The sequence below is a fragment of the Musca domestica genome, unplaced genomic scaffold (assembly GCF_030504385.1).
Source record: "Musca domestica strain aabys unplaced genomic scaffold, Musca_domestica.polishedcontigs.V.1.1 59, whole genome shotgun sequence".
NCBI lineage: Eukaryota > Metazoa > Arthropoda > Insecta > Diptera > Muscidae > Musca > Musca domestica.
The window spans coordinates 4,029,028-4,101,116 of record NW_026712362.1 but is presented as its reverse complement, the minus strand read 5'-3'; the positions used below and the strand labels follow the sequence as shown (position 1 = coordinate 4,101,116).

The 72,089-nt window shown below is 34.7% G+C and overlaps 1 protein-coding gene across 1 annotated transcript; it reads right to left on the bottom strand.

Annotated features, from left to right (window-relative positions):
- Positions 1-13,911: 13,911 nt before the first annotated feature.
- Positions 13,912-62,422, bottom strand: LOC101898016 (mucin-2). Its single transcript, XM_020036214.2, has 6 exons — positions 61,036-62,422; positions 36,480-37,462; positions 25,009-25,246; positions 24,539-24,750; positions 24,276-24,381; positions 13,912-14,074 (listed from the first exon to the last, which is right to left on the bottom strand). The coding sequence occupies exons 1-6, from the start codon at positions 62,096-62,098 to the stop codon at positions 13,971-13,973; spliced, it is 2,706 nt and encodes a 901-aa protein (XP_019891773.1). The 5' UTR covers positions 62,099-62,422; the 3' UTR covers positions 13,912-13,970.
- Positions 62,423-72,089: the final 9,667 nt, after the last annotated feature.

The window sequence follows — 72,089 nt, the reverse complement described above, 5'->3', positions numbered from 1 at the left end:
TTAAGGGTCTGAATATCCTTGAAAAATATTTATTTAAGAATCTTTGAAAAAATATATTTAAAAAACCACGTTTTAGAGTCAGAATATCCTTGGCAAAAATATATTTAAAAATCCACATGTAAGGCAGTGAATATCCTTGAAAATATATTAAAAACGCACATTTTAGAATCAGAATATACTTGAAAGAAATATATTAAGAAGTCTTCGTTTAAGGATCTAAATATCCTTAGTCCTTGAAAAAAAATATATTTAAAAATCCAGGTTTATGGCTCTCTTAGTCCTCAAAAAAAAAAATACATAATTAAAAATCCAGGTTTATGGCTCTCTTAGTCCTCAAAAAAAAAAAATACATATTTAAAAATCCACGTTTATGGCTGTGAATATCCTTTAAAAAAATATATTTAAAAATCCACGTTTAAGGCTGTGAATATCGTTTAAAAAATATATTTAAAAATCCACGGTTAAGGCTGTGAATATCCTTTAAAAAATATATTTAGAAATCCACGGTTAAGGCTGTGAATATCCTTTAAAAAATATATTTAGAAATCCACGTTTAAGGCTGTGAATATCCTTTAAAAATATATATTTAGAAATCCACGTTTGAGGCTGTGAATATCCTTTAAAAAAATATATTTAAAAATCCACGTTTAAGGGTGTGAATATCCTTTAAAAAAATATATTTAAAAATCCACGTTTAAGGCTGTGAATATCCTTTAAAAAAATATATATTTAAAAATCCACGTTTGAGGCTGTGAATATCCTTTAAAAAAATATATTTAAAAATCCACGTTTAAGGGTGTGAATATCCTTTAAAAAAATATATTTAAAAATCCACGTTTAAGGCTGTGAATATCCTTTAAAAATATATATTTAAAAATCCACGTTTGAGGCTGTGAATATCCTTTAAAAAAATATATTTAAAAATCCACGTTTGAGGCTGTGAATATCCTTTAAAAAAATATATTTAGAAATCCACGTTTGTGGCTCCCTTAGTCCTCGGAAAAATATTTTTAAAAATCCATGTTTGAGGTTCTGAATATCCTTGAAAAAATAAATTTAAAAATCCAAGTCTAAGGCTCTGAATATCTTTTAAAAAAATATATTTAAAAATCCACGTTTATGGCTCCCTTAGTCCTTAATAAATATCTTTAAAAATCCACGTTTAAGACTGCGAATATCCTTTAAAAAATATATTTAAAAATCCACGTTTAAGGCTGTGAATATCCTTTAAATAGTATATTTAAAAATCCACTTTCAAGGCTGTGAATATCCTTGAAAAAAATATATTTAAAAATCCACGTTTAAAGCTGTGAATATCCTTTAAAAAATATATTTAAAAATCCACGTTTAAGGCTGTGAATATCCTTTTTAAAAATATGTATTTAAAAATCCACGTTTAAGGCTGTGAATATCCTTTTTAAAAATATGTATTTAAAAATCCACGTTTAAGGCTGTGAATATCCTTTTTAAAAATATGTATTTAAAAATCCACGCTTAAGGCTGTGAATATCCTTTTTAAAAATATATATTTAAAAATCCACGCTTAAGGCTGTGAATATCCTTTTTAAAAATATGTATTTAAAAATCCACGTTTAAGGCTGTGAATATCCTTTTTAAAAATATGTATTTAAAAATCCACGTTTAAGGCTGTGAATATCCTTTTTAAAAATATGTATTTAAAAATCCACGTTTAAGGCTGTGAATATCCTTTTTAAAAATATGTATTTAAAAATCCACGTTTAAGGCTGTGAATATCCTTTTTAAAAATATGTATTTAAAAATCCACGTTTAAGGCTGTGAATATCCTTTAAAAAAATATGTTTAAAAATCCACGTTTGAGGCTGTGAATATCCTTTAAAAAATATATTTAAAAATCCACGTTTAAGGCTGTGAATATCCTTTAAAAAATATATTTAAAAATCCACGTTTAAGGCTGTGAATATCCTTTAAAAAAATATATTTAAAAATCCACGTTTAAGGCTGTGAATATCCTTTAAAAAATATATTTAAAAATCCACGTTTAAGGCTGTGAATATCCTTTAAAAAAATATATTCAAAAATCCACGTTTAAGGCTGTGAATATCCTTTAAAAAAAAATATTTAAAAATCCACGTTTAAGGCTGTGAATATCCCTTAAAAAACTAAAAATAAATTTAAAAATCCGCGTGTAAAGCTAAGTATCCTTGGTAGAATATATTTAAAAATCCACGTTTAAGGATCAGAAAATCCTTGGAAAAATAGATTTAAAAATCCACATTTAAGGATCTGAATATCCATGAAAAAATATACTTAAAAATCCACGTTTAAGGCTGCGAATATCCTTGAAGCTTACTAATTTTTTACTTTTTGGTTTTCCCAATGTGGCTGGGTTGGGTACAGTTCTAGTCCAATAAAGTTAGAATACGATTAAGGTATAGTTTCTGCCATCCTTAAAGACAATAATCCTACTTTCATAGCAAAGAAAAAAATCCTACTCAGACAATATTTTTCGAGAAATAGGTAGTTCTGTCTCTAGAAGAAAAAAAAAAAACAAAATATTTGTCTTTAGGGTCACGTCTATATTTTCTGCTTTCAAACTAGCAAAATTGATTTACATTTATTCAATATATCCGCAAAAAATAACAGTGAAAATCAGCATTTCCTTATAGCCACCTTAATCTTATTTCTGGTTTTTAAGTGGTCCTCCCTTTAATCAAAAGCTAGCACTTTTATTTTTCTATCACTTTCCCTCATATTTACAACTTTCCGAATTACCTTTAAGCATAAACCGAAAAAAATCCAATTCCCCATAAAATTGCTTCGGCCCACTCACAATCGACCTCTTTTTAATTTCAATCTTTATTTTATTTTCATTAGATTGTCCTTTTGTACAGTTTGGTCATAATTTATATTTTATTTGTTGGTTTTATTGCCACAATGCCAACAATAAAAGTACAGAAGTAGGTTTTACTCAAGACCGTTCACTCTTCACCTCCTCATCGGACTATTAGGCATTAAATAACGTTCTGGTCGGTGTCGGTGTAAAAAGTTAAACCAATATTCATGCAAAACAACAACAGCAAAAACAAACATTTGAAGTAAGTCTAAGACAACGTCAGCAGTCGTGGTAGCAACAACAACCAAACACTTTGAAGCATAATAAACCCGCAGAAGACGAACCTTACCCCGAGCATTCCTTTTAACAAAAAATTTGTTTATTACAATTCAAGCTTAAATGGGTCTATTTATTTCATTCAGCCCTTCGTAAAAAAGTGGTCTTTTCTTTATTACCACTTTCTTTATTACATCTATGCGAAATAGGTGTGCTCAGCATTAAGAGACTTTGCGTAACGCCCAATGAGGAATCTAATTTTGCCAAAGGTTTACACTTGAGTGATGAAATTATTTTATCTTGGTTTGAATTCAGGTGATTCGGTGCGGTGCTTTAACTAAATGTTATATAACTTTGCAACCTTGATTAAATATTTATTTCATATTAAAATGAATGGATGGACAGGATTCAAAAATAAAATATTCCACGGAAGCAGCTGTAATGAATTTGGGGTATAGTAGAAAGAAAGTGCGTAAAAGCAACAAATGGAGTTTGGAAATTAATAAGTTTTTCCGATTTAGTTTTCAAATCAATTACAAAAAGGATATCAATATTAATATACTCGTATAGGACGACTTTTTAAGAGTTACAGGATATATAGGGATATGCAGATAAATGCATAAAATATTTGTTTGAATTTATAGTACGGTTCACATAATTGAATATTTGAAGACTATTTCATAAAATTATTGACTGTGACTACTACTACGACTCAAATGGTTCATCCCGTCCAGTATCTCACGCATAAGTACTTCAATGCTGTCTTCCAATGCATCAATTGAAGCGGATTTGCCTATATAGAATTGAGCTTTACCATAGCCACAAAAAAAAAGCAGTAAGGAAAACTCAAAAGTCGGACGGTCCCGACTATAGTATACTCAAAAGACTTTAATTGAAATAGATCATAGCACCCATCAACATTTGGCTTTAGAGCAGCGATAATTTGGTTTCATAGGGAACAAATATATGGAATGCCTATCCAAATCTGAATCGATTTTCACTAAATTTGACGGAAATATTTTTTTTATCACTTCCAGAGTTGTTATACTAAAAAGTATATATCGGAGCCAAGTTCCACCAAATGACAACGTACGTTCCGAAATTCACTCCACTTGGACTGATATGCACAATAAAACTAAAAATCGGATTAAGGTTATACAGGGTTGCCCATATTCGACGGACCCATTTGGCAATGCCATAACTTTTGACAGATATGTCACATCGCTTAATGACATACCGCGTTTGAAGCGTCAGTCCAAGCAGATTTTTACCATGAACCAATACACGCCACGCGAGCGCATCAATTGTGAAAACTCAACGTGCTGCCTTCTAAGAACACCATTAAGCGTTTATACGAAAAATTTTCGACTGGTAAGACTCTTTCTAATCCGAAGAGGCCATATAAAAGTCGACCAAGGTGATCGGCCGAGAATATCGCTGCCGTACGAGCCAGTGTTGAGAGGTCCCCAAGAACATCCCAAAAACGCCGTTCTCAGCAGTTGGGCATGGCTCGGTCCACTTTACAACCGATTATTCGCATTGATTTGCATTTGTTCCCGTACAAAATTCAATTAACGCAAAGAATGTTGCCTGCGGACAAGCCTCGTCGATTGGAATGGGCCCAAAGAGTCATCGAAATGGCCGAAGATGACGAGCAATTTTGGAACAAAATTATCATGTCCGATGAAGCCCATTTCACATTGAATGGGACCGAAAATAAGCAAAATTGCCGTTTTTACGCCACTGAAAATCCTCAGGAGATTCAAGAAGTGCCTCTTCATGACGAAAAAGTCACAGTTTGGTGCGGCGTTAGTGCGAAAACTGTCATTAGGCCGTTTTTCTTCCAAAATGAAAATGGCCATGCTGTTACCATCAATCAGGAGCGTTATCGCGACATGATGACCAATTTTGTGATGCCAATTATTCGTCGAAAGCGTATTAGGCAGTTCTGGTTTCGACAAGACGGCGCTCCACCTCACACAAGTCGCATAACAATCGATTTTCTGAAGAATTTGTTTCCGTGGTGATTTGGACTGGCCACTGCGTTCGCCCGATTTGACGCCGCCTAACTTCTTCTTGTGGGGATATTTGAAGTCAAAGATTTACGTTAACAAGCCAAGGACCGTAGAAGAGCTCAAGGACAACATTCGTGAAGAAATAGTCGCTATTCCGGCCGAAATGTTGGCAAAAACGATGGAAAATGCAGCAAAAAGGCACAATACGTCATCAACGCCAGAGGCGGCCATTTGAGAGATATCATATTCAAAAATTGATGTAAACAAATCTACTTGGAACAAATTAAATGATTAACATTGCCAACCGCCAAATTTTTATTTTTTTTCTTTGATTTAAAAAAAAGCATGGGTCCGTCGAATATGGGTAACCCTGTATATGAGAGCTATATGCAAATCTTAGGCCGATAAAGTTTGACAAAGGAGCTCTATAAGATATCTGGTATCAAATATTATTCTTTTGCATATTACGAATGTGAGGAACTTAAAACCGCAAATCGGATGAAGCATATATAAGGTAGCTAATGCTATATCTGAACCGATCATGACAAAATTTTAGGCACTTATTTATTAGCTATATCTGATATCTGTGCAAAAATTATTGTTGTGGAGCACATATTACGCATGCAGGGAACATTTAACCCCAAATCGGATGAAATATATATAGGTCCACGAAGTCGTATAGCCCCCATGTAACGGTACCTCTCGATATTCGATCTTTTGATGATTTTAGCCACATTTTTCAACAGAATTGTCTGAAATTCTGCACAAGGAGTTCTTTTCGAGTACTTTACCCCCGGAAATAGATTTGTCTGTACAGGTCCACAATATCGTATATCCCCCATATATCGGCACCGTCCGATATTTGGTATTTTTAAGATTTTAACAGAATTTTTAATTGATTTTATTTTTTCTCGAAAATGCCCTAATTCGTTCCAAATGGTGAAGGATATTCACAGTGCGGCCCGGCCGAACTTACTGCTTTTTTACTTGTTATACCCTCTACCATTCTATGGAGGGTACATTAACCTTGTTATTCCGTTTGTAACTCATCGAAATATTTATAATAGACCCAACAAAGTATATATATTCTGGATCAGCGTAAAATTCTAAGACGATTTAAAGATGTCCGTCTGTCTGACTATCCGTCTGTCTGTCTGTCTGTCTGTCTGTCCGTCTGTTCATTGTAATCATTTTATCTTTCGAACGAATTGAGATAGAAGGCTAAAATTTTGGATACATAGTTTACCAGCAGGCAGGTTAAGTTCGTAAATGGGATATGTCGGACCAAGTTTTCGTATAGCCCTCATATAACGGTACCTCCCGATATTCGGTATTTTGATGACTTTAGCGATATTATTCACAGAAAATGTTTCAAATTTCGTACTTGAAGTTCAAAATGGATACTACCGCCTAAGAGGGAAAATTGTCAGTGCAGTTCCACATCTTCATATAGCCCCCATATAACAGTTCCTCCCAATATTCGGTATTTTGATGATTTTAGCGACATTATTGAACGGAATTGTTTCAAATTTGGCACTTGAAGTTCGTAATGGATACTACAGCCTATGACAGAAAATTGTCTGTGCAGTTTCACGTCTTCATATAGCCCCCATATACCGGTACCTCCCAATGTTCGGTATTTTGATGATTTTAGCGTCATTATTCACCAGAGTAGTTTAAAATTACGAATTTAGAGTTCGTAATGGATACTATAGCCTGTAACAGAAAATTGTAGATGCAGGTCCAGGTCTGCATTTAGCCCCCCTATAACGCTGTCTCCCAATATTCCGTATTTTGATGATTTTAGCGACATTATTTACCGGAATCGTTTCGAATTTCGTATTGGAAGATCTTAATGGGCACTACAAACAATGACAAATTCGTGTGGAGTTCCACGTCTTCGTATAGCTCACATATAACGGTACCTCCCGATACTCGGTATTTCACGATTTTAGCGACATTATTTACCGGACTTATTTCAATTTTCGTATTTGAAATTCGTAATGAAATTTTTGTATCCAGGTACACGTCTTCGTATAGCCCCCATATGACGGTACCTCCTGATACTCGGTATTTTGATGACTTCAGCAACATTATTCACCGGAATTGTGAAGTTCGTAATGGGTACTACAGGCTATGACAGAAAATTTCGTAAGCAGGTATTAAAATTTCGGTCCGGCCGAGCTTATCTACTTTTTTACTTGTTCATATTATAAAAGCAATTTAGGCAGTCTTTATCAATTGGGGTAATCACCAAAAGTAAAAGCCTCTATATTGATTTGTAAAAATCTGATATATTTAGCCGGGTAACATGTGATATACATACTACTATTACTACCATTTTCTTAAATACACACATTTCCAATATAAATTGAATAACCAATTTTGCAATATTCAGCTCCTCCCAGTGTGATTATTTCTTTATTAAATTATTTATAACATTGTTATATATAGCTTTTTGTGCTTAAATAAACACAATTTTTTTGCCTAGTACAAAAGAGACAATAAAACAAGTAAGCAAAGGCTACAGTCGAGCGGGGCCGACCGTTGAATACCCTACAACACTATAATAAACGATACAGTTTATGTAGGCGAGATACTCGAAAGAATTCTACAAGATATTGTGACAAATAATAAAAGAAAACCATCAGGTTTCGTTCTCTAATTTTCGAATAATAGCAACTTAAACTAATTTGCTCATTTCCAATTTATTGGTAGATGTTGCACTTAAATGGTCTTCCTAGATCTGGAACCAATATTTCCCAAAGACCTATAATCTCTCAGAAGTGGCAAAAGATTAAAATTTATTATTGGGTTTTGACTGAAACGCATCTATATGAGATACAGACATTTGACTATATTCTTCAACGAAATAGTCAGAAGTGCGTCTTTCCTGTATTTGTGAATTCTCCAAAAAGTCACTGGAATGGACATTTTCGTATTTTGTCTACAAAAGTTGGCAAACTCCTTTACACATTGAATATTTTTGGATGGCCATCCAAAACTGCTTGGCTTTTGCAATGTCCGGTAACCACCATTCAAATGTGCGTGAGGATCGGGCAATAATTACGACCTGCTGACAATTTTGCAGTTTTTTTGGTCCATTTCAACCCCTAAATATATTGGCGATCATCTCCAAAAAGAGTAGGCATCTATTCTGACCCTCATCTTATCCCCATGCAAAATTTCGTAAGGATCGGGCCATAAATGCGATCTGTATATGATATCCTGAAATCCTAACCACTTAGTTTTGTTAGCTGTAGAAATATTACCAAATGTTTAATTCAAAATGAAAATATGCCAAAAATATGACAAAATTGAAAAAATATGAGAAAATTTTATAAAATCAATATTTTCATCTTTAGAGAGATATTTTAGAGGTTTTTTCTTTCCTGCCAAGAGGCCATTCTGAATTAATGAGAACTTTCGAAATCAGTTCAGCCGTTCTCGACATATAAGAGATCTTTCAAGCATATCTTCTTTGATAGACATATATATCGCACATATTTTGCTATATATCCGATTTGTTGGATGTTAACATCAATGTAAAGATCAGAAGTAACCTTGCCATGGCTTCGTGATTTCGCCAGGATTTAAAATATTCGCGGTTTAATGAAAATTTTTGAATTTTTTCAACACAAAATATATGGTCTATTTTACCCGCTAAATATTATTCGATGACCCCCCAAATTGGTAGGCTTCTTCCCCGCCCTAAACTCTAGCTACATGCGAAATTCCGCGTCGATTGGTCTATAATTGCGACCTGTATAGCTACTGTAAAATCCGAATTTTTTTCAGTATTTGGTCCATTTCAACCCCTAAACATTTGGCGATCATCTCCAAAAGAAATAGGGTTCTATTCTGACCTTAACCCCACCTCCATTTTCAATTTCGTGAGGATCGGGCCATAATTGCGACCTGTAGCGTGATTACAAATTAACATGGACAGACGGACAGACGGACGGACGGACGGACGGACATACATAGCTAGATCGACTCAGCTCGGCGAGCTAGGAAGATCCATATATACTTTCCTATGTGGGAAACCAATATTTCGAGGTGTTACATAAATTCTGGCCCAATCAAACTTATAATACCCCCAACACATAGTGTTGTAGGGTATAAAGAAAGAAATTCATTCATTTTTATTTAATTTCTACACTTAATCCCCTACAATTACATTTTTAATAACTTCATAAAAAATCACATTTTCATAGGTTTGAAAACAGGGATTATAAACCATGTTTTTTTATTGCGGCTGGAATTAAAATCCCCCAACTTACCGTCACAGACCCAACCACAGGAAGCAGAAAATAAAACGAACATCCAACATTGTTTTTATTTCCATATTTTATATTTCTTTTGAATTTATTTTTCATTTTGTTGTTTTTTCTTTATTTACTTTTTTTGGTTTTATTTTATTTTTATGAGAAAGAGAATTACATTCATTTCATATTTCGGTTTACTTAAAAGTAAAATGTTAACATTGGATTTTTTTCTGTTTTTTTGTTTTCCTTTATAGATTACATTACGTATGAAATTATTTACACAAAGTTACTTATGGTCTAGATTTTTAAATTTAATTTTTAATAGTAGATTTTCGATTTTTATTGTGGTTTTCAAAATTTATTACATTAAACTTTTTGATAGAAGGAAATATATTTAGTATTCTTAGTTCAATATAAATGTTCTTGGTTTATTTGCTGTACTTTAATTGATTATGTTTTAAGAGAGAGTGAGAGCGAGAGAGTTAGAAGAGTGGAAGGAGATTGGACTAGGATTTCTGTATTGGAGAGAGTGTGTAAATGAAGAATTATATTTGTCTGAGAATATATATTACAATATGTTGGTTTGTTTGTATGTTTGATTGGCTATTTAAAATGCATTGTTGTGTGTATGTCTGTTGGCTTTTGGCAAATCGTCCTATGCCAGGCATAGAATAATCAAAGCCAACCACAACATAAATAGTATTTTTCAATTTTCATTAAATTGAAAAATAACAAAATATTTTCCTTGACATGAACAATTTCTGTTTTCATTTCCGTTTTTATTTAATTAACTATGAAATTGTTTTTTTTTTGTGGACTTTTTGTATAAAATTCCTTTACGCTAAATGTTTTGTTTTTTTTTTTTTTTTTTTTTTTTTTTTGAGATTAGAATTTTATTTATTTTAATTTAAATATTTTAGGTTTACTTTTGATTAATTTTGACGGGTTTTTGCAATTATATCATTTAAGTTGGAAGGAAAAACTATTTAGTGGTTGGAATTTTTAATTGTTTTGGAGTAAGAACAAACAAGAAAAAGCTGCAATTTATCGGCCTTCTAAAGGAAGGAAGGAGAGAAAATTGTTGAAAGGAGCTATAGATATTCTATGAGCAGAACTTCTACTTTACATGAGAGGGCCTATTGGAAAACCTTGCGGCCTACTGTGTTAGTAACCTCCTTGAGATGGGCTTTTGTTGTTCTAATGGAATAACAGTTGGCCTTCTATTAGAAACATATTCTTTTCCAATAATGTAACCTGCCCACCTTTTATGACAACAAATTTTTGCATTTAATAAAAACTCCTTTCGGCCTTCTACGAGAAAAACTCTTTTATATAATAAGCCTGTTTTTATACCCACCAACATAGTTGGATGTTCGTAATGGATGCTACAGATAGGAGATTGTCTGTGCAGGTCCTCGTCTTCGTATAGCCCCCATTTAACGGTACCTCCCGATATTCGGTATTTTGATTATTTTAGCGACATTATTCACTGAAATTGATTCAAATTTTGTATTTGAAGTTCGTAATGTATACTACAGCCTAAGACAGAAAATTGTCTGTGCAGGTCCACGTTTTGGTATAGCTTTTGATGATTTTAGCTACATCATTAACCGATTTTTAAGTTTTGCATTTGAATATTGTAATGGCTTATGACAAAAGTTACCTATGTAGGTCCATATCGTCGTAACACCCGAATATGCTTTTGAGATTTGGCAAATTCCTTTCAAACGGGCCCGGCCGAACTTACGGCTTTTTAAATGATTTTTTATGAGAAATTCTGTCCTATAATGACGATATATTTTGGTCTTTTAGGTGAAGGTCTGATGGTCTTCTTTGAGAACAGTTATTGTCCTCTTATGAAAAACCCGTTGACGTGCTCCGAGGGAGTTGTTCATCTTCTCTCAAAACTCAAAGGTTTTCTTGAAAAGAACCTTTGGTCTTCTAAGAAGAGCCATGTAAGAGACGACTCGTGGGCGTTGTATGAAGGGACTTTCACAACTCATATAAGAAGAACGATAGATTTTCTAAGGCAACAACTGTTGCTCTTCTTTAATTATATATCTTTGCATACTATTTAACGAACTAGTGTTCATCTATGGTAGAACTATGAGTATCCTCAGGAAAGACTTGCTGCCCTTGTATGAGAAAACCATCTGATTTTCTTCTAAGATAAAAATGGCTACTAAAAAGAACACCTGGTCTTCCATGAGGAGGTCTGTTGGTATTCCTCTTGAACTTTTTAGATTCTTCAAGGGAAAACGTTGGCCATTATAGGAAAGTGTCCAAAAGTCCTGCTCTAATTTTGCTCGCACTCAAAAACGTGCTCACTCCTATTCGAGTAACATCGCAAAAATGAGTTTTCTTAATTTATTTTTTCTGCTCCCAGGAGAGCACTCGCTCGGATTAGAGTGAGCAAAAGCGAGCGAGTTCTTCGGAGGTCTGTTTATGATACAACAATTTTGACCCATTGCCAGAAAGGTACAGGAGTCTGGGGACAAATATTATGCATTTCCGATCCTGATTTATGTTTTTTGAGATATTTGTATTTTTTCTCAAATTTTAAGACTTTTGTGGCGAAAGTACAGGAAGACGTGAATCAATATTGCCCATCTTCGAACTCGATCTAAGTTTAGTAAAAATGTTGTAATATACCAAATTTGGACGAAACTCGATACACTTTTCGTTAGTTATGGTGTTAACAGAGATATAGATGGACATGTCGTACAATACGTAGTATCTTAAACCGTTATTTCGATTAGACACGTTTTGGTTGTACCAAATGCTATATCTCCTCTGTAGCTGTGAAACTGAGAGTATAAAAATTATCTGTGAACATAGCCTTGTCACCTTTAAGACAAGATATAAGAACTCCGGCCATGGACTATATTTCTCTCTTAGATCCATCTAAATGGACACCCCTGCTGCAACAATCCCTCGAAGTGTTTGTAACTTCTAGGCGTCTTTGCAATCAATCAGTAAGGAACCCTCTGGAGCTGACCGCATGTCTTAAGAATCGATAGCAAGCAAAACTTTTTGAAACTACCCCAATGAAAACGCTTTTAAAGAATCAGTCCCAAAAAGGAAAGAGAGTAAAAACGTCAGTAAATCTAACGTGTCTCGGTGACTTCAGCTCATCTGAGCTATCTTTATAGAAAATTGTATTTTCATTGAAGTTGATGATGATTCGCCACATATCTACTTTTGATTATTTCGAAGCGATTTCCAGAAAAATAAATGCATTACCAAGTAATGACTTTAGGTTTGGCACCAGTAACTACTTACCAAACAGCATTCTAGCCCCATACTTTAATATGAACACCATAGATGAATTCATATTTAACCGCACCACATTGCTGGTGCGAAGATTGTAACCAGCGAGTTTAAGTTTAGCTGCCGCTTCTAACCACTCTTTGCGCCGTTACCCATTACAATGTATGATAAAAGTGAGCTACTTTGCCTTGTACATTTTATAACAATTATAATTCATTACTTTTTAGCTCACTGGTAACTCAGATCAAATTTCTAATTTAGGAGTCTATTTAATACTACTGAAGTCCATTCTTTTGTTTCGCCGTCGTGGTTTAAGTCGCTAATTGTTATGATTTTCAGTTGAAATTACAGTTTCATATTTCTTTCAAATATATTTTTAAAACTTGATATTAAATATTTTAGAAAATAAATGAAAATAATTGCAAACATTTCCTGTCGATTTTTGTTCTCTTTAAATGCTAAATATACCACCTACACATATTTATATAGTACAGAATTGATGCTAACCATTTTGAGTTTTGTTAACATGTGCCACCTTCTTCATCATCGTCCTTTAGTCTTAATTTCATGTTTGTTTTTGTTTGTATTATTTATTATTGTAATTATTATTTTTTTAATGAAAATCATCAGAATTCTGATCAACATTTATTGATAGTTCACAACTTTAAGTTTATCCTCATGTCTGTAGATGTTTATTTGTTTTAGTTTTGTTGTTGCTTTCATTGTTTTTTGTCTCTATGCATATATAAATTTAAAGTTAATTTTACAATAATATTAACTATGTATTTGTATGTATGAGAGCTGCAGTCAGACAACTAATGTTTAATATTAATATTATTATTTTTTGTTACTTTTACTTGAAATAAATTTTTGGTTTTTTGCTCGTTTAGTTTTTATTTACAAATATAAATGTTGATGAAGATAAGACAAGATACCTTGGCTACTGCTTATAATGTTGATTTTTGTTGTTGATGTTGTTGTTGTTATCCTAAACGTGTCTGGGATTTCGATTACAATTAATCTGTTATTTGTTGTCCTTCATCTTAATTTGTTTACCACAACCGCAGACAATAAACACACGCACATACACACACATTCACAGCACATTACAGTTGTAGTTGTTGCTGTCGTTAGACTCGTGTATGCATGGATGGATGGATGGATCAATCGATGGTTGTAAGGATGTGCATTACATGGTTATTTTGTTGTCCCCTCCCCGCCCCCGGGCCAATTCCACTACCCCAATTCACCCCGCCCACACCTTCTTCTGTGTAGTCTATAAATTTAAATTAATTGTTGCACTTAATTCGTGTTTTCGCTCAACAATCACGTATTGTGTAATAACATCAATAACAGTAAAATCAACAGATACGCATCATTAAGAGCATAAGTTCGTGCTGCTGACATAATGGCCGATGCTGAGTATTCACCTGTAATGAGAGGGAGATGGAGAGAGGAAGAGAGAGTGGGAGAAGATGTTGAAAAACATTGTATAAAGGTTATAATAACAATGCAAATACTGTGGAATTTGTGGGAATTGTGAACGAAATATGAATAAATTATATTTCAAAAACTGAAGGAAATTTAAGAAAAAATTATTTCGTGAAAATAAATACACTTTATTGTAGTTGTAAAAAATAACGATTTTACTTTCAATAAAAATCTCTATTTTTATGCAATACAACACTATGTGTTGGGGGTATTTTAAGTTTGATTGGGCCAAAAATTATGTAACACCTCCAAATATTGGTCACCGACAAAGGAAACGATGTTTGCATCTTCATATATAGCCGAGCTGAGTCTATCTAGCTTTGTATGCCCGTCTATCCATTTTAATTTCTAATCACGCCACATAGAGTTAGAATAGAAGCCTATTGTTTTCCTGATTAAAGTGTTGCTCTACCGGCCACAACTAGAAGCCAACCGACGAAATTTTGCATGGAGTTAGAGTTTAGGGCTGTGCAGAAGCCTACAAATTCGTACGGACGGATCGGACATTATTTAGCGGGTAAAATAAACCATAAGTTTTGTGTAAAAAAATACGAAAATTTTTTCTACCCTGCGAATATTTTTAATTCAGTTCAGACCCTTACCGTGATATGGGACTTAAAGCAAAATATGTACAATATATATGTAAAAGATATATCTCTTAATTATTTTGCTCATAAGTCAAGAACCGCTAGACTGATTTTCACAATTATCATCGGAATGGTATCTTGCCAGAAAAATATAAAATCTAAGAAAATCGTGTAGAAATATGGCCATAAAGAAGTGAATACTTTTATACCCTACAACACTATGTGTTGGGGGTATTATAAGTATGATTGGGCCAGAATTTATGTAACACGTCGAAATATTGGTTTCCCATATAGGAAAGTATATATGGATCTTCCTAGCTCGCCGAGCTGAGTCGATCTAGCTATGTATGTCCGTCCGTCCGTCTGTCCATGTTAATTTGTAATCACGCTACAGGTCGCAATTATGGCCCGATCATAACGAAATTTTGCACGAAGGTGGGGTTAGGGTCAGAATAGAAGCCTATTTATTTTGGTGATGATCGTCAAATGTTTAGGGGTTGAAATGGACCAAATACTGAAAAAATGTCGGATTTTGCAGTAGCTATATAGGTCGCAATTATAGACCAATCAACGCGGAACTTCGCATGTAGCTAGAGTTTAGGGCGGGGAAAAAGCCTACCAATTTGGGTGGTCATCGGATAATATTTAGGGGGTAAAATAGACCATATCTCTTGTGTTGAATAAATTCAAAATTTTTCATTAAACCGCGAATATTTTAAATCCCGGTGAAATCACAAAGCCATGACAAGGTTACTTCTGACCTTTACATTGATGTTAACATCCATCAAATCGGATATGTAGCAAAATATGTGCGATATATATGTCTATCAAAGAAGATATGCTTGAAAGATCTCTTATATGTCGAGAACGGCTGAACTGATTTCGACAGTTCTCATTAATTCAAAATGGCCTCTTGGCAGGAAAGAAAACATTTCTAAAAAAATTGCACAAAAATATCTCTCTAAAGATGAAAATATTGATTTTGTAATATTTTCTCATATTTTTTCAATTTTGTCATATTTTTGGCATATTTTTTCATTTTGAATGAAACATTTGGTAATATTTCTACAGCTAACAAAACTAAGTAGTTAGAATATAAGGATATCATATACAGATCGCATTTATGGTCCGATCCTTATGAAATTTTGCATGGGGATAAGATGAGGGTCAGAATAGAAGCCTACTCTTTTTGGAGATAATCGCCATATATTTAGGGGTTGAAATGGACAAAAAAAACTGCAAAATTGTCAGCAAGTCGTAATTATTGCTCGATCCTCACGCGCATTTGAATGGAGGTTACCGAACATTGCAAAAGCCAAATAGTTCTGGATGGCCATCCAAAAATATTCAATGTATGAAATAGTTTGCCAACTTTTGTAGACAAAATACGAAAATATCAATTCCAGTGACTTTTTGGAGAATTCACAAATACAGGAAAGACGCACTTCTGACTATTTCGTTGAAGAATATAGTCAAATGTCTGTATCTCATATAGATGCGTTTTAGTCAAAAACCAATAATAAATGTTAATCTTTTGCCACTTCTGAGAGATTATAGGTCCTTGGAAAATATTGGTTCCAGATCTAGGAAGACCATTTACGTGCAACATCTACCAATAAATGGGAAACGAGAAAATTAGTTTGAGTTGCTATTATTCGAAAATTAGAGAACGAAACCTGATGGTCTTCTTTTATTATTTGTCACAATATCTTGTGGAATTCTTTCGAGTATCTCGCCTATATAAACTGTATCATTTATTATAGTGATGTAGGCTATTCAACGGTCGGCCCCGCTCGACTGTAGCCTTTGCTTACTTGTTTTTTTTTTTTTTTTTTTTGGTTATTGAAAACCTTGACCCTTTATGGGGGAGGTACCAGAAGGAATGGTCTGATCTCTACCATCTTAATAACAGATCTTGTGCTGATGGAAATATTGAGATGTGCCAAGTCTGAATAGAGTCTGATGAGCTCAATGAATATTCAAAATGTTGTTCCTAAGGAGTGCAGCGGTATATTCCATCTTTACACCTGATCTTGGGTTATACAAATATTGTGATATGTGTGGTTTAAAGACAATCGCACTCTTATATCACATTTTATACAAATTATAATTATTCAAAATTTTGACCCTTTGTGGGATGGAAAATATTAAGATTTGCAAAGTTGGAACAAAATCGGATTATGGGTTCTCTTACAGTGCAGTGAAAGGTTTTTTTTTTTTTTTTGAAAATTTCACCCTTTGGTGGGGGAGGTACCAGAAAGAGCGGACCGATTTTGTCCATATCCGAACTCCGAACGATCTCTAAAAAATATTCAAAGTAAAGCATCGGTATTTGATGTAGCTAAATCACCGCAGTTGTTTCCAGTGGAAATATAGCAATTTTCTCATTCATAAATATTCAATGTGTCCGTTATCAGTTTTATCCTTGAAATACATGTCACATACAATACAAACGAATTACGGTTTTCACTAGAGCTGTGCATTCGCCCTACATTTACGCCCTCCTGGTAAAATGGGTATTCAAAACAATTTTTGAAAATCTAGATTAATTCTACATTTTTCTATATCTCCGATATCTGAATATAGACGACAAGAAAATCGCTCTGAAGGATTTCGCAGAGAAGTAACATTCAGCATTAAAAATATTCACAGTTGAAGTATTGTCCATTTCACCCTGTATATACTATCCTATGCTCTAGTCCCTAGTTAAGTTTCATTTTCTTGTGACCTGACTACAAAATCAGGAAAATTTTATGTTTTTTATTAATTTAAACCCCTAAAAATTTTGCGAATGTCTCCGAAAACGATAGGCCTCTATTCTGACTCTAACCCCAATTTGAGGGGTTCGTGAATAGCATGAACAGAACTACGGACGCACACTCATATTTAGATCTACTCAGATGAGCAGAACAATACGTAACATAAGGTTTTTAGGACCAATATATAGAGGTGTTACAAACTTTTAATACCCTCAATTCATAGTTTTATGGGCCAAATAATTCAATACTTATTTTTTTCTTATTTATTATTTTTGTGCAAATGTTTGGAAATTTACAAAGTTTATCATCAGTTCAAAAATAAAACGGCTACTTGAGATGCGACCTCTGGAAGTCTACTCACCCCATTTGTCAAATTTTAAATCATGATTTCATTATTCAGATCCTTGAGAATTTTTTAGCTACATCGAGAGTATTATTATTATTATTATTATTATTATTATTATTATTATTATTATTATTATTATTATTATTATTATTATTATTATTATTATTATTATTATTATTATTATTATTATTATTATTATTAGTATTATTATACTTTTTATACCCTACACCACAAGGAGGTCAGGGTATTATGTCTTTGTGCATGTGTTTGTAACAGGCAAAAGGAAACGAGATAGACCCATAGTTTCTTTTGATAATCTGCATGGAATCACATTCTTAGTCGATTTATGCATGTCCGTCCGTCTGTCCATGTATTTTTGTAAACAAAGTACAGTTCGCATTTATTGTCCTATCCAGATGAAATTTTGCACAAATCATTTGTTTGGCCCAAGAATGAACCCTATTGAAATTGAAGATAATCGGTCAACATTTAGTTATAGCTCCCATATATATCTTCGTCCGAATTGTATGGAATTTTGCATATACACCCAAATTCGGCCTGAAAATATGTATGCCAAATTTGATCGAAATCGGTTCAGATATAGCTATAGCTCCCATATATATTGTTCATCCGATTTGTTATTTTTGTCCTCCGCAGCCGTAATATGCACGCTGTAACAGCAATATTTGGGGAAATATAGCAAATACAGCTCAGAAATACATTTGCTAAATTTTATCGAGATTGGTTCAGATTTGGATATAGTTCCCATATATAACTTCGTCCGATTTACCTTTCATTGTGCACCAAACGTCTAGTATGTCAAATTTGGTGAAGATCGGTTCAGATATAGCTATAGCTCCCATATATATTGTTCATCCCATTTGTTATATTTGTTACACACAGCCGTAATATGCACTCCGTAACAACGATATTCGGGGAAATATATCAAATACATCTCAGATAATTCTGCATAATTTTGAGCCAAACCTAAATTAATATACTCACCCCGCACAGAGGCGCAAAATAAAAATATTTTAGTCCCGATGTCTTACTTTCCAAAGCTAAATTCTCAAAATTTCTAGAATAATTCAATCGATTTTCTCCCAACCTCCAGGGTACACAATTCTACACACATACATATGTAGGCACAAATTAATAATTAAATCATTTCACTTCGAATTTCACATGCTACACAATATATATGAGTGAAATATTTCTCAAGAATTCCAAATATAATTTCATATAATTATGCATGGAACACAATTACAATTGAAGGCAAGTGGCGAACAACACGTGCTGATGGTATTTGATTGCATACACATGCCCATTGTTGAACAGACAGACGGGACGGGCAGGCGGATTGGCAGGAAGGCAGCAAGGCACTTTATTTCATTTTTAATCACTTTTGAATTCAATATAATTGATATTGAAAAGTAAGTGGTCGTTTACGTATTTACTTATGTAAAATGTTATGAATTTGGGAATTCTTTGAATTCGGTTATGAATCAACAAACATAAATCCACACATGTACATACAAACATATGAAAGAATTTGTGAAATGAAAAGAATTTGTGAAATGAATGTAAATGTGGGATGCTTGTGAATGGATTATTGGCATACATTGAAATGTATGGGTAATGGGGAATGGGTTTGACGTTTCCAGGGAAGTAAAATGTGGCATTTCGTTTAAAATCGAAAGGGGCAGAAACAATCTTTAAACCGATGTTATTATGCCTTAAACAAGATTTAAATGATAGAGATAAAAGAAAAATGATTTAAAAAAGTATCGTATAAAGCCAACCTAAACCAATGTCTTTGATTAAAATGTTTATGGTGCCAAAGGAGTGGGTCAATATTTTCCACTTCACATCTGAACTACGTCTGATATTAATACTGTGATGTGCCAGGTTTAGACATTATCGACTACTTCCTTCGCTTTATAGGAGATATGCGATAATTTTTGGAAAATGTTGAAATCTGCGTGGAGTTCCGGATATAGTGAACCGTGGTCTGAAGAAAATCGATAATTAATTTCCAACTATATGCGAATAGTTTTTAATCAAAAATGTAACCTTTTTGTGTGGAATGAACCAGAATGAGTGGTCGCTGTATTCCATATTAACTTCATATTTTTGGTTGAGATAATTTTTTTGATATTTCAATAATCTCTGACTTGTTTCGCATCTTATGAGAAAGAGAATTATTGAAAATTGTGAACCTTTGAGTCGGAGGTACCAAAAAGGGATGGGCCGATTTGTATTATTCAATTTATGATCGTTTTAGTTATTTAGATAAACCATTTTGAGGGGGGCGACCAGAAGGAGTCGACGGATATATCCAATCTAAACACAAGATCTTGTGTTGATAGAAATATTGGGATGCGCCGAATATAATAATCATCGGATGCTCATTTCGGGTTTTATGAGCTACATGGTTACTCAAAACATTGACCTATTTGTGGTAGAGGTACCAGAAGAGTTGGTCCGATATATTCTATCTTCAAACCAGATCTTGCGTTAGTAAAAATATCGGTTTATATGAAATTCGAAGAAAATCGAATGCTTATTTCCATTTAATGACTACCCCACGAAGAGGTAGGCCGATATCTATTTATAGATCAGATCACGCGTTAGTAAAAATCTTGGGATATGAGAAATTTAAAGAGAACCTGATGTTTATTTCACATGTTATGAGAGACATAAATATTTAAAAATTTGTCCCGTTGTGGGGGAGGTACCATAAGGAGTGGTCCGACACATTTCATATTCATACCTGGTTTTGTTTTGATAGAAATATTGTCGAGTTCAATAATAATCGAATGATCATTTCACGTTTTGTGAGACGCATGGTTGCTCCAAATGTTGACCCCTATGCGGAGGAGGTACCAGAAAGGGTTGGGGCGATACATTCCATCTTCAAACCGAATCTTTCGTTAGTAAAAATATTGAGATATACGAAATATGAAGAGAATTGGATGGTTATTTCCCGTTTTATGAGAGATAAAATTATAGAAAATTTTGACCCGTAGTGTGGGGGGTACCATGGGGAGTGCTCCGATATATCCCATCTTTGCACTAGATCTTATGTTATTACAAATTTTAGTATCGGTGAGAAGAGAATTTGATAATTATTTCACATTTTATAAGAGTAAATAATTATTCAAAATGTTGGCCCGTTGTGGGGGGGTGGGGTTACCAGAAGGAGTGGACAGATATTGCCCATATCCATACTAGATCTTGTGTAGGCGGAAATATTTAGAAGTACCACGTTTGAAAAGAATCGGATGATCATTTCGACTTTTATAAGTGTCGTGGTTATTCAAAATTTTGACCCCTTGTGTGGGGAGATACCAGGAGGAGTGATTCATTTTATCCACTCTTGCTACCAGACCTTGCGTTGGTTAAAGAATTGAGATGTCTGAAATTTGAAAACTATGGGAATCTTATTTAACAATTTAAAAGAGAGTCGAATACTCAAAATGTTTAGCCTTTGTGGGGGAGGTACCAGACATATTCCATCTTCACACTTAGACTTGTGTTTATAAAAATGTTGGGATATGTGCAATTTGAAGACAGGGTTACAGGTTTCCAGGAGGTGGAGACCAATGTTGTCCATCTCCGAACTCGATTTAAGTTTTACAGTAATATTATGATGTACCAAGTTTGGACCAAATCGGTTACTCCTTTCTAGAGTTATCGTACGTACCACCCAGGCAGACAGCCCATTGGACATCGGACTGGGTCGACTCCAAATGCCCAGAAACGGATTTGGTCCAAAGAGACCTAGAGAGACCGTTATTTCGGTGTGGTAGGTTTTGACCGTATCAAATGATATATACCCTCTTCGCCATATGTCTGAGGTTATAAAAATGTTGACTCTATTTTGGGGGAGGTACCTTAAGGTCTTGTCTAATATATCCCAACTTCCCATATGACATTGAGGGTGTAGATATATTTGACCGTTAAAAGTTTGAAAAGAACCTGATGGCAGTTTTATGAACGTTACGTTTATTCAAAATTTGACCCCATTGTGGAGGAGGTACTTGATGGATTGGGTCGATATTGTCCATATTCGCTCCTGACATGATAGTATTAGCATTTGCAAATTTTGAACAAAAATGAATCCTCCTCTCTTGGTCTGTTAGGTAAATTATTTTCTATGAAAATTTAAACTTTTGGTGGGAAAGGTACTAGACGGCGTCGACCGATATTGCCCATCTCCGAATTCGATTTAAGTTTGACAATAATATTACAATGTACTAAGTTTGGACCAAATCGGTTACTCCTTTCGTGAGTTATTGTGCGTACCAGCCAGGCAGACAGTCGGACGGACATCGAACTGGATCGACTCCAAATGTCCTGAAACGGATTTGGTCCAGGGAGACCTAGGGTCTAAAACCGTTATTTAGATGTGGTACGTTTTGGTCGTATCATATGATATATACCCTCTTCGTCATATGGCTGAGGATATAAAAATGTTGACCCTTTGTAAGGGAGGTACCCTAAGATCTGGTCCACTACATCCCAACTTCTTATCAGATCTTGAGTGTATATATATATTTGACTGTGCAAAGTTTGAAAAGAATCGGATGCTTATTTCGCATTTTATGAACGTTATTTTTATTCAAAATTTTGACCCCATTGTGGTGAGGTGCTTGATGAAGTGGGCCGATATTGTCCATATTCGGTCCTCATATGATAGCACTAATTTCAATATTAGGATTTGCAAAGTTTGAACAAAATTGAATCTTCCTTTCTTGGTCTATTGGGTAAATTATTTTCTATAAAAATTTTAACTTTTGGTGGGGGATGTACTAGGCGGAGTGGACCGACATTTCCCATCTCCGAACTCGTTCTATCTTTGATAATAATATTACAATACGTACCAAGTTTGGACCAAATCGGATACAACATTCGAGAATTATAGTGCACACCAGCCAGACAGGCAGACAGATCGATTCCAAAATGTCCTAAAGAGCTCCACATAACAATTAAAAGTTTTTATGGGAGAATTCAATCATACATGCTATGATTATAAGTACAATTTAAAGTTCAAAGGACTAAATATGCCGAAGCATTAGTATCTTCGGGCTTGTATTGCACAATTAATTTGAAATCGGATAAAGATTTATATGGGAGCTATATCCAAATCGGAACCGATTTCGATAAAATTCTGAGATGTATTTGATATATCTCCCTAAATATCGTTGTTACGAAGTGCATATTACGGCTGTGGGTAACAAATATAACAAATCGGATGAACAATATATATGGGAGCTATAGCTATATCTGAACCGATCTTCACCAAATTTGACACACTAGCTTCTAGACTCAATTCGGTGGTAAGTGTCAAATTCCATTCCATTAGGACAATTATTAGACGTTTGGTGCACAATAAAAGCTAAATCGGACGAAGTTATATATGAAAGCTATATCCAAATCTGAACCGATCACGATAAAATTTGCCAAAGATATTTCTGAGCTGTATTTGATATATTTCCCCAAATATTGTTGTTACAGAGTGCATATTACGGCTGCGGAGGACAAAAATAACAAATCGGATAAAAATATATATGGTAGCTATAGCTATATCTGAACCGATTTCGATCAAATTTGGCACACTTATTTCCAGGCCTTTTATGTTTGTATGTGCAAAATTACATACTATTCGAGCTGATATTACACGTTTGGTGCACAATAAAACGCAATGCGGACGAAGATATATATGGGAGCTATATTTAAATTTTGACCGATTATCTCCAATTTCAATAGGGTTCGTCCTTGGGCCAAACAAATGATCTGTGCAAAATTTCATCTGGATAGGGCAATAAATGCGAGCTGTACTTTGTTTACACAAATACATGGACAGACGGACAGACGGACAGACGGACGGACAGACCGACGGACGGACATGCATAAATCGACTCATAATGTGATTATATGCAGATCATCAAAAGGAACTATGGGTCCATTTCGTTTCTTTTTGCCTGTTACAAACAAATGCACAAAGACATAATACCCTGACCACCTTGTGGTGTAGGTTATAAAAATGGAGCACTGGAGAATGTTTACCCCCCCACTCCATTTGCCCGAAACAATTATTTGCACTGTTTTCGAAGTTACGGAAGCATTAGAAAACCGTTCTAATTAACATGTCCCCCCAAAGGCAAATTCACTTTATTTGTTATTCTTTTATTCACAAAAAAGAAAAGAGAGAAAAATAAAAACACAACAACAATAGTTGCGAGTTAATTTCTCAGTCATTTAACGGGTTTTGTTAAACGTAGAGAAACTGTGTCTGTGTTAACCACACAATTGCATGCGAACGCTCTCGCATGTGTACAAGTATGTGTGTGTGTGTGTGTAGATAATGAAAGTGAAAGCGAATGTAACGAGAAAAAAGGTTGAATGAAGAAAAAAAACTACAAAATATTTATAGAATACTTACCGCTAAGCACATGTAGGTCAACGGATACAGATGCACTATTCGATGGCTGGCAGGTATAATTTCCGGAATCCACTTTACGTACAGATGGTATAATGAGTGACCCAATCTAAATGGTGGAGAGAGGGAAAGAGCAAAAAAAAAAAAAAAAAACACACACACACGAATAAGTGAAAGTAAAACACATTCTTTTTTGTTCTGACAATTGAGTTTTTATTCCAGCAACATTAGGTTGCATGAGAGAAGAGATCATTGCATGCACTTACCGTATTTTCATTATCGCCATTATTTCCAAATATATTTCGATCCAGTTGTGTGTACCAGCCGAGTTTATTGTCATCGCTGATTTGTGTTTTATCTCGATACCAGATAATGTACTGCGGCGGATCCAGGGTGCCACGCACAATGCAATGCAATGCCACTTTGCTGCCGGCCTTAACAAAACGTGATTGGTCTCCAATCAGTTCGGTTAATGGCACTAAATGAGAGAGAAAGGACAAATAGATGGGAGAAACAAACGAAAAAAAAAAAAAACAGACAAACATTTAAATTACAATGCCACTCACACATCAACAATGAATGAGTGAATTCAGTCATTCATTCATTCAGTCATTCACTCATTGGTCATTTTCTTTGAACAATGTTTGCATTTGATTTTTTTGTGTTGTTGTTTTTGTTTTTTTTTTTTTTCTGGTTATCATCAAATTAACAATGTTTGCTCTAGCCAAACACTTACCAATCACTTTCAGATAGACTTTGGCACTCATTTTTGGCTCCGAACTAGCCTGACACTCAAACCAACCCTCATCGGATGGCTGGACATATTTGATTTGCAGTGACCAGGTGTACTCTTTGTCATCTTGGAAAATTGCCTGAAATCGTTGATCGGCAATGAATGTGGTCTGATCCACAGATATGATATGGCCATCACGTAAACGCACCCAGGAGACGGGTTTATTTTGTAAACGATGAATCTGCAAGAGACAACACAAAGAACAAATGTTAATGAGTAAAATGGCATAGGTGGTTTTCTGTGAAATGGAGAGACTCTCTATTCTCTTTGAGGGAAAAGCTAACACAAAGAGGCTAAGAGATACCATATAAAGGCTTGGATAATGTATTTACATTCCATGAGGACGAATTCGCTATTGATGAGATTTTCGAAAATGGGGTAAGGTATTATAGAATTTTGGGTTTGTTTGCCAATGATATTAAAAAGGTACTACAAAGTACTATATAGCGATGTTGGGAGAGCAAATTCAGCGCTACGATAGAACTAGGATTTATGACCTTGGAACTAAAGGGATTCAAAGAGTACAGAAATGTGATATTCAATGGCATCATACCAAATATATTAGTGTAAATTTTTTAAGGAAATAATGTTCGGAAAATTGTTGATTTAAAACAGAATTTTTAACCCACAAGCTTAGTACGGAAGGTTTGTCATTCCATTTGTAACTCCTCGAAATATGGACTTTAGACTCCAGAAAATCTATGTATATTCTTGAGCAGCATAAAATTCGATGTCAATTAACGATGTTATTAATATTTACTTAATAACATCGGAAATCAGGCAGAGTGGGCCAGGTCTTCTCAGTAAGAGTTTTTCCTCTTTCTTCTCTTTTTCTCATCGGGTCCTCCGTCATGGCTTTAAAATGCATTTCAGGATACATTGATGGTCTGAAATTAATTATATCCTCAGCCATTTGAAGAAAGATATCATTCGATACGCCCAAAACGTGCCTCATCCAAATAACAGTTTAAGACCCCAGGTCCCTTTTGGACAAAACCGTTTCAGGACATTTGGAGTCCGTCCGTCCATCTGACTGGTTTGTTCGCACGATAATTCCCGAAGGGAGTACGCGATTTGGTTCAAAGTTGGAACATCGTAATTTTATTATCAAACTTAGATCGAGTTCAAAGATGGGCAATATCAGTCCACACCTTCTGGTACCTCCGCTACAAAAGTCGAAATTTATCCAAACAAAATATTTTACTGTACAGAAAGAGAAAGGATAATCCAATTTTGTGCCAACTTCGCTAATCCTAATATTTGCATCAGTGCTAATTCAGGTGCGAAATCGGACAATATCGGTCCACTCTATCAAGTAAATGCCCCAAAAAAGGTCAAAAGTTTAAATATTTTTAACTCCTATAAAATGTGATAGGAAAGCCCGACTGTCTTCAAATTACACACATCACAATATTTTTTAACCCAAGGTCTGGCGTGAAGATGGAATAAATCGGTCCAATCCTTCTGGTACCTCCCCCAATATATTGAATAACCATGAAATTCATAAAACGCGAAATTAACTTCCGATTCCATTCAAACTTGGTACATCCCAATATTTTCATCGATACAAGATCTGTTATAAAGATGGTAGAGATCGGACCATTTCTTATGGTACCTTCCCCACAAAGAGTCAAAATTTTCGAATAACCCAAACGATCATTAAATCCGAAATAAACATCCGGTTCTCTTCATATTTCACACATCCCATTATTTATATTAACACAAGATCTGCTGTGCAAATGGGATATATTTCCCACGGCTTCTGGTAACTCCCACACAAAGGGTCAAAAGCTCATAAATTGCGAAATTAACATCCGACTGCATTAAGACTTGGTATAGCTCAATATTTCTATCAACACAAGATCTGTTGTAAAGATTGAAGAGATTGGACAATTTCTTCTGATGGGAGAGGCCCCATATAGCGTTCAAGATTTTGTCAAACAAAACGCTCAAAGAAAGCGAAACGAGCATCCAACTCTATTCACATTTCACACATACAAACATTTTTGCTAACACAAGATCTATTGTGAAGATAATAGACATATACCAACCACTTCTGGTACATCACCCACCAAGGGTTACAATTTTCAATACTAACACCAAAATGCTGCCATTTCTAAGCCACTCGTCTGACAGCTGCTAAAATTATTCCAGTGACAGCTCATTATGTTGTCTACAAGCCTACAAAAGCATTTTGGTGAGAATTTTCCAGAAAAAAACTTATTCGAGATGGAATTCAAGCGTGATAGTGTGATTTCTTTTTATTTGCCTGGCAAAAAAGTGCAAGAACTTACACCGCAACACAAAAATAAACATCAGATAGAAAAAAAGACTCTAAAAAGCTAAAGAGTTGCTTCGCATGGCCGAAAGTGGCGAACTACCGAATTTGGTTTTCTCCGTTGAGAAAATATTCGTTGTCCAGAAGTTTGTAAACAAACAAAAGTGATCGTGTTTACTTGCCAAAGAGGTCAGCTGAAAATGTGCACCTTCGGTTGGCCACCACAACTCAAGTGCCGAACATGGTGATGGTGTGGGCCGCCATAACAGTCGATGGTCGCTCTCCGCTCGTATTAATCGACCGTGGCATAAAAATAAGTTTCGAATATTATAGCGAAAATATTCTGGAGGGTGTATTAAAGCCTTGGGCACGCAAATATTTTGGCCGCAGACCTTGGACACTCCAACGGGACTCAGCACGCGCCACCCAAGAATGGTTAAAAAATAAGGTTCTTCGCCTTATTTCCAGAGCACAATGGCCACCTAAATCTCCGGATACCAATTCGTTGGACCATTGTGTCTGGAGTATTTTGGAAAGCAAGGTTGGCACTAAAAAATACCAAAATGTCGATCACTTCAAGCAAGCGCTTCGCCGGGAATGGGCCAAAATACCTCAGATAAACATTCGGGCAGCGTGTGACGGTTTCATTGGCCGTTTGAAGGCCATGAATCGTACCAAAGGTGATCAATTCGAACAAATCTAAACTTATTCTAAAATTTAATGATATTTTCGACATTTCTTTGCTTTCATGCAATGAAACTTAAAAAGAAATATGTAAAAATTATGGTGTTGACTTTGTTGAAGTTTTTGTATCTCACGCTGTATATTTATTTAAAATTTTGACCCTTTGTGGGGTCATTATTGTCCACTTTCGCACATAAAAAAGGACTGACAAATATATTGGGATTTGCAAAGTATGAAGGAAAGTGGATGATCTTTTGCGGTTCTATCAGGTAAATTATTTTCTGGGGAAGGAACTAGAAGGAGTGGGCAGATATTGCCCATCTTCGAACACGATCTAAGCTTGACAATAATATTACGATGTACCAAGTTTGGACCCAATTGGATACTTCCTTCGTGACAAGCAGAAGCACGGACGGACAGACGGACATCTCTAGATTGACTCCAAAAATCCTGAAAAGGATTTGGTCCAAAGAGACACAGGCTCTTGTACCGTTATTTCGATGAGACACTGATTTGGCCCTATCAAATTATATATACCCTCTGTAACCATGTGGCATGCTCGAGTTTCATTCCGACCCCCAAAGCATATTAATTTAATATTATTTCATAAAAAAAATATTTTTATCGAATGTCATAAAATTTGTGCATATGTATAACGTATGTATGAAGTGTGGCTCGTAGCGATTGCTTGGTCGGATAAAAATTATGTTTTTTGGTCATTATATTCCCCAAATATTTTGCAATCATCTCCAAAACCTATAAGATTCTCTCTTCTCTTCTACCCTCATCCCAAAGTGTTGTGGTGTATAAAAATAATTTTTTTTTTTTATTTTTTTCAATAAAACATTTCTTTTTTCAATTTTTTTCAATTATAAAAAATAATTAAAATATTGTCACTCTGTGTCTGAACTATAATTCAGGATTTCCATATAATAATCCTTCTCTAAAACTATTTTCAACTTTTTTTTGCCACACATCAAAAACTTTACATATGTATTAGATTGTGTATACCATTACACACAAATCACAAACTCTTCTAATATCACAAATTGATGGATTTATATACAACAAAATGACATTTTATGATTTTATAACAAGTAAATCATCGTTGTATGTGTGTGGGTGTGTTTTTTTGCAAGAACAAATGTTTGGCAATTGTGTAGGACATTTATCCCAAAACTAAATTATCATCTATCATTGTCAATGGTTTTTGAAAATTATGTTTCATAGATTGTGTGAATATGAATTTTTGCTATGAATAGCTTTTGGATGGATGGATGAATGATATCAGAATTATTAGATTTTATAACAAAGAGTGCGAGACACCTCATATGATCCGTCAATGTCAATCAGACATAATTTCATAAACTAACCACATTGAGGCCAACAAAAACGAAAAAAAAAAATGGTATGATAATATACAATAATCGATCACTGCCAATGGAAACCTTTGTTTTAACACCATAGGTAATGTAAAGATTGTGTGATATTAGGTTAATTACATTTTGGTAGCTGTGTATAGAACAGTTTTCGCTTACTTGCTGATGGTCAGATCTGAGCTGGGGGACAGGGAAAACATTATGCAAATAAAATTGTAAAAGGTGAGAAAAAGAAGTAAAAAACCTTAAGTTCGGCCGGGGCAAACTTTAAATACCCTCCACATTAGCGTAAAGTAAACATTAGAAGAAATGTGGCAAAAACCATTAAACTGTCGAATATCGGCAGGTACCGTTATATTGGGGCTATACCAAATCATGGACCTACACATACAATGTTTCGCCCAAGGAGCTAGAACCCATTATGACCTACAAATGCCAATTTTCAGACAAATATGTGAAAAAATGTGGAAAAGACCATCAAAATACCGAATATCGGGAGGTACCGTTATATGGGGGCTATACCAAATCATGGACCCATACATGCAATGTTTCGCCATTGGAGCTGGAACCCATTATGACCAACGAATACCAATTTGTAGACAAATCCGTGAAAAAATGTGGCTAAAAAAATTACAATACCGAATATCGGGAGGTACCTTTATACGGGGGCTATACCAAAACGTGAACCCATACATGCAATGTTTTGCCATACGCACAGGGACCCGTTATGACCTACAAATACCAATTTTCAGACAAATTCGTGAAAAATTTGGCAAAATTAATCAAAATACCGAATATCGGGAGGTATATATATCAAAACGTGGTCCTATATATGCCATGTTTTGCCACACGTACAGGGACCCGTTATAACCTACAAATACCAATTTTCAAACAAATCAGTGAAAAAATGTGGCATAAATCATCATAATACCGAATATCGGGAGGTACCGTTATATTTGGACTGTACCAGAACGTGGGCCGATATATCCGATTTTCAATACCAACCATCCTAGACACAATACAAATTGCTCTGCTAAATTTTGGCGCTCTACGTCAAATAATGTGGGCTGTATCGTGATTTCAACAGACAGACGGACAGACAGACAGACGGTCATCGTCATATCGAATTAGAATTTTATGCTGATTATGAATATATATACATTATGGGGTCTTCGACGAATATTTAAGGATGTTACAAACGGAATGACAAAGTTAATATACCCTCCCTTCCAAGGTGGAGGGTATAATAATACGCATTTTTAATTACGAATTTCCAAATATGGATATAAAGGAGGACTTTTAGGCATTTTCTTTTTATGCCCTCCACCTTAGTATGGAGGGTATATTAAGTTTGTCATTCCCTTTGTAACACCTCGAAATATACATTTTAGACCCCACAAAGTATATATATTCTTGGTCAGCATAAAATTCTATGTCGATTTATCAATGTCCGTCTGTCTGCCCTTCTATCCGTCTGTAGAAATCACTCTAGCTTCCGAACGAAATTAAGTAGGTTGATAAAATTTTACTCAAATGTGTATTATGTCTGCAGAACTTTTGGTATTATGTCTGAAGGACTTTTGGCATCTTCGTATAGCCCAAATATAACGGTACCTCCCGATATTCGGTACCTCCCGATATTCGATATTTACCGGAATTGTTTCAAATTTGGTATTTGAAGTTCGTAATAGATACTACAGCATGAAACAAAAAATGGGTCACGTAGGTCCACGTCTTCGTATAGCCCCCATATAACGGTACTTCCGATATTCGGTATTTTGAAGATTTTAGCGACATTATTTACCGGCATTGTTTCAAATTTCACATTTGAAGTTCGTAATGAATACTACAGCCTATGACAGAAAATTGTCTGTACAGGTTCACGTCTTCGTATAGCCCCCATATAACAATACCTCCCGATATCCGGTATTTTGATGATTTTAGCGACATTATTCACCGGAAATGTTTCAAATTTTGCATTTGAAGTTCGTAATGGATACTACAGCCTAAGGCAGAAAATTGTCTGTGCAGGTCCACGTCTTCGTATAGCCCCCATATAACGGTTCCTCCCGATATTCGGTATTTTGATGATTTTAGCGACATTATTTACGGAATTGTTTCAAATTTCGCATTTGAAGTTCGTAATGGATACTACAGCCTATGATAGAAAATTGTCTGTGCAGATCGACGTTTCATAACCCCCATGGTACCACGTTATATTCGGAATTTTTATGATTTTAGCTACATTATAAACGGATTTTTTCAAGTTTCGCATTTGAATATTTGCATTTGCAGGTCCACGACATCGTATAGACCCTAATATACGCCTGCATTCGGTATTTTTAAGATTTTAACAGAATTTTAACAGATTTTATTTTTTTGAAAATTGCCAAATTTGTGCCAAATGTTGGAGGGCTTTTTTACTTGTTTTTATTTTCGTTGTTGTTTTCATTGGAATCGGACATATATGTCGTGTTTGGTGCATCAAATATGTAAAATCGGACGAAAATATGTATATAGGAGCTATATTCAAATATGAACCGACTTCAATATAATTGGGAAAATAATTTTTGCCCTAATTGCATTACTCATATTAATTTTAAGACTTCATCTATAACCTATCAATCAAATCTATATTTTTTGGATGTTCCTTTGATTCTGATTTCAAAAATAGTCAAAACATATGTTATTAACTGACATAGGCTGAGGCTATACATCTGTCGGCAAAACCGGCTGATACTTTCTAACTTGTTTTCTTTACGTTTCATTCATTAAAGTCCTAGAAATGTTTTCGTTTTTCTTTCACCCATTGCCTACGGCTATCAATCCGATTCCTTTTAATTTAAGAAATTTATGACACCATCTACTTAAGTTTATCTAACCATAACGACGTTCTTTTATTACTTTTACTCAGCACTATAAATCACAACAAAAAGCTTCATTTCTTTCTTAACAAAACCTTCTTTCATTCTCGGCTATTGCGTTTTAGTTTTTCTCATGTTTTCATAGACGATGTCTCAAAACTAGACAACTCCCAAAACGAAAAAAGCCAATTTTTCCAACAAACCACGTTTTCTAGATTTCTTTTGATGTGTCCTCACTCGAGGGACATATCACTCACCCACACCCTGACTCCCACACTAAAAATCTCTCGACCAAAAAAAAAAAAAAAAACAGAGTACTTCAACACCTCCTCGACTATTTAACGATACATCAAACAAAGTGGATTCGTTTATTACGTGAGAGTGACAAGAATGATGAATACAACGAGCAAATATGTGGACAGTGGAACCCAAGAGGAGTGAAAAAACTAGAGACGCATGAAATGCAAAGAAAGATATGTTTCGACGAGTTTTTATTACGGCTACCCAGCAAACATATTCTTTACACACGGGAAAGCCAAACCATTTTTTACAAAACCCTTTCCATGCCTTACGGAATATGTATTGTTTTACCACTAAAATCGCAAAATAAGTACTTCTTAGAACGACGTTTTGGCAGAGAAATCATTTATTTCATGTGTCGTATACTTCCTACAATAATGGGTTGGTAAGCCAACTTGTAGTGCATACATTTGATGGGTTGTTTCTAAAAACTATTCAGTGTCACATATTAGGTGACTTCACTGTGCCATTTATTTTCCTTTGCAACCACCCAAATAGGTCCATCAATGAGATCACATCATTCATCACTCACATAGTTCTGTCTGGGTGAACATGTACATTGTATCCTAGATGTAAGTCCTTTTTGTATTAGAACGTATTAAATTTATATGTGATAATATTTCGAATGAAACAACTAGGGATGTATCCTCGGATCATATGTTCGCGTTAATGTATATAATAACAATGAGAGGCTGAAAATACTACTCAATTTAGAATTGTGGAAATATAAATAAAAGATTTAAGAAATTAAAAATTTTTATTTTTTAATTTTATGCTCTTAGACAAAAGACCATTTGAAATTTTTATTGTTTACAGAGAGAAAACTTTTTTGACTGAAAATTGAATTTGTGATTTCGCCGTGAAATGGAAAAACAAACGAAAAAGAGGAAAATAAACAATAATATGTGGTTTTTGTAAATTTTATCAAAATTTGATAACATGCTAAGATTTGTAAAGAATATATTTGGCCGTAAATTCCAAAGACTTCCTGTCCACATATTTTAATGAAATTTCTGGATTTCCAAGATTTTGGAAACAGCTTTCAAACATTTCCTGGATAGGTAAATCGAGGATTTCTTAAAAATAATGTAAAGAAAAATCTTTGGCCATAACGTGTCTTCAATTCAAAAGTAAGTAAGATGTATATGAGATATCAGTATTATTTTTACTACTACTACTACTATTATTATTATTATTGTTATTATTATTATTATTATTATTATTATTATTATTATTATTATTATTATTATTATTATTATTATTATTATTATTATTATTATTATTATTATTGTTATTATTATTATTATTATTATTATTATTATTATTATTATTATTATTATTATTATTATTATTATTATTATTATTACTATTTTTATTATTATTATTATTATTATTATTATTATTATTATTATTATTATTATTATTATTATTATTATTATTATTATTATTATTATTATTATTATTATTATTATTATTATTATTATTATTATTATTATTATTATTATTATTATTATTATTATTATTATTATTATTGTTATTATTATTATTATTATTATTATTATTATTATTATTATTATTATTATTATTATTATTATTATTATTATTTATTTATTTTTTATACCCTACACCACAAGGTGCTCAGGGTATTATGTCTTTGTTTGTAACACACAAAAGGAAACGCGATAGACTCGTAGTTCCTTTTGATGATCTGAGTAGAATCATATTCTGGGTCGATTTTTGCATGTCCGTCTGTCCATCAGCGCAAGATCTGATGTTGAGATGGGATATTTCGGACCACTAATTCTGGTTTATAGACCGCTAAGTATCCAGATATTTTTTTAAATGCACGTTTACAGACCTATAATGATCCAATTAAACATTTTTCAAAATCCACGTCAATATATGGAACTCTAAGGGTCCATTGAAAATTCGTTTAAGAATCCATGTCTATAGACCACTAAGGATCCATAGAAAATTCCACGTCCACGAGAAAATTCTATAAATACCTACGTCCATACACCTCTAAGGTACCGGTGAAGATTCTTTAAAAAATCAGAGTTTCTATAAATGTCCAGTAACATTTTTTTAAATCCACTTCTATGGGCCTCTAAGGATCCAATGAAAATTCTCCTAAATATCTCCGTTTATATATATTTTAGGATCCATTGAAAATTCTTTTAGGAATTCATGTTTATTGACCTTTAAGGATCCATTGAAAATTCTTTTAGGAATTCATGTTTATTGACTTTAGGGATCCATTGAAAATTATTTTTTGACCATTAAGGATCCAGTTAAATTTCCTTAAAAATCCACATCTAAAGACCTCCAAGGATCCAATTAAATTTCGTTAAAAACATCCATGTTATTAGGTCTCCGCGGATCCAGTTAAATTTGCTTGAAAAATCTATATTATTAGGTCTCCACGGATCCAGTTAAATTTCCTTGAAAAATCCATGTTTCAAGGTCTCCAAGGATCCAGTGAGAATTCTTTCAAAAATATACGTTTATGGATCATTCACGTTTATAGACCTCAAAGGATCCAAAGAAAATTCTTTCAAAAATCCATGATTATAGACCTCAAAGGATCCAGAGAAAATTCTTTCAAAAATCCACGTTTATAAACCTTTACTGATCCGTAAAATTTCTTTAAAAAATCCACGTTTATAAACCTTTACGGATCCGTAAAATTTCTTTAAAAAAACTTCACGTTTAAAGACTTTGAGGATCCTCGCAAGTTTTTTAAAAAAATCCACGTTTAAAGACTTTTGAGGATCCTCGCAAATTCTTTAAAAAATCCAAGTTTATAAACCTTTACGGATCCGTAAAGTTTCTTTAAAAAATCCACGTTTAAAGACTTTTGAGGATCCTCGCAAATTCTTAAAAAAAATCCACGTTTATAGACCTTTACGGATTCGTGAAATTTCTTTGAAAAAAAATCCACGTTTATAGACCTTTACGGATTCGTGAAATTTCTTTGAAAAAAAATCCACGTTTAAAGACTTTTGAGGATCCTCGCAAATTCTTAAAAAAATCCACGTTTATAGACCTTTACGGATTCGTGAAATTTCTTTGAAAAAAAATCCACGTTTAAAGACTTTTGAGGATACTCGCAAATTCTTAAAAAAAATCCACGTTTATAGACCTTTACGGATTCGTGAAATTTCTTTAAAAAAAATCCACGTTTAAAGACTTTTGAGGATCCTCGAAAATTCTTTAAAAATCCACGTTTGTGGACCTCTAAGGATAAAGAGAAGTTTCTTTAAAAATCAAGGTATTAAAATCCACTTCCATAGACCTCCAAGGATGTTGTGAAATTTTTCAAAAAAAAAAAAAAAAAAACGTGTTTGCACCTCAAGGGATCCAGTAATATTTTAATCCAGATTTGTAGTCCTCTTCTTTTAAAATTTCAAGTTTATATATCAGGATACAGTGACAATTTTTTTTAAAATTCGCATTCATACCATCCAAGGATTCCATAACCTTAAGGAATGCGGTAAAAATAAAAATTTTCATATGTTCATCTTTAGAAGAAATAAATTCGGAACGGTCTTATACAGGTCAAAACTATATTTGAACATACAATCATATGCTGGGGTGATTTACGTTTGATTCATTAGATATTTAAGAACTCGGAAATTATCTCTTTTTTAGTCTAATATCAAATTGTATTTTTTCAAAATTGCATTTCTTCCCTCCCCCTGTCTGATTATAGCCAAGTGTAGTTGATTCTCCGTAAAACAAATAAGTATCACTTTGACCTAAAACAGTTCAAGCATCAGTACGGATATTAAAGGAATGTCTACATCTTTACACAAGCTTAAAGTACATTTCCCTTCCCTCCCCATCTCATATCGCCCCTTTTTATCTCCTATCCTGGCAATAAAGTACAAACACAAGTAGAATACTTACACGACATGGCAAATAAGCGTGACTGCCCTCCTGCACTGTAACGTTGTTAGCACCAACAAAACTAGAATTTCTCCTGGGTATTTGCAGCTTTCGATGCTGTTGCAGTCGACGACGATTCTGTTGCTGGTCGTCGCCATTATCGAAAAATAAAAGATTCTCCAGCGAACTCATATCGTCTGGTGACATGTGGTGATTTGATGGTGGCGCCTCGGTCGTTGTGCTCGATACCGTATTTAAATATGCTGGCAAATCGGCAACGGCAAAGACGGGGAACGGCGGCAGATAGGTGGGAATTGAAAATCCCTTCGTTAATAAATCCTTGGCCGCCTGTTCGGCTTCGCTGAGTGGTGGTAAATCACTCGAATCGTGAGTGTTCAAGATTGATGTCGGGCCCGTTAATAACTCACTGGAGGCATTGAAATCGTCGTCCAGTGTAAGTGGCTCATTCAGTATTTGTGTGGTTGCCGTTAAAGAGAATGATGAAAATGGTGATTTTTCAGCTGTTTCAATTGCCATCAGTGATTCGGGTGCTGATGCTGGGGACGATGGCGAAGATATTGCAGATGGCGATGGTAATGGCTCACTGAGTGCTGCTGTTTCTAAGGTCTTTAACGATGATTTTCTCTTCATTGAAGTGGATATTGATGTGGCGGACATTGGCATTGGTTCTGCTGCTGATGCAACTGCTGAGTTTTCTGTTTCTCCTGCTGCTGCTGATGATGATGACGATAATGTCTGAATTGATGGTACTTGAGACAATGTTGTTGCAACTGTCCGTGTTGTCGTCGTCGTCGTCATTGCCGTCGCCGCCGTCAGATTGACAGGTAAGTTTGGCAAACTGTCAGTGATTTTGTAAGATTTATTTGTTGTCTCTGCGGGTAGATGATGACCGTTGCTACTGCTGTTACCACTGCCAGTGTTGGCCACAGTAATTGTTTTTAGTTTTTGTTCCAGCACGGACGAGCTACTACATATCGTGAATTCTGGAAGGAAAAACAGGACACAGAAAATAGAAAGGTAGCTAAGGTTAATTTGATTTTCAATTTCTAAAAAAGGATGGATGGATAGATGTTTGTAAATGAAGGTCAGAAGGTTGCAAGAAGAAGGAAATGAAAAATGTGGAACATGTAAAAAATCGATTTTTATTACCAGTTAATTAAATGATTTATTAAGAAAAGCAAGCTGCCAAAACTAATTTCAGTCCTAAACATCGGATTTTTAAATAACAATTCAGGAAAAATGTTTTACGTAAATAATACCAAGGAAAATAACAATGATATATGTGTCCAATATTTCGAATTTAGGATTTGAAAAATATGTATTTTGGATTATCTTTCAGACTTGTATAAAACATATAAACACTAAAATCAAACATTGTAAAAATCATGACATCCGAAACATATTCATATATAGACGACTATTTAGAAATGTCTACATAGAAATCGTACTCCAAAAATCGTTCTATATTAAAGAAGCACACAACAAGATTTCGAGAAATGTAATCATTTCTATATCTTCTTCCCAGAAAAGTCCATTTCTAAAAGAAACCATTAATAAATAACAAGTAAAAAAGCCTCATAGGCTGTAGTGCCCATTACGAACTTCAAATGCGAAATTTAAAACAATTCCGGTCATTACGAACTTCAAATTCCAAAATTGAAATAATTCCGGTAAATAATGTCGCTAAAATCATCAAAATACAGAATATCAGGGGGACCGTTATATGGAGGCTATACGAAGACTTGGACCTACATGGCTCATTTTAAGTTCTATGCTGTAGTATCTATTACAAATTTCAAATACCAAATTTGAAACAATTCCGGTAAATAATGTCGCTAAAATCATTAAAATACCGAATATCGGGAGGTACCGTTATATGGGGGCTATACGAAGGCGTGGACCTACTTGGCCCATTTTCAATACCAAAAGTCCTGCAGACACAATACACATTTGAGTAAAATTTTATCAACCTACTTCATTTCTTTCGGAAGCTAGAGTAATTTCCACTGACGGACAGATGGATAGACGGACGGACATTGATAAATCGACATGGATTTTTATGTTGATCAAGAATGTATATACTTTGTGGGGTCTACAATGTATACTTGGAGGTGTTACAAATGGAATGACAAACTTAATATACCCTCCATACTATGGTGGAGGGTATAAAAAACCCTCGAGAGGCTTCAGTATGTAAAAGGTCCTGTATATAAAGACCCTGCAGAGGCCATTATATATAAAATACCCTTGGCTTTCTGTTGTATAAATGCTTCAATGGAAGCGAGCACGTCTGTATAGAAATGAATTTTAACATGGCCCAAAAAAGTTACTATAGGTGTTAAATCGCACAATCAAAATAGTCATGAAGTTGATCTAGTCTTACGCTGGGCCGTAGAATGGTCCAGTAATGATGCTAGTTCATAAACATCACCAAAGTGTAGAAGTACTTGTTTCTGAGCTGAATTCCATCGGAAGTTCCAAAATTCAGTTTATTTGAGCTGATTATAGAAATTTGGTGAACAATAAACGTGAAATTGTATAAAGTTTTATAAGGGAACTATATTCAAATCTAAACCAATCTTGACAAAATCTTAGGCACTTATTTCTGAGTTATATTTGATATCTGGTACCAAACTTTATTGTTGTGGAGTTCATATTACGCATGTGAGGGACTTAAAATCCCAAATCAGATGAAGCTATAGCTACATCTGAACCGATTTTCGCCAAGTTTATTGTACTTGCTTCTATACTGAATTCATTTGGAAAAGCCAAGCTTCAGTTAATTTGGGCTGATATAAGCCATTTGGTGCACAATAAACCTAAAATCAGATAAAGATACATATGGTAGCTATATCCAAAACTGAACCAATTTTGACCTCTAAGGATCAAAAAAAATTCATTAGAGAATTCACGTTCACAGACCTCTTAATATCCAGCGAAAATTCCTTTTAAAAGCCACGTTTATAAATCCAGAGTATATTATTTTAAATATTCACGTCTATAGGCCTGTAAGTATCTTCCAAAATCTTTGTTTAAAAATTCCTAAGGATCCAGAAAAAAATTTGTTAAAAATCCATGTTCAAAGAACTTTGAGGATCCATTGAAAACTAATTTAAAAATCCACATTTAAAGACTTTCAAAGATACACCGAAAATTCTTTAGAAAATCCACTTCTATAGACACCTCAGAGTATTCTGAAAATTCCGTTTAAAATCCACGTTCAAAGACTTTTGAGGATCCATCAAAAATTCCCTTTACGTCCAAGGATCCACCAAAACTTCCTTTTAAAATCCTAGTTTCATTGGCCAAAAAGTTTGTAAAACCTCAAATATTAGCCCAGGATTCAAAATTTTAATAACTTATTTTCGTCGAACTGAGTTGATCCGGTTATGCGTCTGTCTGTCCGTCAGAGTGCTAAATGGAGCAAAGACGGAAAATTTTCCTGATTTTTATACCCTCAGCCATATGGTCAAAACGTGCCTAGTCGAAATAACGGTTTTAGACCCTAAGTCTCTTTGGACCAAATCCGTTTCAGAACATTTGGAGTCGATATAGCAATGTCCGTCCGTCTGTCTGTCTGTCTGGCTGGTGCGCACGATAACTCGAGTTCGGAGATGGGCAATATGGGTCCATTCCTTCTGGTAAAGATTAAGGATAATGCGATTTTTCTCGAACTTTCGGTCCACTCCATCAGGTACCTCCCCATAAAAGGTCAAAATTTTGATAATTACAACTCTTATAAAATGTGATGTAAGTGTTCGATTGTATTCAGATTTCACACATCCCAACAATTTTATTAACCCAAGGTCTGGTGTTAAGATGGAAAATATCGATCACTCCTTCTGGTACCTTCCCCACAAAAGCTCGAAATTTAAAAAAAAATATATTTTCTTCGTAGAAAGAGAAGCACTAATCCTAGCGAAATAAGCATCCAACTTTCTTCAAATTGCAGAGGGTCAACAGTTTTAATAATCGTAACAGAAGTCAAAATATATTCAAATAATCGTACATTGGCTTGGGGTCTGTTCTGTCGGCAGAACCAATTGATCCTTTTTAACTTGTTAAAATGAAAAACCAGTAAGGAAAGGTCAAAAGGGTGGTTCAGACTATATGATACCCTACACCAGTACGCGTATTTGAATAAAAAAAATGTTTATATTGAACTACCAACTGTGAACCTTATTTTAATGGCTTTAGAGTAGTCACAATTTGGGAACTATATCCATTTCTGAAACGATTTTCAACAAATTTAAAGAGGCGTTTGTACCTCTAGTACCAATTAATATTGCTGACTTCGATAAGGACCTAGTTTCACCAAATTTAAAAATTAAAAACTTTAACACCAAATCGGATAGCATCCTTATAGATATATCTGAACCGATTTTCGCTAAAATTTCAAGTACCTAAGATCATTGTTGTGAAGTGCATATTACGAAAGTGAGGGTTTAAAGACCAAATCTGACGAAACATATATATGGGAGCTACAGCTATATCTGAACCGATTTTCACCAAATTTAATGTACTTGCTTCTAGATTGAAAAATTCAGGTAATTTGGACTGATATTGGCCATTAGGTGATATTGGCCGAAATCGGTTGAAAATATATATGGGAGCTATATCTAAATTTGAACCGATACTCATCAGTTCCAATTGGGTTCGTCCTTGGGCCATACAAATGTTGCTTGCAAAATATCATTCAATCGGATAATAAATGCCACCTATATTTTGTTCGCAAAAATACATGTACAGACGGACTGACATGCATAAATCGGCCCAGAAGATGATTCTATGAAACTCCTCAAAAGTAACTATGGGTCTATCTCACTTCCTTCTCCATGTTACAAACAAATGCACAAAGACATAATACCCTTACCACTATGTGCTGAAACCGTTGCCAACAAAAGATTCTGTTTCCGGGCTTTGAAGTAGCATGCGCTTTTTATTAAATGCGCTAAAATATTCAAAATTTGGGCATGGGTTTGAAACACAGATTTAAATAGATTTTAAAATATATGCCGTACTTTTCCAATCGTTAATTTTATGATGTAACTCCTTAGGAGACACTTTCGGTTCTACCGACATTTCTAACGGTCTTTGTATGAATTTATGTATAGATGATTTTGAAAGACGTAACTTGTTCAATACATCATCAGTATTTGTTTTAAGGATTCTAATAAAATAAAACGTAATTTTGTGCTACGTTTCGGGAATATTGAATCCATAAAAAAACAAAATCATATAAATTTCCCTTAAATGATGTTCAGGTGTTCAAATCGTATTATTATTATTTATTCAATAAGCTCGAAAAGAATTCCAAAATTTATTATTGATATTCCGAAACATATCGAATGTCCATAATAGCAACAAAATTGCGTTGTTTATTCCCCTTCCTTATGGAAAAAAGACAAACCTGGAGATACCATTTTATGCAGCCATCATTGCTGTATCTACGTCAATCGATTTTGGTAATATTATCTCTTTCACAACATCACAGCCAGAATTACTAATGGCATGTTAACACATTTCATTCTACGAAGCGATAGAAGATAAGACACTGACTGACTGGCTGATTGTTTGTTTGGCAAAAGGAAAAAAACAAAGAACAACACAACACAACAATAACATATACTTGTGGATAATATAACAATCGTATCATTTGCAAATGATTGCTTTGGTTACGGAAACAACTAGGCAGGCTTTTTTGTTGTTGTGAAATAAATTTGAAAATGACGACGGAAAACAGAAAACGGAAACTGCTGCTGTTGCTGGCTGTTGTTGCCCAACAGGGTATTGAGACAATTTACGTAAATTTCTTATTTTACGGATGTATTCTATTTCGTTGGTTTGTTTTCCTTTTTTTTTTGTTTATTTACTATTGACGTATAAATTTGGTAAGCGGAACACGTTCACGAAGTGTCCTTGACAGGAGAATTTATTTTGGAATAGGAATTCAGGAATGTACTTAAAGGGACTTTATTTGTAAGGCTCGTGCACAAATACGATTTGGCTAAAATATGCGTATATTACAACTTTTCAATTGGTAAAAACAATGAGAAGAACCTGCATACTCATACCAATCTTAGGAGTAATGTCCATGTTGGCGAAAAGTTAGAATATTGTCCTCATCAATACAGTCGAAAAAAATTGTGCCAATGATGAGTGATTTCCTACATATCACATCACTTATACCCAAATTTTTCATACAAACTACCGGAATCCGCGGAACTAAAACATGAATTGGTTCATTCGATCTAGATAGGCTCAACTCTACTGTTAATTTTTTTGGGATTCAGGAGCTATACCACATTTAAGTCAGTAGTTCAAGAGGCACATGTACAGGGTGAGGTTAAAAAACTGCAACAAAGTCAAACGCCATAATTTTAACATTTTATTATACCCTCCACCATACTATGGAGGGTATATAAATTTTGTCATTCCGCTTGTAGCTCCTCGAAATTCCAATGTAAGATCCAGCAAAGTATATATATTCTTGATCAGCGTAAAATTCTATGTCGATTTAGCGATGTCCGTCCGTCTGTCTGTGTTTCAAACTACGTATTTAGAGTTCGTAATGGGAACTATAGCCTGTTACAGAAAATTGTCTATGCAGGTCTAGGTCTTCGTAAAGGCCCCATATATCAGTACCTCCCTATATTCGGTATTTTGACGAGTTTAGGTACAATACCCACCGAAATTGTTTAAGATATCGTATTTGAAGTTCGCAATGAATGCTACAACCTGTAACAAAAAATTGTCTATGCTGGTCCAGGTCTTGGCACAGCTCCGATATAACGGTAGCCAAGTTTCGAATTTGAATATGGTAATGGCTTGTGACAAACAATGCCTATGTAGGTCCACGTCGTATAGACCCCAATATAACGGCTTTCTTCTATAAAAATTGGTGCCAAATGGTGGAGGGTATTCAAAGTTCGGCACGGCCGAACTTACTGCTTTTTAACTTTTAGAATAAGTTTAGATTTGTTCGAATTGGTCATCTTTGGCACGAATTATGGCCTTCAAACGGCCAATGAAACCGTCAGACGCTTCCCGAATGTTGCCCGGCGGTATTTTGGCATATTCCCGGTGAAGCGCTTGCTTGAGGTGATCGACACTTTGGTATTTTTTAGTGCCAACCTTGCTTTCCAAAATACCCCAGACACAATAGAACAACGGATTTGTATCCGGAGATTTTGGTGGCCATTGTGCGCTGGAAATGAAGCGAGGAACCTCATTTTGTAACCATTCTTGGGTGGCGCGTGCTGAGTCCTGTTGGAATTTCCAAGGTCTGCGGCCAAAATGTTTGCGTGCCCAAAGCCTTAATACTGCCTAACGAATATTTTCGCGATTATATTCGGCATTTATTCTGATGCCATGGTATTAATACGAGCGGAGAGTTCTAAGTCATGTTGGAATGTCCAAGGTCTAAGGAATATCCAAGATGTTTGCATACCCAAGGCTTTAATACACCCTCCAGAATATTTACGCTAAAATATTCCACATTTATTCTGATGCCAAGGTCGATTAATACGAACGGAGAGTCCTGAGTCCTGTTGGAATGTCCAAGGTCTGCGGCCAAAATGTTTGCATGACCGAGGCTTTAATACACCTTCTAGAATATTTTCAGGATAATATGCATCATTTATTCTGATGCCACGGTCGATTAATACGAGCAGAGATTGACCATCGGCTGTTATGGCGGCCCACACCATCACCATGGCCGGCGCTTGAGTTCTGGTGGCCAACCGAAGGTGCACATTTTCAGCTGACCCTTTGCAAAAAAACACGACCATTTTGTTTTTTTTTTACAAACTGCTGGACGACGAATGTTTTCTCATCGGAGAAAGCCAAATTCGGCAGTTCACCACTTTCGGCCAAGCGAAGTAACTCTTTAGCTCTTTTGAGTCTATTTTCTTTCCGTTTCGGTGTAAGTTCTTGCACTTTTTGGAATTTCAATGGCCCCGAGCTCATTTTTGAATATTTACCGAATGGAATATTGCGATATATTCAGCTCACGAGCAATTTTTCGGCCAATGCGATATGGGTTTCGATCAAGTCGCTTCTTTACATTTCGAACCATTTCTGCTGATGTTTCTGTTTTCTTCCGTCCACTTCCTTGACATCGGGCCATCAGTATCACGGTAACGAGAGATGGTACGAAACACAAAAGAGTTATTCACATTTAAATGCTGGAGTTCTCTAACGGTAGCCACTTGTGGTTCTCCAGCCAAATATAAAGAAATCACTCTATCACCCTTGAAGTCCATCACGAATAACTATTTTTCTGGAAAATTCTCGGCAAAGTGCTTTTGTACGCTTGTAAACAATATAATGAGCTTTCACTGGAAAAGTGGTAACAGCTAGCGGACGGGTGGCTTAGAAATGACAGCAGTCTGAAGTTGGTTGCAGTTTTTTCATCTCACCCTGAACTGTCTAGTTTATTGAAAATCAGACAGGTATTCAACATTTTAATAAGTAGATTAAAATACAACTATTTTATTATTTTTAAAAGCCCCATATGATATCGCAATTCTACCTATTGCTCCGCTTGCTTTTAACCAGGTAGTCCTTGCTTATATTCAAATATTTAAATTTCAATATTGAAACAATTGTAATTGTTTAAAAACTCATAATATCTGCTAACATTATTTGTTTTGTTACTCATGTTGGCAAATGCAATTGAAATGTTTAATTAATTAAAAAGATTTCACCATTGTCATGTGACTGTTTTGTAATAAAAAAAAGCCCCTGCATTCATTGTTTGTAAACAAGCAAAAAAAAATATAATTAATATCTATATTCATAAATTTCAATTTGGGTTAAATTGTTTTCTGTTTTTTGTTTTTTTTTTTCTTTTGTAGTCTTTATTTAATATTTAGGGTAAAATTTTCCATTTAAATCCTATTTTTTTGTAGGGGGTTTAATGCATAAATATAATGTTTTTCTTCTGACGAAATATAATTAAATGCAGAGAAGTGCATTATAAATATTATTAATTTATGCGGCAATTTGTAATAATGGCGCCATTTATTATTAATAAAAAATATTTTTTTTTATTCTTTGATACAGAGTTCACATTGAGATCCGGTTTGGTTTTGTTTTGAATTTGATGAAAAATATTTTGTTTGGTCTTTGACGTCATCCTTCTAAAATGCTGCTTTGTTGAAGATTTTTGCACAATTACAAAAAAATTATACCCTTAACCCTGAATTTCGTTTTAATATTTATAACTTCCTCGTATTTAGGTGAGATTTAGACTATTGACGTCTGCTTGGACCTATAGTAAAATTAATTAATTACTAAAAAATTGAATTTTGTCGTACAGTGTAATCCTCGCGTTTTATCTGCTATATTGCCTAATAATCTATACAAAAACATGATTTGAATGTACTGCAGGGAAGTATTCTTAAAATCGACCATTTTGAATCTGAAATAATCGTTAAAATTCACTTATTTGTACTCCTCCTAATCAACAATTCCTCCTCCTAATCTCAAAATCCACGACTAAATCTCTAGGAAAACCACACAAATTGTCATAAGAGTTCCGAATATACCCTTCAGAAATGCACGTTTTTGGCTTAGGATTTTAACTCTTAGAGTTCTGCTGGAAATTTCTCTTAAAACAAACAATTTTAACATTAAGATTGATGTATCTTTAAAGCATCCTGTAAAAAATTATTCTTAAAAATCAATCAAATTCCGATCTTAGTGTGCTGTTAAAATGCCCCTTGAAATTTCATTATATAAGCTTCATTAGAAAAAGCTCCTAAAAATTAAAAATTTTCGTGAGAAAAACCTACAATTTTAGCTCTAAAAATCCTGAAAAAAAACATATATGAAAAACCACGATTTTGGCTTAACGGAAAATGTCTAATGTGAAAAAATAGACCTTAGCATCCACGAATCACAACTTCCTTAAAAACCTATGCTCCACAAAATCCACTACTCCTTGAAAAAAAATTCTTTAAAAATTTACGAAGCCTTGGAAGATCACATATTCCCTAAAAATTTACGAGTCTGAAGAAAATTCCATAAAAATCCATGAGTCCTTCTAAAGAAAGTTCCTTAAAAATCCACGAGTCTTCTGAAGAAAATTCCTAAGAATCCACGAGTCCTTCTTAAGAAAATTCTCTTAAAATCCGCGAGTCCTTGAAAAATATGCTTTTCAAATCAACTACTCTTTTGAATAATATTCTATTATATTCTATATATTCACAAGTCCTTAGAAAAACACACCTCCCTTAAAAATCCACAGGCCCTTCTGAAGAAAATTACTTACAAATGCATGAGTCCTTGAAATAATATGCTGTAGAAAATCATACCTACCTTTAAAATCTCATAAATAATACGAGTCATACGCTACACAAATCCACTACTCCTTAAAAAATATTTCCTAACAATTCACGAACGTTTGGATTTTTTTCAAAATCCACGAGTCCTTTGGAAGAAATTTTTTAAAAAATCCACGAGTCCTTTGGAAGAAATTTTTTAAAAAATCCACGAGTCCTTTGGAAGAAATTTTTTAAAAAATCCACGAGTTCTTCTGAAGAGAATTCTTAAAAAATACCCAAGTTCTTCAGAAGGAAATTTCTTAGAAATCCACGAGTCCTTCTTTACCTACAAAATCAATGGGTACTTCTGAAGAAAATTCTTTAAAAAAATATACGAGTCCTTCTGAAGATAATTCCTTAAAAATCCATCAGTTCTGAGAACAATATGCTTTACAAACCCACGAATCCATGGAAAAATAGTTTTTAAATATCCAAGGATCCTTAGAAAATCACAATTTTCTTAAAAAGTCTTCCTAAAGAAAATTTTTTAAAAATTTTCGAGTCTTTGAAAAAGTATGTTTTACAAAAATATTCCAATAAACTCGGCGAATCCTTAGGAAATACTTGAAACAAAACTTCAAGTCATTTAAAAAACATACCTTAAAATTGTACGAATCTACACTGGTCCATACATTATTTTCTCTTAATAATTGATTATGGATTACACATTTATAACCCCTATGGTCCTTGGAAAAAGTTCCTTTAAATAAATCCATTTATTATTCCGATGGTCCTTGGAAAAATGTTCTTTAAAAACCCCCATATGAAGCTTTGCTGGACCGCGAAAAAAATAGATAATTTCTAAATACTATAGACTAGTATGTCTTTAAGGAATATATATATATATATTTTTTCAAATTCACAATAAAATACTTGACGCTTATTAGAAAAATAGTATATAATAATCAGGATCATAGCTTTGATGCGGTTGGAAGAAATTTCACGATAATAGATTCAAATGATCTTCGAAAATTACACATTAATCAAATCAGTTTAATGAGACTTATAGACTTTTGAAATAAAAAAAACTGTGATCGTAACCTAAATTCCCTGAGAAAATCTAAAAGTTATATGTTCTAAGGGCTTCGATTGCGACTGTTGCTCTACTAACTCTAAGAGTCCTTCCTTAATCCTAAAATGTCATCCTTAGGAATCCAGTCGATGAAACATGTCCCTTAAAAACTCCTTTAATTAAATAATATAATATAAGAATCCTTTAACAATTGTCCTTGCAAGTCTATCGATTGTCCAAGAGTACAAGCACGTTGAAGTCATTGAAAATATATACTTTGAAACTCTACAATCGTAGTCCAAAAAATTATGTAAATTTTTTACATTAATTGCATAATATTTGAGCTCAAAATCGTTGGGAAAACCTTTCTAATTAACAAGATTATTTTTATGAAGCCTCTTTAGATGCTTTAATAATTATAAAAAAGAATTGAATACTTGAAATATATTTTTTTACAATCCAAGCTTGCATGAGTATTTGAAAATACATTTCTTAAAAATACAGGAAATTCGACTATAACATGATTCGAGAAAAGACTCTTAAAAATCCACACGTGACAACCCTACCAAGAAATTTATAAAATCCTCACTTTTCTACTTCCCTTTATCTCCCCACTTTTTTATACACTATGACTTTTTCTAAAACCCCGTAGAAAAATAAATATTTATTTGCCAGCCACTGTACATGACACATTAAATGTTTCGATGAAAAACCGACAACAGCAAAAAAAACTGTATTCAGCATTTATATTATCATTGTAATGACAAACTTTAAACAAATCTTTTGTTCATAACCACAAGAATGGAAACACACAACACAATGCACAATCAACAGCAAAAAAAAATCAAAAAAAAAAACAACTTGTGGTCAGAGCAAAAAGCGAACATTGAAAATGATGTCATCTGATGTTGACAAAGTACCGACAACAGTACTTTTATAACCGCACAGATAACACAGAGCAAGAGAGAGAGAGAGAGAAAAGGAAAGAGAGAGAGAGAGAGAGAAAAGGAAAGAGAGAGAGAGAGAGAGAGTGGGAGAGATAGCGAGCGAGCGGAAAAAAGTAACTTACAACTACAAGGGAAAAGAATTATGACAGCAACAAAGTGCCATAAAGCAAAATGTTTCCTCTGATAAGATGATGGAAGGTGTGGACATATTTACAGTTGATGTAATTTCAGATTTCTCAAAAAACAACAACAAAAAGAAAGCAATAAGACATTTGTTTGTTCACAAAGTGTTAAAAGAGAATAACAAGCAAAAGTGGTGATCTCATTTCTTTGTAGGGACATGAATAAGAAATTTAAACAAAATAGCGCATGTTTTGGACATGTGGTGACCATGGTACGTATGATTTACAAATATTTGGTCAACGTAAATCATACGCCACAATGTTCAAAAAGTAAAATGATATGGGTGTCAAAGAAACAAGTGATATGTGGTTAAGTTTCTGCAATTTGTATGGTTAAATATTAGCAGCCGAAAAAAATAAAATTTCGTATTTTTGGAAAAAAAAAAACTGCGAAGATTTCAACAAACCTATGCTAAATAAAAACCAGTAAGGAAAGCTCAAAAGTCGGGCGGGGCCGACTGTATGATACCCTACACCACTATGCATATTTAGTAGAGCTCTCGTAAAAAGGTTTATACAGGGCATTTCAGAGCTCTATGAGATATTTGGTACAAAATCAAAATCTATCTAATTCTATCTAATTCTATAGCTATCTCTGAACCGGGTTTCTCCAAATTTTACGTATTAGCTTCTAGACTGAATTCGGTCTTATGTACGAAAATTCAGGTGATTTGGGCTGATATTGACCATTTAGTGCACATTTAACCCGAAATCGGATGAAGATATATATGGGAGCTATATCCAAATCTGAACCGATTTCGATAAAATTTAAAACAGCTATTTCTGTGCTCCATCTAATACCTGGTACCAAATATCACGGTTGTGGAGTGCATAGTAGGAATGTGAGGGACTTCAAGATCAAATCGGATGAAAGATATATATGGGAGCAATAGATATATCTGAACCGATTTTCTCCAAATTTGATATACTTGCTTCTAGGCCGAACTCGGTTGGGTGTGCCAAAATTCAGGTAATTTGGACTGATAGTGAACATTTGGTGCTCATTTAACCCGAAATCGGATGAAGATATATATGGGAGCTATATCTAAATTTGATCCGATTCTCACCATTTTCAATAGGGTTCGTCCTTGGGCCAAAAAAATATTGTTTGGAAAATTTCATCTCAATCGGATAATAAATGCGACCTGCATTTTGTTCACAAGAATACATGGACAGACGGACGGACGGACGGACGGACAGACGGACGGACATGCATAAATCGACTCAGAAAGTGATTCTATGAAGGTTCTCAAAAGTAACTATGGGTCTATCTCGTTTCCTTCTCCATGTTACAAACAAATGCACAAAGACATAATACCCTTACCACTATGTGGTGTAGGGTATAAATATTTTATATGATATATTAAATTTCACTTTCCCATAATTACACAATTTTCCACAATTAATAATAGTAACGGACAAATCTTCTCCCTCACTAATTTCTGTATTTTAATAAAAGCCCATATATTACAGATTTAAACATTTTTTCAAGAACTATCAGGAGCTACAAACGTGGATTTCATTTCACATTTTTTAAAGCGCATAGAAGATCCTACAAGTGTGGATTTTCCAACAATTTTTTTAGGTCATGGAAGGACAAAACATTTTGTTTTTTTATACCCTACACCGCATAGTGGTAAGGGTATTAGGTCCTTGTGCGTTTTTTTTTTTTTTTTTTTTTTTTGTAACATTGAGAGCTAGCGAGATAGACTAATGGTAGCTTTCAAGGATCTTCATAGAATCACTTCCTGAGAATATGGACGCAGGTCAGTCTGTCCATGTATTTTTGTGAGTTGCAATTTCCCAAACAATTTTTGTTTGGCCCAACAAGGAACCCTTTTGTAAAAGGCGAGAATCGGTTCAAATTTAGAAATAGCCCCCATACATATCTTCCACCGATTTCGGGTTAATTGTGAACCAAATGGCTAATATCAGCTCAAATTGCCAGGATTTTGGAACACTCAGTCTAGAAGCAAGTACATCAAATTTAGTGAAAATCGGTTCAAGTAAAGCTATGCTTCTATGGCTTCATCCAATTCGATGTCCCTGGCATGCGTAATATGCACTCCACAAAAATAATATTTTGTTCGAGATACCAGATAAAGCCCAGAAATATCTCTGTCAAATTTTATCGAAATCAGATCAGATCACATATATCTTTATCCAATATCAGGTTTACAGGGTGAGATGAAAAAACTGCAACCAATTTCAGACTGACTATCACTTCTAAGCCACTTGTCCGACAGTGACAGCTCATTATATTGTTTAAAAGCGTACAAAGGCATTTTGGTGAGAATTTTCCAGAAAAAAAATTATTCGTGATGGAACTCATGAGTGTTAGTGTGATTTCCTTACATTTGGCTGGAAAACCCGAAAGTGGCTATCGTTAGAGCACTCCAGCATTTAAATGTGAATAAATCTTTTGTGTCTCGTACCATCGCTCATTACCGTGGTACTGACGTCAAAGATTGGACGCAAGAAAGCAGCAACATCAGCAGAAATGGTTCGAAAAGTAAAGAAGGGACTTGAATGAAACCCGCGTCGCAGTGGCCGGAAAATGGCTCATGAGCTGAACATATCGCAATATTCCATTCCCCAAGTATTGAAAAAGGAGCTCGGGATAAAGTCATTCGAATTCCAAAAAGATCAACAACTTACACCGCAACAAAAAGAAAAAAGACTGTATAGAGCTTCGCTTGGCCGAAAGTGGTGAACTGCCGAATTTGGTTTTCTCCGATGAGAAAACATTCGTTGTCCAGCAGTTTGTAAACAAACAAAAATGATCGTTTTTATTTGCCAAAGAGGTCAGCTGGAAATGTGCACCAGATGGCCACCAGAACTCATGCGCCGGCCATGGTGGTGGCGTGGGTCGCGATAAAAGCCGATGGTCGTTTTCCGCTTGTACTAATCGACCGAGGCATCAGAATAAATGCCGAATATTATAGCGAAAATATTCTAGAGGGTATATTGAAGCCTTTTGTTGGCCACCAGAACTGGCATCAGAATAAAAACCGAATATTATCGCGAAAATATTCTGGAGGGTGTATTAAAGCCTTGGGCCGCAAATCTTTGATATTCCAACAGGACTCAGCACCATCGCACTCAGCACGCGCCACCCAAGAATGGTTACAAAATGCGCTTCATTTTCAGCGCATAATGGCCACCAAAATCTCCGGATACCAATCCGTTGGACTATTGTTTCTGGAGTATTTTGGAAAGTAAGGTTGGCACTAAAAGATACCAAAGTTTCGATCACCTCAAGCAAGCGCTTCGCCGGGAATGAGCCAAAATACCGCAGAACAACATTCGGGCAGCATGTGACGGTTTCATTGGCCGCTTGAAACCCATAATTCGTGCCAAAGGTTATCAATTCGAACAAATCTAAACTTATACTAAAATTTGATGCTATTTCCGACATTTTTTGATTTAATTCAATAAAATTAAAAAAAAAAATAAAAATTATGGCGTTTGACTTTGTTTCAGTTTTTTCATCTCATTCTGTATATTGTACCTTTCTTTGCTATATATCCAATAACTTAGCTATCAGCTTCACTTTTATAGTCAGAAGTTCCCTTTTAATGTATTTGTGATTTGGCTGAGATTAAAGATAGTGGCGGTTAGTGGAAATTTTCGTATTTTCTGTCATAAAAGTTATGGTTTATTTTGCCCGCTAAATATTTTCCGATAGCCGCCCAGTCTAAACTGTAACTCCATGTAAATTTCCGCGTCGATTGATTCATAATTGTGGCCTATAGAGCAAGTGCAGAATCAGGAAAATGTTCTTTTTTTTGGTCCCCTTCATCCCTTAAATATTTTGCTATGATCTCCAAAACAATAGGCTTTTATTCTGACCCATTCTAACCCCACTTCCATTTTCAATTTCGTGGAGATCCGGACATAATTGCGACCTTTAGAGTGATTACAAATTAACATGGACAGACGGACAGACGGACGGACGGACATACATAGCTAGATCGACTCAGCTCGGCGAGATAGGAAGATCCATATATACTTTCCTATATGGGAAACCAATATTTCGAGGTGTTACATAATTTTTGGCCCAATCAAACTTATAATGCCCCCAACTCAAAGTGTTGAAGGGTATAATTAGATTGAGGTCGAAGATGGGCAGTCTTCTGGCAAAATTTGAAATGACCATGAGACTCATAAAACGCGAAATGGCCATCCGATTCCGTTTAAACTCGGCACATCTCAATGTTTCTATCAACAAAAGATCTGTTGTGAAAAAGGATAGATATCGGGCAACTCCTTATGGCACCCCTCCCGTAAAGATCACAAGTTTTAATAAATATATCTTTCATTATTTCTACACTTGGTATATCTAAGAATTATCTCATAAAAAGGTCAAGGAAGCAGTCTATAAAGTCCAAATCTGGCACGATGTAATATTTATATCAGGCCTATGTTGGATGCGAAATGGTTAATATTAGACCTCTCTTTCGGCGCCTCCCCATAAAGGGTCAACAGTTTGAATAATCATAACGCAAGTCATCACATAACTGTGTCAGGACATCAACAGAATTTATCCTCGGCAAATGTGTTGATGGATATAATGAATACGCAAAATGAGTATTATGACAACCTGCATAAAGATGGGAGATGGAGGAGGAGTTTAAAATTGACTTCGAAAGCAGCCAGTAGAAGAGCTTCACAGATCCAATGTTGATATGTGCACGTATGACATAGATGTTCTGCAGAAATCTTAATTATAGAGCTTCTAATGGCATGAAATATATCTTCATTGTATGTGTAGGATGAAACGTACATACACGTTGGAATTTACACACACTCATTTTATTTATACGTGCAACCATAAACATAAAGCTTCAAATATTCTTTAATAATACGTCACACATCCATACATATGTACATTAATCTGCTCTAAATATCTCTGTTAATATATGCCAGAGAATTTCTCTACATTTAAGTATGAAGAAAATATCGTTCTTCATTATGGCTCTCCCATAAACAATTGCTGGTTACTCCCTCTTCCCCTTCCTCATAATTCTTAACATTTCCTGTCCTGAAATAAATTATACAGACATCCATTATTTGGAAATTTTGTTAGTTTCCTCCTCAGGCTAAATGAACAATAACACATTGTGATTGAATGAAAACAGAAAAGACTACATTCGAACGGACACACACTATCCGGAGGATGTCATATCAAGATTTCTTCTAATCGATACGATCAAAATAATGTAACAGGTGTAGACAATTGGAAATAATAGGAAATTATTTTATTATAAATATATGTGGGCAAGGGGGGGAGATATTTTCATTATACTAAATGGAAAATGGCCCGGAGAAAATATTCATAGAATGTAATATGTTTCTGTAGATGTGGCATGTGCAATTAGAAATTGAATTTTATGATTAGCAACAAATTAAAAGATAGAATATTAAATGCATATTTTTTTGTCAAAATTTGGGAATAGGAACCCCCTTGCTTGCTTCAATTGGATTGTTATAGAAATTATAAATGTTTCCAGCCATTTTCGGTGTAAAATAAACTAAGTTTCTTTTTCACTGCAAATTTCAGATCATTAAGCTCGTCTCGAAAAAGAAAAAAATCCACGATTACAGTTTTGAGGGTCCTTAAACAAATATCTTTAAAAAAACACGATTATAATTTTGCAGATCCTTGATAAATATTTGTTAAAAAATCCATGTTTATTTAAAAGATCGTTGAAAAAATAACCTTTTAAATAAAAAATCACGTTTAAAAGTTTGAAGAAGAAACAATTTTTTTTTTTTTTTTTTGGTAAAAATCTACGTTTGGAGGTCTGCAGGTCCTTTAAAAAATATATATTTTTTTTAAATCCTCGTTTATTTAAAAGATCGTTGAAAAAAAAGTTTTTAAATAAAAAATCACATTTAAAGGTATGACGAAGAAAATCTTTTTTTTGTAAAAATCTATGTTTGGAGGTCCTTGAAAAAATATTTTTTTTTAAAAAATCCACGTTAATTGCTTTAAAGGTAATTAATAAATATTTTTTTAAATGTTTGTTTATAGCTTTGATTATGTTATAGTGTGACTTTCTTTTTCACAGAAAATTTCAGATCACTAAGCTCTTCTCGAAATTCTGTTGTAGTCGGAAAGTCTCAATAGTAGTTATTGTTTCTTCGGGTTTTAACTGAAATAAATAAGAATTTCTGTAGTTTTACTTGAAAAGAAAGTTATGTTAGCTATATATTTGTAGAATTCCTTTGAAATTTATATTTTTATCAGGTAGGGCCCTTCACCACGAGCAGTAAAATATACAGGGCGAGATAAAAAAAAAAAACTGCAACAAAATCAAACGGAATTATTTTATTTTTTTTTTTTAATTCTATTGAATGAAAGCCAAAAATATCGGAAATAGAATAAATTTTAGTATAAGTTTAGATTTGTTCGAATTGTTCACCTTTGTCACGAATTATGTCCTTCAAACGGCCAATGAAACCATCACACGCTGCCCGAATTTCGGACCATTCCCGGCGAAGCGCTTGCTTGAAGTGACCGACACTTTGGTATTTTTTAGTGCCAACCTTGCTTTTCAAAATACTCCGAACACAATGGTCCAACGGATTGATATACGGAGATTTTGCTGGCCATTGTGCGCTGGAAATGAAGCGAGGAACCTCATTCTATAACCATTCTTCGGTGACGAGTACTTAGTGCGATGGTGCTGAGTCCTGTTGGAATGTACAAGCACTGCGGCCAAAATGTTTGCGTGCCCAAGGCTTTAATACACCCTCCAGAATATTTTCGCGATAATATTTGGCATTTATTCTGATGCGATAAATATGAGCGGAGAGCGACCATCGGCTATTATGGCGGCCCACACCATCACCATAGCCGGCGCTTGAGTTCTGATGGCCAACCGAAGCTGCACATTTTCAGCTGACCTCTTTGGCAAGTACACACGATCATTTCGTTTGTTTACAAACTGCTGGATAACGAATGTTTTCTCATCGGAGAAAACCAAAATCGGCAGTTTACACCTTTCCAAGCGAAGCAACTCTTTAGCTCCTTTGAGTCTATTTTGTTTCTGTCAAGTTCTTGCAATTTTTGGAATTTCAATGGCTTTACCCCGAGCTCATTTTTAAAACTTTGCCAAATGGAATATTGCGATATGTTCAGCTCACGAGCCATTTTTCGGCCACTGCGACGCTTTACTTTTCGAACCATTTCTGCTGATGTTACTGTTTTCTACCGTCCACTTTCTTGGCGTCGGGCTACGCTACTAGTATCAAGGTAACGAGCAATTGTACGAGACACAAACGATTTATTCACATTTAAATGCTGGAATGCTCTAACGACAACCACTTGTGGTTTTCCAGCCAAATATAAAGAAATCACACTATCCCGCTTTAATTCCATCACGAATAACTTTAACTTTTTCTCACCCAAATGCTTTTATACGCATGTAGAAAATATAATGAGCTGTCACTGGAATAATTTTAACAGCTGTCGGACTAGTGGCTTAGAAATGACAGCAGTCTGAATTTGGTTGCCGTTTTTTCATATCACTCTGTGTGTATGTTTTATCCGGTTTGATGTTTCAATCCCTCGCATTTGTAATATGCACTCTGTAACAATCAAATTTTTTTCCATGTAATACAAATTTTGGAAAAAATATCTAACTCTCTGTGACATTTTTTAACTGACGCGAGTCTGAAATTTTCCAAAAGTAATAATGGCATATTCTTAACATTTACAGTCAAACAAATCAATATGATTTTCAGTCAGCTCCAAAAAATTCGAGATGCAAACTTTGAAATAAAAAATTTTCTCAAAACAGTCAAATTTCGAATGGAACACTTACTCATAACACCGACTATATATTTATTTTTTTGGGTCAAGATTTTGTTGCGCAATACAATTTGTAACCAAAACATATTTTTATACTAAGCAAAACAAAAATATATTTTCCGCCCTTGTCAAATTGATATTGTCCAACGAAGAAGCAAACGGAATTCAGAATACACTTACACATTCAAGTGTTCATGTTAAAATTGTTGTTGATATTTACATAACAACAATGTATGTGTGTACATGAAATCCAATATGACAGCAAAATTTTCTCAAAATTTGTCACATACCAACCACGGCCATTGAAATTACAATGATGTCATAGGGTTTTGCTAAATCCATACAATTTGTGCTGCTGTTGCTGTTGTTATTGTTGGATGTGTAACACATTTTTATCAACAATCTCACAATATGTTCAACATATAAACAAATATACTTAAACAAGTGAGCACACGCACGCACGCACGCACGCTCTAATACAGGCATATGTTTATATGGTTATCAAATCGTTTGCAATTACATTGCCATAGATAGGAACTCTGAGAGAGAGAGAGAGAGGCAGAGGCAGAGGCAGAGGCAGATAGAGAGAGTGATAACATATAATTGTAAGTGCGTACGTGTAGAAATGTGAGGGTGACAAAATACATTTCATTTCTAGGTTGCGTCATTTTTACGACATGGAAAATACGTGCCTCATTAAGATCAATAAAATGTATGTGTGTGCGTGTGTCCGCAAAGTTGTTCCGATGTGACAGAACCTACGAATGGATGGTTCGTTGGATAGATGAATGCATGCATGTGACTGAATGTAAGGACCAGACAAGTAGTGAGTGGTGTTAATACTTTAATCTTTGTCAAATTGCAAATGGCCGTCATAAAATTAAGTTGGGAACATTGACTAAGTAATCCAAATGAATTGAATGGGAGGCAAATTAGAGCAGAGAGATAATTTCAAAGAAAAGTCCCCTGGTCCATCTAGGCAAATGGACCATGTTATTTAATGATTTAATGATGTGTCAAATAACAAGCATGCTTCGAATTAGTAACAAAATAAAATATGAGATTTAGGAGGTGATTTAATTTTGGGTCGGTCAATCGTAGACATTTAAAGTGCAATAACATTAATTTGGGATGAGTATTAAATGTGGTTTTTGTGTAAATTATAAATTATTTGTGTGGTAGTGAATATTTTGAAAAAAAAATTGAAACAGGTATATGAATTTTAATCCTAAGTACTCCAAGACAAACAATTTTTAATGCACATCGTCTAGAGGCCGAAGTTGGCTATAATAGAGGATTTTAAGGACTATGTTTATACCCTCCACCATATATATTAAGTTCATCATTCCATTTGCAACTCATCGAAACAACAATTTTAGAAGTATATATTCTTGATCAGCGTAAAATTCTAGGAGGATTTAGCCCTGTATGTATTTTGTAGTCCTGCTAGGGTCAAAACGAATTGAGATAGGAAGCTAAAATTTTGCACAGATCGGTCTTTTGTCTACAGGTAGGTCAGGTTCGAAGATGGGCTATATCGGTCCACGGTATCGTATAGCCCTCATTTCTTCAATGAAATTGTCTGAAAATCCGTAAAAGGAATTCCTTTTTAGTATTTTACTTCCTGGAAGAGTATTGTCTATATAGGTCCACGATAACGGTACCTCACCGATATTCGTTATTTTGACGATTTTAGAGACATTATATGTCGTTTCAAATTTCGTATTTAAAATTCGTAATCGGTGCTATAGCCCATGACAAAAATTGCGTATGCAGGACCACGTCTCGTATAGCCTCCATAAAACGGTACCTCCTTGTATTCGGTAGTTTTATGATTTTAGCTACATTATTTACCGGAATTGTTTCAAATTTCGCATTTGAAGTTCCTAATACTTACTAAAGCCTGTGACAGAATCTTGACCTTGCAGGTCCAGGTTATACCATAGCCCCCATATAACAATGTTTCCCTGTATCCGGTATTTTGTTGATTTCATCGACATTATTCACCGCAATGGAGGGTATTAAAAGTTCTGTATATCCGGTATCTTCGCTGTCATTATCAATGCAACGATCAAGTTAAAAATTTAAGTATTTGAGATTATTCAGGATTACCCAGTTCGATGGGATTTTTTTTATGATATGACTTCGATAAGAATTATATCAAAAAATATTTATTGGAGCCGGACTGGAGTTTCACCTAATGGAAAAGTTCGGTTAAATATAAATAAATACAATTTGGGCTGATATAACATATATGGCGACAATAACCATAAAATCGGATGAAGATATATATCGAAGCTATATAAACATTTAAACCGACATCGATAACATTTGGCGGAGGTATTTTCGAGATATATCTTATGCCCGGTATCAAAAATCATTGATGTGGAGTGTATATTACGCATGTGAGAGACTTAAACCCCAAATCGGATATAGCATATATATGGGAGCTATAGCCATATATGAACCGATTTTCTCCAAATTTGATGTACTTTTTTCTAGACTGAATTCTGTCAGATATGCCAAAATTTAAGTCATTTGGGCTGATATAAACCATAAACCTGAAATCGCATAAAGATATATATGGGAGCTATATTCAAATCTGAACCGATCTTGACAAGATTTAATGCACTTATTTCTGAGTTGTATCTGATATTTAGTACTAATGATCATTGTTGTGCAGTGCATATTACGCATGCGAGTTACTTAAAACCACAAATCGTATATAACAGCTATATCTGAATCGATTTTCTCCGAATTTAATTTACTTATTTCTAGATTAATTTCGGTCGGATGTGCCAAAATTTAGGTTGATTGGACTGATATTGGTCATTTCGTGCACAATTTACCCGAAATCCGTAGAAGATATATATGGTAGCTATATCTAAATTTGAACCGATTCTCACCAATTTCAATAGGGTTCGTCCTTGGACCAAACAAATGTTGTTTGGAAAATTTTATCTGAATCGGATAATAAATGCGACCTGCATTTTGTTCACAAAAATACATGGACAGGCGGAGGGACAGACTGAAGGACGAACAGACGGACTTAAATGTATAAATCGACTCAGAAAGTGATTCTATGAAGATCCTCATTTAGCGATGTCCGTCTGCCTGTCCGGCTATCTGTCTGTTGTAATCACAGTCGCTTTCGAACGATTTAAGATGGAAGGCTTAAATTTTGCACACATAAATATTTTGCCAGGAGGCAGGTTAAGTTTGTAAATGGGCCATTTCGGTTAACGTTATCGTATAGCCCCAATATAACGTTACCTCCCGATATTCGGTATTTCAATGATTTTAACTGCATTATTCAACCGAATTGTTTCAAATTCGAAACTCGAAGTGTGTTATTGGTACTACAACCTATGCCTATGAATTTTGTTTGCAGGTCCACGTCTTCGTATAATCCCCATATAATGATTATTCGGTATTTTGATGATTTTAGTGACATTTTTCACCGGAATTGTTTCAGATTTGTTATTTGAAGTTCATAATCGATACTACAGCCTATGACAGAAAATTATCTGTAGAGGTCCAAATCTACGGTATTTCCCGTAATATTTTAAATTTTTTCAAGTTCCTTCCAAATGGTGAAGGGTCGAACTTAGCTGCTTTTTACTTGTTATATTTGTAATCTCTCATAATCTTCTGGACATTTTCTGTAATTGTACTGTGTAATAGTTCAATTATTCCGTAATATTTGCAATTCGCCCTTCCAAATTCCTTCCCCCTTTTTATTTAAGGAGAGTAATAAAACAAAATCGATTCCTTAAGTCCTGTGAATAAATATAATCATTCCCCTGCCATGCGGTCCATTTAGACATACATTCCGATTATGATTATTATTTGAGGTTAGAAAAATCATTTACATTGCATGTTTAGCTTACTTAATCCGCACTCTCTAACATTTGACACACAAAATCACCCGCCCACGTACACACGCTCCCACTCATACCCATTCATCAAACCTCAATGAGTCTTAAGTCTACTTATATGCGAAATTGACTGTCGACATATGTCAAATTGTTTGTAGATATGGATATGGAAGCTGGCTGCTAAATAAGTAAGTGAACTGTTTTTCTTTGCCGCCCAAAAGAAATCACCTGCCAACCATAAACCGACCAAAAAAAAAATGCGAGAAAGAAAGAAGAAACAATGGAGTGGCTTTTAACATGCCCAGAGGAAATGAATAGATGACGAAGGAGATGGAAATGATGTGGGAGCCATAGGAAGAAACAGAAAAAAATCTAAAAATACAAACTTACCCGTGCTAAGGACCACAGCTGCCATTATTGTTAGCATTAAGCGTCTTAGGGGCATTTTAATGTTTTGATACACACCACGACAGCCAACATCACTGCCACCATGTTGCATGTTGGGTCTGGACGTTGAGAGTGATGACGATGGCGATGGTGGCGATGATGATGATACTGCTGACGATAACGATGGCAACGACGAAGACGATGATGATGATGACGAAGACGACGCTAAAGATGACGACAGTGTTTGGTTTTTGTGATGTCCTGTTTTTCTTCTCCTGGATATTATTGTTGTTGTGTTTGTTATATTTTCTATTTTTGTTGTAGTTGCTGCTGCCACTTGTGCAGCCCCACCATCTTTGACCATTACGTTTACTCTACTCGTTAGTGATATTTGTTCTCCTGACATTGATGTAAGTGATGGCGACGATGGTGTTGGCATCACCTCTGGTGTTTCACTGTTGACTGTGATGGTGGAGACTGCTTCAGAGGAGTCTGCTGCCTTGACCTTACAACACATTCGCCTCGAGTAGCAACGTTCTTGGTTGGCATTTTTCTTATTTTTATAAGACATCGTCGTTGTGTGGCTGCCAGCCATTGTCGAACAGAGTTGGGAGTTACAAAAGCAGTTGATTGCGTTGGTGGAGCAACAGCATTGATGGGATTTCTTGGAGGCGTTACTCTCGTTGGCGTTGCGTGCTGTTATAATCGATGGCAAGGAAATGGAGATAAAATTCTTGTAAATGTTATTGTGGATGGTGGTGTTGCTGTTGTTGTCGCTGGTGTCGTCGTCAGCCAATGTTGCGGCGGATGTCGTTTTTGATGTTGTTGGTGTAACTGTTGGTGCGGCTGTTGCTGTTTCCGTTGCCGTTGCTGCTGTGGTGGTTTGAACATTTGTGCCACTTGTTATGGCTGTTGGTGTTGTTCCAACTGATGATGCCAGGGCTGCCGATGCCACAGTTAGTGGCTCTGACACATTGGCCTCCAACGTTGCCGTGGCCATTGCCTTCTTCGCCTCCGTTGTTTTTATGCCATTGGGTTTTCTTGTTAAACTTCGTTGGAAATTCATTTGGACGACACTAGTTGTTTTTTTCTCTTCTTCTCGGGGCAAATACTTGTTAACTTTATAAAATAGTTTCTTTTGCTTGGTAATTTTTTCCCAACATCGTTAGGTGGTGTCGGATTTTTTTTCTCTTAATCTTTTCCTTTGTATTTGGTTTTTATAGATTCTCTACAACTTCCGTTGTTGTGGGGCTTTCCTCCACTTTAGTCCCCTCTCCCACTCACTTATTTGTTGCCATCAATGGAATCATTGTTCCCATAGATGTGCTCCAGGTTCATATTATATACGGACAGCATATGGTGTATTTTGTTGTTCTTCTTGTTGTGGATGTTGTTTTTCCTGCTTCCTGTGAAAGAATCAAAAGGTAGATAGAATAAATAATTGATCCTGGCTAAGTTTTCATTGAAACCATGATTTATATTCAGTGTTGAAACTATGGTTTTTATTAGTTCGACATTACTTTACAACAAAATGGAAAAAAGAAGTGATAAAGAAGAAGAAAAGGAAAAAAATAATCGCAGCAAACTCATTTAAAGTCACCTGCTGTTATTAGTTGCTGCTGCTGCAGGTGGTGCTACATGCTCAGCATCATCTATTCGCTTATTTATTTACTGAAATGTCAAAGGGCAATTGGTTTGTGGTAATCGCAATCATATTTGAAATCAGATGGTTTATTTGTAATGGGTTTCAATATGAAAGGGACTAAGGTCAGCGGGTTTTATCAGAACATGAAAAAAAAAACAAAAAAAAAACAGAAATTGAAAAAAAGGATTTCAGCAGTCGCCAGGATACCAATTAAATTCTACAAAAAATAATAAACAACCAAACTTTTTTTCAATAATTATAGAAAGAATCCAATAGATTGTGAAAATAAGAAGACACCTGCATCGTATACCTGAGAGAAAATCCATTTTTTAATATTTCCACGTAATGAATTCTTTGAATCATTGCATATTAGGAACATAGCGTCTTTGAAAAATTTCGGATTACAATACAAGAATTTTTTTGGTAGAAATCCTCAAAAAAGTCACGAAGGTGTTTTATGGGTCCTTCTTTCAAAATATAGTTAACAGCTGCTATTAAATGGTTTCGTAAGAAGTCACTACATTTGTCCGTCCGTCTGTCCATGTTAATTTGTAATCACTCTACAAGTCGCAATTATTGTCCGATCTTCACGAAATTTAGAATGAGAATAGAAGCTTATTTCTTTTGGAGATAATCGCATGATATTTAGGGGTTGAAATGGATAAAAAAAAACTGTTGCAGTTGCTCTACAGGTCGCAATTATATACCAATCGAAGCGGAAGTTAGCATGGGGCTAGCACTTAGGGCTGTGCAGAAGGCTTCCGATTTTGATGGTCATCGGGTAATATTTAGTGGGTGAAATAGGCCACAACATTTATGTTAAATAAAAGTCAAATTTTCCATTAAACCGCGAATATTTTTAATCTCGGCGAAATCACAAATAGATGAACAGGTCAATTCTGACCGTTACGTAGATGCCGATAGTAAATATATAGGATATATATATATATATATATATATATATATATATATATATATATATATATATATATATATATATATATATATATATATATATAGAGAGAGAGAGAGAGAGAGAAATATATACCATGTATATATACAAAGCAAGGCGAAATTAGCTAGAATGCTTATATCTCAAGAATAGCTGGACCGATTTAGACAAATCTTGTCGATTCAGAATGGCCTCTTGACATAAAAGATTAAAATCTAAAAAAGTCGGATAAAAAGATGCCAACAATGAGAAAATATATTTTTCATAGTATTTTGTGATATTTTTTTATTTATTTTATATTTCATATTTTTTATCGCATGCGATTTTTTCAGTTTGACTACAATATTGAAATATACATTTTGTAATATTTGTTCACCTTCCAACACAGGTTGGGGTTATTATGTAAGGATTGCAAATATCATCCGATCCTCACGAAAATTTTCACAAGAGTAGGGTTAGGCTCACAAGGGTTAGGCCTATTGTTTTCTAAGATGTCCACAATATATTAGGGGTTGAAATGGACAAACAACTAAAAATGTTTCTGATTTTGCAGCCGTTATAAAGTTCACAAAATGGAAACCAAAGGACACAAAATCTCACATGGAGTTAGAGTTTAGGACAGCGGGTAGAATGAACCACTACTTTTGTGGGAGGAAATACCAACATTTCCATTCTACCGAAATGCTGAAAATAACTTAACTTATATCCAAAATACATAAAATGCGAATTTCTGGCTTTTTTATGCTAAATTCGTTGACGAATATACCCAGATATCGCGGACAAGCAAATCATATATATGAGTCTAAATTTGGAGATATAGAGGGACTTCTTGCTTTTGGAGATGATCGCAAAATATTTAGGGGTTCAAATTAACTAAAAACAGAAATGTTTTTCCGATCACACAATTGAAGACAATCGACACGCCTTTGAAGAGAGTTAAGGACAGGGAAGAATTCTAGCATTTTGGGTGACCATTGGATTATATTTATCTGTAAAATGGACTACAACTCCTAACAGCCCGATGGAGTGCATAAATGTTGGGCAAATGTCCATAGTCAAAATCCTAATTTCAAAAGAGAAATCTTCCATTATGGATTTGGACATAAGGGGCTTTTAACATATGTAGTGTTGTAGGGTATAATATAGTCGGCCCCGCAATGAAGATATCAAAAGCAAAACTATTCTTCATCAAATATTACTTTAAGTCGATACAGATAAGAAATATATATCTAAAATATATGTCCATAAAATATTTGCATCAATATTGCCCAAAACAAGTTAAACAGTATCAGTCGGGCTTGCCGACGGAGGTATAACCACAGCCAATGTTCGATTATTGAAATATATTTTTACTTCTGTCATGATTATTCACATTTTTAACCCGGTATGGAGTAGGCTCTGAAGCAATGGGCATATATTGCCCATTTCATATTGGACCTAAATAAATATGATGAAATTTCGACGTGCCAAGTATGGACTCTATTGGTTATCTCTTTCACTTTATAAGAGATATGTGATAATATTTAGAAAATGTTGAAATGAGCGTGAAGTACCAGATATAGTCGACCAAAGTATTTCATTTGCATACATCATCTAATACAAATAAAATCATTGGTATAAGCCAAATTACAAGAAAATCGAACATTTGTATCCAATTTATGGAAAATCATAAATTTCATATTCATCTCAGATTTCTGGCAAAGAGATATGTATTTAGATATAACAAGTTGCGAAGAATCGCTGGACAGATATATTTTATCTTAATACCAGACATTGGGTTTATAAAAATATTGGTATGTGTGAAATTTTAAGACAATCGGATTCTTAAATCACATTCTTAAGAGTTATAATTATTCAAAATGTTTACCCTTTGTGGGGGAGGCCCTTGATGGAGTGGGTCGATATTATCGATTTTTGCAACTGACCTAGAACTGACGCAGATAATAGGATTTGCAAAGTTGGAACAAAATCGGATTATTTCTTCTCTTTCTGTGCAGATAATATTTTTTTTTTTTTTGAAAAATTCGACCTTTTGTGGTGGAGAAGTGGACCAATGTATTCCATCTTGCCACCAAACGTTGGGTTAATAAAATTATTGGGATGTGTAAAATTTGAAGACAATCGGACTCTTACGCCACATTTTTATACCCTACACCACAAGGTGGTCAGGGTATTATGTCTTTGTGCATTTGTTTGTAACAGGCAAAAGGAAACGAGATAGACCCATAGTTGCTTTTGATGATCTGCATAGTATCACATTCTGAGTCGATTTATGCATGTCCGTCCGTCCGTCTGTCCGTCCGTCCGTCCGTCCGTCCGTCCGTCCGTCTGTCCGTCTGTCCATGTATTTTTGTAAACAAAGTACAGGTCGCATTTATTGCCCGATCCAGATGAAATTTTGCACAGATCATTTGTTTGGCCCTAGGACGAACCCTATTGAAATTGGAGATAATCGGTCAAAATTTAGATATAGCTCCCATATATATCTTCGTCCGATTTGCCTTTTATTGTGCACCAAACGTGTAATATCAGGCCGAATTATATGGAATTTTGCACATACAACCAAATTAGGCCTGAAAATATGCATGCCAAATTTGATCGAAATCGGTTCAGATATAGCTATAGCTCCCATATATATTGTTCATCCGATTTGTTATTTTTGTCCACCGCCGCCGTAATATGCACTCTGCAACAACAATATTTAGGGAAATATAACAAATACAGCTCAGGAATACATTTGCAAAATTTTATCGAGATCGGTTCAGATTTGGATATAGCTCCCATATATAACTTCGGCCGATTTAACTTTTATTGTGCACCAAACGTCTAATATTTGTCCAAATGGGATGGAATTTGGCACATACGACCGAATTGAGTCTAGAAGCTAGTATGTCAAATTTTGTGAAGATCGGTTCAGATATAGCTATAGCCTCCATATATATTATTCATCCGATTTGTTATATTTGTTACCCACAACCGTAATATGCACTCCGTAACAACGATATTCAGGGAAATATATCAAATACAGCTCAGAAATATCTTTGCCAAATTTTATCGAGATCGGTTCAGATTTGGATATAGCTCCCATATATATATTTATCCGATTTCAAATTAATTGTGCACCAAATGGTCAATACAAGTCCGAATTTAAAAGATACAAATGCTTCGGCATGTTTAGTCCTTTGAACTTTAAATTATAATTATAATCATAGCGTGTATGATTGAATTCTCCCATAAAAACTTTTAATTGTTATGTGGAGCTCTACTAAATTAGCAAAGTGGTGTAGGGTATCATAAAGTCGGCCCCGCCCGACTTTAAGACTTTCTTTACTGGTTAAGAGTTGTAATTATTCAAAATTGTTTCCCTTCGTGGGGGAGGTTCTTGATGGAGTGGACCGATATTGTCCATTTTCGCACCTGATCTAGCACTGATGAAATTATTACGATTCGCAAAGGTGGAGCAATATCGGATTATCCTTTTCCTTTCTGTGCAAAAAAAAATATATTTTTTGAAAATTTCGACCTTTTGTGGGGGAGGTACCACAAGGAGTGGACCGATATTGCCCATCTCCGAACTCGATCTGAGTTTGACAAAAATATTACGATGCTCCAAGTTTGGATTAAATTGAATACTCCCTTCGAGAGTTATCGTGCGCACCAGCCAGCCAGACAGACAGACTGACGGGCGGATGGACATCGCTAGATTGACTACAAATATCCTGAAACGTATTTGGTCCAAAGAGATCTAGGGTCTAAGATATCAATTGATATATACCCTCTCTGGTCATATGGCTGAAGGTATAAAGAGGGCTTAGACTACACTGAAACTGCAATACCAAATCGAATACTGGGTCTAACATATACTTCTTTCGAGAGATAACTAATGATTTTTAGAAAAAAAAAAAGTTGTATGACAGTAACTTTTGAAAATTTAGCTTGGATATATCATGGCCCACCGACGTAGCCAAGGCATGCCTGGCTGACAAAAATTAGACTTTTGAAGTAAACTGTAAAGGTTCTGAGATGCCTCAAAAAAAAACTATTCTTCAAATAATCCACGCTCTCAAAAGACTCAAAAAAAACTATTCTTTAAATAATCCACGCTCTGAAAAGACTCAAAAAACTATTCTTCAAATAATCCACGCTCTCAAAATACTCAAAAAAACTATTCTTTAAATAATCCACGCTCTGAGATGCCTCAAAAAAAACTATTCTTTAAAAAATCCACGCTCTGAAATGCCTCAAAAAAAAAAAACTATTCTTTGAATAATCCACGCTTTGAGGAGGGTATATTAACTTTGTCTTTCCCTTTGTAACTCCTCGAAATACTCATGTCAGACCCAACAATCTAAATATATTCTAGATCAGTGTAAAATTCTAATTCGATTTAGCGATGCCCGTCTGTCTGTCTGTAATCACGTTATTTTTCGAACGAAGTGAGATAGAAGGCTAAAATTTTGGACACATTAATATTTTTCCAGTAGGAAGGTTAAGTTCGAAAATGAGACATGCAGGTCCACGTATTCATATATTCCCCATATAACTGTACCTCCCGATATTTGGTATTTTGATGATTTTAGCGACATTATTAACCCGAATTGTTTAAAATTTGGTATTTGAAGTTCGTAATGGGAACTACAGCCTAAAACAGAAAATTGTCTGTGCAGGTCCCCGTCTTCGTATAGGCCCCTTATATCCGATTTTAGCGAATTGATTCACCGGAATTGTTTCAAATTACGTATTTAGAGTTCGAAATGGAAACTACAGTCTGTGACAGAAAATTGTTTATGCAGATCCATGTCTTCGGTATTTTGCCGAATTTATGAACAATACCCAGCGAAATTGTTTGAGATGTCGTATTTGAAATTCGTAATGGATGCTACAGCCTATGAAAAGAAAATTGTCTTTGCTGGCCCAGGTCCGATATAGCGGTACCTCTCTATATACGATATTTTGATGGTTTTAGCAATATTGTTCACCATTTATTTCAAGTTTCGAATTTTAATATGTTGGTCCACGTCATATATACACCAATATAACGGCTATATTCGGTACTATTAAAATGTTAACAGAATTTTTTAAGGATTTTATTTCCAAATTCGTTCCAAATGGTGGAGGGTATTCAAAGTTCGGCCCGGCCGAACTTACTGCTTTTTAACTTGTTTAAAGGATTAGTAATACCCTCCCTTACTTCAGAAAGTAGTTTCCAAGAATAGGCTTCGTTTGTTCACTATAACGAGACTGGGAAAGTGTCTTCTAAAAATTGCCCTCCTAGAACGATGTTTAAAATATAGCTTGGCGTTGAATGTAGAGCACTTTTTATAGTGTTTCAATTTCTTTCCTTAGGATAACAAATGTATTTTTCGAGCAAGACTCGAATTGTTTTCCAATTCCATTTTCTAATTCCACTTTATATTTTACGAAATTTCTTTGAACCCAAAATCTGCCACTTTGCTCCCAAACAAAATGGAAGAAAAAGGAATCACGTGACCCTTCTCCACAAAACTAAACTATTCTATAAAGATTTTTACTCAATTGCACATATTTTTTGTGTTTTTCGGTGGGGGTGAGGGCACTAAGATCAAACTGGACTACTTGTGTTGCCATGACAATTCAGCAGCATCAGCAACACTCAAACTTTTCTTTTAACAAAATTCGAAACTTTTGAAGAGGATGAGACCTTATCCCAGATACTATTGTTGTAGTTCATGTTGTTGTTGTTGTTGTTGCTGTATGCATACATAAGGCACATTCCACAGTTGTTTTGTGATCAAACATAACATTTTGTGGATTTCTTATAGTTCTACATCGCCTCAATTCTTTGCTTGTTTTTTTGGGTTAAAAGGTTTCTTCAATGCTAACGAATAGCCAAGAAGGAGAAGGAGAAATGGCAAAAAAGAAAAAAAAAAACTTTAAAAAAGACCACACAAACAATGGAAATGAAAACCAAAGGAAAAAAACATTTGCATAAAACAACAAACACAGCAATCACTCTCGTGTTGAGTAGATATCCTTGCAAGCTATCTCACGTACACGGCCAACACACAAGTACACACACACACAAACAAATAAATCGCACAACTCTGGGGTGTGTGTGAGCTGTTGAGATATATAGTATTTAGATTCAAGTTTTTTTCCTTTTTTTGGTCTTCGATGGAATACATTAAACGTTTTTAGGTTAAAACCTGAATAACAGAAATTTGCATTTTGTTTCAACTATTTCAAGTTAAACGCATTTACATTTTGTGATTTGTTCCATAGGAAACATTATCACGCTTCGAAATTCAACATCCTTTCACCGCACCGCCGCAGCATTATCGTCATCCTCATCAGCATCAGCATCGCCAGCATCAGGGCCAACAAAAATAACAATATCATCTGGAATATGGCAAACACGAGCCACACTGCCAAAGTAATCTCCACGGAAAAACAAATTCCTACCAACCCCCTCTCCTGCCTTCCCTCCCTCCCCAAACAAAGGTAAGAAAACTAACTGTTATTCGCTTGCTTGGTTTGTTAATAAAATACGATAAATATTTCCTCCACAACTTCTCCTCCCCCCACCCTCCCCCGGAAAAAAACATTGGAAAAATAATGGAACCAACTTCTCATAATACATATTTTGATGTCGTTTATTTTTTTGTTCGGCTTTTAGGTCGTCATTGTTATATTACTTTTATCCGCAATACCGAAAGGCCACCGCCACCACCACCATTTATCCATTCATTCGTGGGCTCACGTTATTCACTTGGATTTGGACTAAAAGCATTGTTCTTTGCTTAAGAGCCGGATAGTGATTTACTCCCAGGCCGAATAATAGTCATTTTCATATGATAAAAGGATTATCGGAGGCTATGTGTGTGAGTGGGTGTCTGTGCGGCAAGCAGTCATGTAAAATAAATGATTTTCATTGAATCGTTTTTGGGAAATTGTATTCGAATGCAAAACAACCAACAGCACACAAGGAAAACAAACTATTTGAATGGTATTCGATAACATTTTTATGACCTGTTCTAAGAGGCTTTTATTTGATATGGATACAGGTCGAAAACAAGTGAAATTTATGAAAGGGAAGGGGGAAGAGGGCATACTCTACTAACATTGTGGAGAGTATGAAGTCAAACACCCATACTATTACTCCTTTTCAGGAGCTTGGTATGGGACTTAAATTACTAGATTTCTGTACAATCGAAAGCAATAACTAAACTAGATCCAAAGATTGCCTCTTTGGCATAACTTCACTTGACTCTATTTAACCTGCAAATATGGGTCAATTTTTATCAAATCTAGTGCCACAAAAAGATCATGTATATCCCGAAAATTAGTGAAGATATCGGAAAGCTAATCAAAAATGTCAAAGGTCCTACCAAGGAACCTTTGAAATCATATATATCTCAAAATGTCAACAAATAGCCTATGGAACACTTAAAGATGACACCGACGTCATAGTGGCATAGTTTTAAAAAAATAAAAGTCGATGGAACACTGAAAGATCGACGGATTATTATCACGCACATAATAGGGTTTAAAAGCTCATACTTCTGTATTTTAAGGAGCTTAAAAAATAACCTTCAAAAACTCACATTTTTAACATTCAGGATCTTGAAAAGCCGTTTCACAAAATGTTCTTCAAAAATCCACGGTTAAAGCCCTGAAAAATATATTCTTTAAAAAATCGTACTCTGTAAACCTAAAAGAGATATTTAAAAAAAAAATTACGCTATGAAATATTCTTGCTCTGAAAATCCTAGAAATGTTCTTTAACAACTCCAATCTCTAAGGGGGCAAAAAATTTTATGAAGAGCTAAAAGAGCTCGAAAATATGATTTGAAAAAAATCCAAGCTCTAGAGCAGCGCGAAATTTTTTTTTAACACCCTTATAAGATGAACCTATGCCCTAAGGTCTCGAAAAACTTTTTTTAAAAAAGTTCACACTCAGAAGGAGTGAAAAATCATTCTCTAAAACCTATGCTCTGAAATGGCTCTAAAATATATATTATTTCTTATTGTTAAAGAATCTAGACTTTTAAAAAAAATGAATAAATATTCTTAAAACAAGTAAAAAAGTAGTAATTCTGGCCGGGTCGACCATAAAATACGTGGAGGGTATTCAAAGTTCGACCCAGCCAAATTTTTGGAAAGAATTTAAAAATTTTCAAAAAAAAAAAAAAAAAATAAAATTAGATAAAAATTCTATTAAAATCTTGGAAATATAGAAAGTCGCCATTACATTGAGGGTCTATACGGAGACGTGGACGTGGATAGATACCTTTTGCAATATTCAAATACGAAACTTGAAACAATTCCGGTGAAAAATGTAGCGAAAGCCATCAAAATACCGAATATATGGCAGTTACGGATGTAGAGGGACTATACGAAGACTTGGACCTGTATAGACAATTTTCTGTCACAGGCTGTAGTTCCCAATAGAAACTTCAAATATGGAATTTGAAACAATTC

Bases quoted from the DNA above. Each gene is read 5' to 3' on its own strand.
- LOC101898016 (XM_020036214.2), bottom strand. From the start codon at position 62,098: ATGAATTTCCAACGAAGTTTAACAAGAAAACCCAATGGCATAAAAACA. The intron at 37,463-61,035 runs GTAAGTTTGTAT...TTTTCCTTCCAG, and splicing joins AGCTGTGGTCCTTAGCACGG to AATTCACGATATGTAGTAGC. The intron at 14,075-24,275 runs GTAAGTATTCTA...CTCTCATTACAG, and splicing joins TGACCTACATGTGCTTAGCG to GTGAATACTCAGCATCGGCC.